Source organism: Eleginops maclovinus, chromosome 5 (assembly GCF_036324505.1).
Source record: "Eleginops maclovinus isolate JMC-PN-2008 ecotype Puerto Natales chromosome 5, JC_Emac_rtc_rv5, whole genome shotgun sequence".
Lineage (NCBI taxonomy): Eukaryota > Metazoa > Chordata > Actinopteri > Perciformes > Eleginopidae > Eleginops > Eleginops maclovinus.
This window is the reverse complement of record NC_086353.1, coordinates 26,384,695-26,456,783: the sequence shown is the minus strand read 5'-3', so window position 1 is coordinate 26,456,783 and position 72,089 is coordinate 26,384,695. Positions and strand designations below refer to the sequence as shown.

The following is a 72,089-nucleotide window of genomic DNA, read 5'->3' as shown; positions in this document are numbered from 1 at the left end:
GGTATCTGGGGTGTAATATTAAGCTGTCTTTGGCTCTTTTAGCTGTAACAAATGAAAATGTCCCCTCTGCGGGACGAATAAAGGTATTCTGATTCTGATTCTGAAGTCCTCCGACTTTCAATCCTGACAGACGGCAAAAAGGCCAGCATTATTCAATTAAACAAATAAATAAAAACAAGGATAATTGTGTCATATTGTTGAGTAAATAACAGTGTGTGGTTTAGAAAAGAATAACATTTAGAAAGAAAAAACGATGAAACAATACAGATTTCAGTATTCTGAGCCCCCGCTCTCTTCCTTACTGACGGCAAAAAATTCTGAAAAAAAAAACAAAGTAAAAACAATAGCTGTGGGTTGATATTGAGTAACACAAAAGTTGACACACAGCTTCCGGTCTCCCAAGACCCCGAGTCCTGCCCTGAAAAAAAGACGTGGTGCAGGCACGAAACATACTACCAAGAGAAATACATTGTTTTAAAATCGTTCTGTTTGACATGAAAAAGAATGGAAATTTGTGTCGTGAACACGAATCAATAGATTACCTTTCGTGACTATAACGCGAAATGCCGTGAAACGGGGTTGGGAAGTCAGACTGCCTTAGTCCCTTAGGGTGAAGTAAGACAGTCAGAGGCAGAGGGGGAAGGGCCCAGACTTCCCTGTTATACTACATCATATTGATATGTTGGTGGTAAAAACTGAGGCTTATATGTAGCACTTTCAGGTAGGCGTGCTGATTTACCTGCAAACAAACACTGCTCCTCCGATCCCTTCACTGGCTGCCAGTGAATCTGCTTCAAGACACTGGTACTGACCCGACATGCTCTGAATGGATCAGACACCTCTGTCTGTTGGTTATTTTGAATCTTCCGTATGAAACTGAAAACACACCTGTTCATTGGCCAATAAATAAACAAACCTCCCACTCCTGTATGCTATTGCTATTTATTTTCTATTTGTGTGTTTGTGGTTCATTGCAGTATTTGTGCAATTTAGTGCATGCGTTTGATTTGATGAGTGGTTATGTAGTTTTGAATCCACAGTGCTTCATTCTGAAAGATATATGAGTTCTTTTGCACTTTAGCGGTGTGGTTTTGTGAATTGTGTTATTTGGAGGAAATGTTATTTTGAAAAACGGGTTTTAGCATTTGAAAGAACAAAAAGTGCTTGGTATCATAAATGTGTGTTTGCCACAGATCCTATTTCCTGCAAAATACAGAAATCCAAGTGCTTTTTGTGGAGGGAGGGTCTTTTTTACCCAATGGTGAATATCCGGAGCTTCTCAGCGGTTGCCAACAAGTGACTCAAATTTCTGGGTTGGTTCGCAAAAATACGTCATCACTGCTCCACTTTATTGAATAATCTGAGAATTATGTAATGTTAGCAAGATCTAAAATCAAGCATTACTACCATTACACCCATGGGTACCACTTTACAATAAGATTACCCTTATAAAGGATTCATAAAGGGTTTATAATTAGGTTATTTATTAGGTTGTAAACACTTTATTACTCATTAAGAACCATTTATGAACCGGTTCTAACATAGTTTTCATACATCAACACAGGCTCACTATTTGGCAAGATGACTAAGCCGTATAATGGCTACCTAGCTCACTCCGTCTTCTTCATCAGCCAGCATCCTTGTTATCTGTTGTTCACTGAGTTGATTCTCCCCCCATCCATTTTGATGTTTCTTGGCATCTCTTAAGCTCAGTAGCCAATAGAAGGCTTAGCAGTACAGATAAATGCGGGCTCACTATTTGGCAAGCAACCGGTCTCAGTTGCCCTGTTTATCTCTTGTCTTATAAAAGCTTATTAATCATTTGTGTTCACAGTGTTCCCATCCTAATTAATTACAAACTATTCATAAATCCTTTATAAGGGTAGTGTTATTGTAAAGTGGTACCCATCCACCTGCTCATTGTAACCCTTTAATAAGCCATCATTATAAGCTACAATTATACAGATCAGTTGGAAACCAGGTCATTGCACAGAAGTGACTAACTACAGTCCAATGTTTACAATTAATTATTAAGTTCTCACTTCTCGTATGGTATTGCTATTTACTTGCTATTTGGAGTTAGTGTGTTCGTGGTTTGTTGAACTTATTGTAAGTCGCTTTGGAAAAAAGACGTCCACTAATGAAATGTAATGTTTTGTAATATGCATCACGTGACTCCAAATGAAATATTGCTCAGTATCTGCTTTAAGTACACTGCTATCTTCTTCACTTTAACTTCATAAACTGATTTATTGCTAATGTTGTGTTTATAGCTTCACTTCCTGAGTCTCTGCATGTCCTCTTCTGATGATGTACAGCTTCATGGCTGTTCTTCTTCACCCCACATGTTCTGTTGGTGCTTCACAACTTGTTGTTTTTCAAGTCCAAGTGACACAGAACATTTTGAAATGTTATCAAAGCTGACAGTAACAACAGATAAATCTGCACAGATGTTCTTTGGTGTGTGAGTTAAAAGCTTGTGAGGTCAATGTCTGCGGCTTCGCTCTGCTAAGCAAACCACTGGCCTGGTGGTCTCCGCGAGAGTCAGTGGTTTGTGTTTTCTTTCCCTTTCTGTGTGTGTTTGAGTTAAAAAATCATCATGGCTGTGTGTTTGTTTAACAAACAAGTATTTGATCGTGTGTGTACCCTAACACACAGACAAACACACACAAACAGTTTACACCGGCACAGTAAATGTGTAACCACTGAAAGCTATCCCCAACAACAAGCTCTGATTTCATTCTCTGCTGCATATAATGTTTACAACGTGGAACAGATTCAGACTTTAAATGTCCTACAACAGTAAACAGTGAGTGGCTCTCATGGACAGCAGCCATCCGTCTGAAGAGATCAGTGAGCCTCATCTCTCACACATGAGCTAGCGGCTCAGTTTAGAGGAAGTGTGAGTGGTTATGTTACCAGTTTTTGGTGATCATTAACATATCCTTACTCTAGCACTACGATCAGGCCAAATCATCAGCACAAACATCAGAACCCAATGGATAGTTGTTTTGATCCCTTGCACCTGCGCTCTACATTTCAAAGTGTTCTTGGGCAACACGTTTAACCACCAAACTGCTCCAGGTGGTAGTTTGTTCCGTACTGCAATTGTTCATGAAAGTAGCTGTGTCTCCATAGGAGCATGACGTCCCTATTCTTATTTCTGCCTGCCAATCTCTAACTAAACTCTCTCTAACCAGGAAAACAGAGCTGACAAAACTGCATGGTGATTCAGTGATCAGAACCAGGCATTGGATTATTTGAGTTATTATTGAGTACTATAACTAATAATTTTCTGATGAACGTTCATGTTTTCATTTGTTTGCGTAAAACTGCAATAGGAGCTCAATTTCACTTATCTGCAAAATACAGTCTAAAAAGATGGAAGCCTCCAGAGTAACTCACTGCCCTGATATCTTGCTTTAAAATGCATCTCATGTCAGGTTTGTATCTATGATTTAACCTGATTAAATCTACAACTTGTATAAATCTGTGTTTCCACTGTCCACACTGAGATCCCATTGATCTGTCTGAAAGGAATGAGCAGATGCCTTTGGAGGCTGCATTACGCCGTCTGACACTGATGGAGAGCTGGTGCCTGCTGTGGAGGCATCAGGCTACAAACAACAAAGTGTATGTGGATGGAGGCCTCAAAAGTGAGTTGAGGTCGGGCTGCTGGATAGCTCAGTGGTTAAACCTGGCGGCCCATTGCAGGTTCCGCTGCCTAGTAAGCCGCTTCGACACCCTAACTGGCCGAACATTTCTGTCAATGTTATCCCCCCCTTTCAACTTTGCATCTCAAACAAAGGCCCTCTCTGGCAAGCCCCCAGGAAGTGCTCCGGAAAAATATGTTTTCAGAGTGGCCAAGCGGCAGTACTACAACTTCTGTATCAGTAAATCAGCGGATATTTTTTAAAAACTAAATAAACTACCCAGTATGAACCTTTTATATCCCTTGTTTAAATCATTAGGTCCTTTAAGTTCTAAAATGTACTAAAAAGTAAATCAAGATTTATTTTCTCTCTCCATTCGTTCTACTGAGCCAAGAGCGGGAGATCGTGGACGGGGCTTAAGGGGAAACTCAACTGCGCATGCTCTATGGGTCCACATACGGGCTCTGACAGCCAGGCATGATGGGTAATTTGTGACGTTTTTCTCGCGAGAATCTCAAGCCATTTTACTCTTCATGCGCCAATGAGCAGCTCTCATAGGAAACGCCTGTATCAAGTTCATATTATACACCCATGGTCTCTGGCCCCCCCAAAAAATAAAAGTGAGTTTGGGTGCAGTTACACTAAAACATGAGTAGAAAAGACCCAAAGTACAGCCAGTGCGCAAACAGAGCCAGACAGAAACCAAAACAGAGTGCAGTGTACAGATCAAGATTAAAAGCACCTCTGATGCTGGCTCCTGCGTTTCCTTCAAGTGTTGTGGAGCACCGTACGACTTTCCTTTCAGAGGAAAAATATTATTTGCAGTACACAAATGGGGCAGTAAACACAGGTTGTTCTATGTGCTCAAGTCCACTGCTGTATACGCGGCTATTGTTCAGATCTATGGCTCAGTACTGAAATGCATTAACGGCTGGAGGGCTCCCCTCAAATATCACCGCCGCTGGAATACATTGCAATTAGTTTAAAACCCCTTTAACTGAATATCATGCTTTTTCGATTTAATAAAATGTTGATTGACTGTAGTAAAATAACCTTCACACCCACAACTGCAAGTGTGTGCATGAGTGCTTCATAGGTCTGCTCCGGCACTTAAAGAGTTAGCAGTGCCCGTAGTGCCCGGGTTTACGTGACACAATGCAATTCAAATGGCGGTCTTTGTGGATTGTAGGAATTGAAAACCGGGGAAAAGCTAAATGACGGAAATGACGTTTGTCGCTTTAGCGGACCAATCACAGCCCTTACAGCTGCGTCGCCTCGACTCAAGGTTACTATTTTTGGGAGGTGCAAGCAACGACGCAAGAAGGGCCCACAACGACGCAACGGGTCAGTAAGGTACCTTGCGTTGCGTCGACGTTGAACCATATATCGGCCTTTACAGGTGTTCACGTTAAGAGGGATGGTTTTACACTAGATACCCACATCACACACACACATAACGCTCATTTGTGAAATACTAAGCAGTTGAAAGTAGGCCTGGATGATTAAGCGATAGGGATAGCTGTCGGGTAATCCTCAGACTGAATTAAAGCTAACTGCTCTGTCAGGCGTAGCTGTGGGAACGCCCCACAGGTGCAAGTTTTTGTCACTTACGCCATTTTTAAACGTATGTCCACTGCAGTTGTCTCAGGACAGAAGGTGTCGTATTATGTACTGTCAGTGAAGCTTGCTGCAAATGTCTATTTTGAGATATAGGGCTGTATAAAGGTCAATATCAGTAACATTATCAACAGGAATTAATTAGTAAACTTGTGTGAATGTTTTATATTTGAATTCTGTCCTCACACACTGAAACTTTTTGAGAAAATAAATCACCTTTTATCTTTTAGAAATATACATTTATAAGCTCAAATAGAAATTATTATTGACAATAGCTGAAATGAAACATTATAGTAAGTCAAAGTGTCTGCTCCACGCAGCAGCAGCACGAGTCAGGTTTCACTTTTAAGTTACAACAGCCGACAACACAATGGTGGAGGATTTAGCATCAGCTAAATGCTAAAGTGCATATTTGGCGACATTTCAGAAAAAAAGGCATAGCATTTCTCCATGTGGCTACCATGTTGAAGAGAACCCTGCTGTCAGATGCTACACACTAAGGACAGCATGTGTTACTGTGGAGGCAGTGATGGTTGGCGTGCCTACATGTTCCATTAACGGCCAAGACATAAATTAAACATTGATATTACCATCTATGCTTCTATTAAGAGTTTATTTTCTCTGAAAGTATGGTTTGGAACTCCGATCCATGTCTCCTATTGGGGCGGGATTACTCAGCGTTCCCTGGTCAGAACCAAACACGCAGAAGCAGCTTCCAGCTATGATGCGCCACAGATCCGGAACAAACTTCCAGAACATCTGAGGTGCCTCAATCCCATATTCTTAAACCTTAAAAACCTTTCTATTAACCAATAGCTCAAACCAATAAGCTCTTCGTCACTCGCGGCGTCTACTGCATTTAAAACAACCATTTAAAACTACGTTCACTGTCTTTCATGAATTGCTTTGTTTTCATTTGTTTTAGTTATTTTTTATTTTTTTGTGAGTGCTTATGTAAAGCACTTTGAATTGCCATTGTGTATGGAATGTGCTTTATAAATGAACTACCTTCACTTTAGAATGCATGTGTCATGTGGTGATCATGACAGGAGCAGATTCCTGGCCTATGCATCACTTTTAAACGTTGTTGCTATCGGTGAAAGAGTGTAAATACTTAAAATATATAACTTCCTGTGCAATGTTTTCAGCAGAACAAATTGCTAACCTGCATGTTTTTCAGTACGGCTGCCTCTTGGCCTCTTTTCTCAAACAGCCTCACTTCATTATGCATTCTATCCTCGTTGACCCCTTTCACCTTCAATTCACTCCCATTCACACTCCCATTCAGCCCCCTGCCATTCAGAGCACACAGCCTCAAACACAGTGTGTCAAGTGGTGAGGTCTGCAGGTCAGTCTTTGGAGGGCCCTCCACCAACAGGTTACCTCCAGATGTCAAAACACTCTGAATGAGCCCTCTCATACCGAGAGCATCAAGAGTCAAAAAGCTTGGCATTAAATCTGGTTGCACACAATGAGTCTGATCTATGAGACTAAATCCCACTGAAGGTATTAGAAAATGATTTAAGAAAAACCTTTGCATGAATGTAAAAAGGAATATATGGTGCAACACCCACTCCTGCTTTTTATAGAATAGGTCCAGAGAGTTTGAGTATAAATGAAACACATTGATTTATTTATTTTTATTCCAATATATCTATTAGAGGATAGATGGAGTGAGGTCAGGCAGGGGGATGGATTCAGATGGACATGGGAAAGCGAGGGGAGGGATGGAGAAAAAGGGTTTCATGAAATTAGATTAGTTTGATTAGTGTTTTAACCCTGACAGAGGTCAATATAACAAATATGAGTTACTCTCTCCAGACTAAGATAAATCAACCCTGTGACAATGATGTACAAAGATACTTTAAATAGGCCTTATTATGCTTTGGGGGTTTCCATTTCCTGCAGTGTGTTCTATAGGTTTTTGTGCATATAAATGGTCTAAAATCCCTGTGTTTCCCACAGAGGGAGTTTCTCTCCCACACACTCCCCCCCCTGCCTAAAATGACTCCATTGGACCCCTTTGTGTACTTTTGGAACATAGTGACATCACTATGTAACACTCACGCTTCAGAATACAATAATACATTGTACGTGATAGGCTAAGAGGCGGGACAAGCAATCAACCACAACAAAGTTGGCCAGCTAACCAATCAGAGCAGACTGGGCTCTGGTTTCAGACAGAGGGTGAAAAGAGGTGCTGCAGCACAGGCAGTATGAGAAAAATGAAGAGCTTTTTGAACATAAAAGCATGGAGACATGTCCCAGTAGAGACAAAATACTAATATAAGCCTGAAATTTGCATAATTTGTCCTCTTTAATCCATTGGACGGCTTCATTGTGTTTATTGGCTCAGCTGATTAATTTATTTCATCCTCTTATTAGAATCGGGATGAATGAACACACTTCTGATGAACAATGTTACAGTGCTCCAGTTGGTTTCTAAGTGGAAAACATTTTGGGTAATACAGTCTACAATTTAGTTTACATTTAATCCATCATGGTGGGTGTATCCGAGTTCCCCCCCTGAGGTCGGAATTCTTACTTGGAAACCCGGAAATACCTCACCATATTCAAGGTATTTCTCAGTCTCTGATATGAACATTACGAGAAAACTTTCAACATATAACATCTTCAGCTTTGGGTATTATTTGTGACCAGTGTTGGTGTAACGCATTACAAAAGTAACGGCGTTACAGTAATGTATTACTTTTTACTGTAACGCAGTAACTTCTGAAATTTGGGTAATATGATACCTGTTACAATTCTCAGTAACACAGTTACAACACATTTTAACCTGAAATGATGTGGTGTTTGTTTTTAAGAATTCACAAACATTGCGAAACATTCTGACACCAGAGAAATAATTGAGCAGGTAGAATAGTAACTCAGTAAGTGTCATGATCCTTGTTTCGTATCTGTCATGTCCTTGTGTTGTGTGTTTTATTTTGAAATGTTTTCCCCTCTTGTGTCACTCGTTAAGCTTCACTTCCTGTCTGCGTTTCCCTCCTGTGCCTGATTGTGTCCTTGTGTTCACCTGTTGCCCCTGTGTTTCTCCTCCCCCTTCCAGCTGTCTCTCCTCTTGTGATTACCCATGTGTATTTAGTCCCTGTTTCCCTTTTGTCTGTTGTTCGGTCGTCGTTATTTCTTCCCTGATCTTGTCCATGATACCTGCCTGTTCCTGTCGCCCTTCATGTCTGAAGCTAAGTGTTTTTCAAGTCCTGTGTTCCCCTTGATTCATGATTTCATCAACAGCTTTTGAATAAAGCTCGCTTTTTGTTTTTGACCCTTACCTGCTTCCCCCTGATTTACTGCACTTGGGTGCAGTTTCCCCAACCCTGACAGAACGAGCGAACCTAATATGGATCCAGCAGTACATTTTGAGGATTCTATTGTGGAGTATTCGTACCACATTTTATGTATTTATGGAGAGTGGAGGAGAGCAGAGTCTAAAGAGGCTCAGGATGCAGCTCTTCTTCGTGCACGCCGGGAATTGGCAGATAAGCCCTGGTTAGAGAGCTCACTACCGGACTATTTAAGGACATTTGTCAATTCCCCAGAAAGCCTGCACCCTTTCTTTAAACCTCGTGTCACAGCAGCCACCAATCCCTTCTTGGGATCCCACCTGGCCTTTGGAGGTCCGGCTACCAGCCCGTGCTCCTGCTTCCGAGCCTCCTGCTGCCAAGGTCAGGGTCCTGCTGCCAAGCCTCCTACAGCCAAGCATCCTGCAGCTAAGCCTTCTGCAGCCACGCTCCAGGCTCAAGTTTTGGCCCTAGCAGCCGCCTACCCGGCTGCAGTTCCGGCCCTAGCAGCCATGTTTCCAGGCCAGGCCCTGGCTGCCATGCTCCCAGCTGCAGTCCGGCCGACTCCAGCTACTCCTGTTCTGTCGGCGGCCCGGCCGACTCCAGCCCCGCCTGCTGTCCTGTCGGCGGCCCGGCCGGCTCCAGCACCGCCTGCTGTCCTGTCGGCGGCCCGGCCGACTCCAGCCTCCCCTGTCCTCTCGACTCCGGCCTGGCCTATCCTGTCGACCCGGCTTCCCCTGTCCTGGCGACTCCAGCCTGGTCTGTCCTTGCGACTCCGGCCTGGCCTGTCCTGTCGACTCCGGCCTGGCCTGTCCAGTCAACTCCGGCCTGTCCTGTCGACTCCAGCCTCTCTGGCCCTGTCGACTCCAGCCTCGCCTGCCCTGTCGGCGGCCCTGTCGACTCTGGCCTCGCCTCCGGTCTCGCCTGTCCAGTCGCCTCCAGTCTCGCCTGTTCCTACTCCGTTGGGGGTCCCGCCGTCACCTGTTCCGATGGGGGTCCCGTCAACACCTGCTATTGTTCCGTTGGGGGTCCTGCCATCACCTGCTCCGTTTGGGGTCCCTCCAACACCTGCTCCGTTTGGGGTCCCGCCCTCAGCTGTTCCGATGGGGGTCCCGCCAACTCCTCACCCCATCAAGTCGGTGGTCCCTCCGACACCTGTTCCGTTGGTGGTCCCACCAATCCATGTCCCTGTCCAGTCCAGTCCGGGCCGCCTGCCAGAATCCCGCCTCCGGACCCCCTCCACCCACGCTTTTGGCCTTGGTCATGCGTCCCTCCTCCAGACCCCCTCCACCCACCCTGTTCGATTTTTTTTGGATTTGTTGGGACATCTGGAATCCGCCCTTTGAGAGGGGGGTGCTGTCATGATCCGTGTTTCGTATCAGTCATGTCTTTGTGTTGTGTGTTTTATTTTGAAATGTTTTCCCCTCTTGTGTCACTTGTTAAGATTCACTTCCTGTCTGCATTTCCCTCCTGTGCCTGATTGTGTCATTGTGTTCACCTGTTGCCCCTGTGTTTCTCCTCCCCCTTCCAGCTGTCTCTCGTCTTGTGATTACCCATGTGTATTTAGACCCTGTTTCCCTTTTTTCTGTTGTTCGGTCGTCGTCATTTCTTCCCTGATCCCTTCCATGTTACCTGCCTGTTCCTGTCGCCCTTCATGTCTGAAGCTAAGTTGTTCATGTCCTGTGTTCCCCTTGCTTCGTGTTTTCATCAACAGCTTTTGAATAAAGCTCGCTTTTTGTTTTTAACCTGCTTCCCCTTGATTTACTGCACTTGGGTCCAGTTTCCCCAACCCTGACAGTAAGCCTGTTTACTATTGGTTAAGAGGGCTGCAGAAACAGATTCAAGATGGAGAGCTGCAGGCTCATAATGGAGAGCTGCAGGTTCACAATGCAGAGCTGCAGGCTCGGAGAAAAGAAAAAGACAGGAGTGCGCGCAGGCCAAAGCAACAGAAGGTAACTTTCTCTGGGTCTGCTGCTTGAACCCCGAGAAGTTCAGTGACTCGTCGCAGAGTGTTGAAGATATGCATCCTCTGTCCTCTGTGGAATCGCAGACTTTCAGAAAGCTTGTCAGCCAAATCCCTGTTAACACACCAATGAGAAGGTGAGCTAACGCTACCATAGAGACTCGTTGATATACAGCAGGTCACAGGGCCGTGCAGAGGCTCCACTAACATGTTATTAATAACACACAGACGCCATGTTACCGGTATCACATATTATTCAGCCCACTTATTTACTATTAACTATTTTCCTAATCTTCAGCATGGACTGCCAGATAGATAGATAGCTTTAATTATTGAGTACTGTATTACATTTTGGAAGTAACTTGCCCATCACTGTTTGTCACATTAAATCAACAGTACATCGTTACTGCTCATCTTCTATCTGTGGATATGTTGCTATGATGCTCGTAGTCACAAAATAGAAAATAAAGCGTAGTTATCTCGGGTGTGACATCACTCCCAGTTCCGACTTCCAATGTCAATGGAACTCAGCAACACGCTGGTTGGTTGAAGGAAAGGTTGGTAAGTTCTTTAACTGGATACCAAACATCATCCTTTTCTTTTCATTGGGACCATATTCTCCACTACTTTGTGTTCAACATGCTTTTTATTTTTCTTATACTATTACTCATGAGAAATGCTCAAACCCTTACCATAGCCTTTACATGTATCATTCCGTGTCCATCTTCACAGGCTGTAAATACCTACATGATATTTTAAATATATTATTTTGAACCTGTAATTGTAAGGAAGACCAGCAGACGCTCAATATCCACACACCATGTCTACACCTCTTTGAATCTGAAGGAACATCGTACAGTGTGATATTTTTAGTCTCATAACTCAATGCAACTCAACACTCAGGAGGAGCGGAGCGACTGAGCTGGACGGTCCAAAGAGAAATCACAAAAAAATCCTTGGAAATAATTGCTAATTACACACCACATTCTTCTGCAGACTCCAGGGGGTTGTGTAATATGGGTGAGAGATACTGTAAAGACAGGCAAGAAGGGAAAGAGAGAGCGAGGGATGGGGGGGAAGCAGTACAAATAGAAACTGAGATGAGAAATGATGTGGTGACTGGGTCAGGATGAAGGCTACAGAAAGTGAAAAAGCATTGATATTGCTTTATTCCTCATCTTTATCATTATGAAGTAAGAGGTATGGAGCAACAGAAACCCACAGAGTATGAGAGAGACATGCTGGAATTGTGACGGGGGTTTCACCACATCCATCCGTCTGCAAAGTCAGGGGTCATTTGCAGATTACATGAGGGTTGTAACTTTTTGGCAAGCTGCATTAACCATTATCACTTTAAATCATTGAATTTCAGAGCAAACAGTCATATTGGACTTTTTCATTCCAGCTTGTACACTACAAAGTAATACTGGAGGGAAGAAATCAAATGTACATTTTCCTCCTTGAAAACAAACACAATGTTTCTGTGGACGTTTTTCTAAAGAGTTCTGTTTCTGAGCAGTAGTTGTAGTTTGGCCCGGTCACATGGAAGGCTTCAACCTCTGTTTGGCAATTTTAGAAATCCACTCATTAGTCATTAGTCAAGGAAAAAGTGATAGAAAGAACTGCATATGCAAAAAGACCTTTAAAGTCACATGTTTTGACCTATTTACTGAAAAGCATGTGCAAACCATGCTACTGTGTTTAACATTAACAAATGAGTTTTTCTACCTTCCTGGCGACCATTGGTTTTCCATTATATACCTGCCTTACAAATATCATTAATCAGACTATTCTCTATGCACACTGAAGGAAGTGGAAACCAATGGCATTATATACCTGCCTTACAAATATCATTAATCAGACTATTCTCTATGCACACTGAAGGAAGTGGAAACCAATGGCTGCGTAGTTAAAGACGGATATCATGTAAGAAACTGATGTAGTGTGGAAGAAAAATCAAGTAAAAGTAATAAGTAGTAGTTACAATGATCAATATAGGTAATGTTGAAATGGTAGCTTGTATCAACTATCGAAAAATAAGCTCCTCTCTGTTATATTGTGCATTTTAGCATCTCTGAGCTCCTTGTTTGGTTTTAAAACCTGCAACTACAGTATTTTGTTAGTCAACTGTTTCAACAAAGCTTTCATAGCTGACCGTAAGTTCTCTCTCTGTCCTGCACAGAAGAGCACACAAAGCAAATAACTGATTTACTCCAAACTGGGGGACATAGCAGAGCATTTAGCAACTCATATACGATATTACCCCGGGTAAAAGAGGTGGTGGAGACCAAAACATCGTTAAAATAGAGCAAATATTGGAATAACACTTATTAGGTGGGTAGAAACAAAACTTTAAATAAATACAGATGTGGTCCATGTCTGCTGGATATGTACAGAGGGCTGCTGTTTGCTAGCATGTTTTGTTTGGTGATAATATGACAATGGTATGTTTGCAGCTTGTCAGCTGCCCACAACTGGCCCAAAGATCAATCAGGTTAAAACGCCCAAAAATAATAAAACCTGTCTCCTACAATTTAAGTCTTGATATGACTAACAGGCAACATCTGATTGAAAAGTGAACTTTCACTACCGGAGCAATACAATGCACAGAGGAGGTTAGGGTGAATGTTAAAGTGTACAAAACACATGAGTTTGCCACAAAAGGTCATGGTTTGTGTTAGTGACTCTGAATCAAGTCGCCATTGATTTGTCAATTTTATGCTGAACACAATCTGTCCCTGTGATTTGACTTGCTTGAAAATAACCATGAACTTTGAGATTCCTCTATTTACCCATCAATGGACAATGAAAACAAATAAAAAACTCCTGCAGTGAAGAGTTTTTCAGATGCCCTACTACCGAGCCAGTACTCTTGTCTGGACTTTCAAGCAGAAGGTTCCCTAAAGTCAAGTTATTACCAACTCACACTCACTATTTTGTGCAAGATTGGTAGGTTGATATAGCCTGGCCTTGGTAAACCCATAAGCAATGAAGCGAAAACTGTCCTGGAGCAGATTCCACAGGTCAAAAAGAAAAATGAGACATGGGAAGCCAATGAAAACATGGAGGGAAAGTAGAAGACAAGTTGGAAGACAAATAGTACTGAACAAGGTTCATCGGAGAGGTTCACTGTGGACTTTTCTTTCATAACACGCCAGAGGTAGGAAGTTAAACGATTCAAGGAGGAACGAGGCTGAAACATGGACTGATTTTTTTGTTGATTCAGTGTTCAGGTTGATGTGTTACATACTGTACTTCCAGCAGTTATCAGAACCCCCAAATCAGTTCTTCAAGGCCGAAACTCCTACTGATATTTTTTGGAATCAAGCTAACATGATTTATCCAGGTAATGGACTGCACATAGACCCCCAGCAAAGCACATTTTGAAATAAAAATACATTTGTCAAAACTCTTTAAATCCCCATTAACACTGCCAAGATGATGTAACAGTATTTATATTCACAATACAAAGCTCTAAGAAGGCTTTCTGATGCAAAACTGTCATTTGTACTTGAAGGTAGAGGTTGGCGGTCATCCACAAGGTGGTCAACACTAATTCAATGTTAGAAATCACTCTCTAGAAACCATGAATATCCATATCAATTTCATGGGCTTCTGGTAGGATTTATTTTACTCTGATGGACTGACCATGAGGAACAGATGCTGGCTGGGTATTATAAGGCAATATATCCATCATGTCATGTGGATACCCTGAGCACGCCGGTCACCAGTCTATTACAGGACTGACTTATCTCCCTGATGGACGGCCAGTCCTATAGTCAATTTAGATACACCAATAAACCTATCCAAAGTGTCTACACTAGGAACAGAAACAGAAGCATCCAGAACAGTCACTGTAAAAGCTTTTTATTTCACCATTGTGGCAAAAACATATAAAGTAATTGCAGCTGTATATTAAACTTAGTGAAGGCTGGAAGTTACAGCCAGTCTCAAAAGAGTACTCCACCACGGTATTGTAGCCCTACAGAATGGTCGGACAAAACAATGAACAGTTTTACTTGATGCCTTGATTACCCAAAATGCAGCTCAACTCATTTTCCTGCAACATAGATGAGTAGCTGGCTGCGGAGAGCAGGTGGCTCTCTCCACATTCTCCGCTTTTAAACCAAGGCAGTTCATCAGATCCATGTTCCCTCTGGAGCCCAAAAGGCTCCAATTAAAGCAGTCAAACTCCCCTTAAACTCTGTCTGCTTCACACTAAGGATAAAAGCTGTCCACAACCCGTTACATCCTAACCTATTCAAAGCCAATAATGGAACAGTGACATCAAGCTATGTAAGGCATAATGTGCATTGAGCCGGTCATTAAAGATAAGAAGAACAGCGACAGGCTAAGCAGGATCCGGATGAGAAGCAGTTTACGCTTTATTACTGTCCAAGACTGTACACATTTTATTTTCTCCATTAACCAGTCCATACTGTGTTCCTTTAGGTGCTTCATTTCTATCTGTCTCCTCCAGTTTAGCCATCCTGAACCCAATGGATCATTATCCCCACAAATATGAAAAACAAATATTAAAAAAGTATTCCATTCCATTTTGTCCAACACTGATGTTAAATTGACCAGACTTCTTTCTGCATCCTTTCCAGCAACGTTATGCTATCCTTAGCAACGGTCTACTAGCAGAGAAGAGCAGAATGTTTGAAATGGAGCAATCAGCATCAAGTATTCAACTAAGCCTCGTAATAAAGATCTTTGACCTTAAACAGGTGGTGAAGATATTAAGTCAGCAGTTAAAATGTCATTTCAAACATCAGTTTCCGTCATACTGCAAAATCATAAAAATCAAGTCTAAACAAAACCAAAAGGTCGGAAATGGCTTAAAGCTGAAGAAAAGAGGCATTTCAAGCATGAAAAAAGTACTTCAAGTGTGGTAAGCGGATTAATCGGTTGTTTGGAAGCCTCATTCCTACTACCATATTATCTCCACAGTAGATATCAGTTGTTACTTAAATTCCTGGCTGTAAAGGATTTAGAGGAGGGGGACAGGAGCCCAGAGGATACTCATCATCCCAATTAAGAGTCTGCTGTGATCAAATACCTGCATGTTACTGCTTAGCACTTATCCCCCTTCTACACACACACACACACACACACACTTGACCCATGTGACACCTGCCTTCATTGGCTCTTTTCTGTGGCTAATTTGAAAACTCTCCTTCCTAATCCCCCCCCCCCCCCCCGGAAAATGTTAGCTGCTCTCTCTATAGCAATTCAGCTCAAGTCAAATCTGCGGCGCTGGCAGAGCATTAAAGAAAATATATTTCAATAGTGTATCACTCAAGCTCTTTTTAAAAGACTTTGATGGGTGCAAACCCTTTGGTAAAAGCCAGTAAATACCAGTTTTGCTTTGTGTGTGAAACAATAAAGAGTAGTTAATTACTGTATATGAAATCTGTGTTTTTGTTTCTCTGTCCTTGACCTCTCAGATCCCGAGGCTAAGCAGAAAAAAAAACTGGTTAAACCAGAACTGATGATTACTATCCGCCAGGAAACACACTCAGACAGATCTGGCTTTGGTGCTTGGTCCTGAGTCCATCACTAATGCGCCTTTTGTTTTCACTCATCCAAAACCACACACACACACCAGGGGGAGAAAAAGTGTGAAAGTGAACTGAGATAAAACCTTGTGATCATTTTTAAGGCAGTTTAAGGCGATTTGGTTACTTTAAATAACCTTTTAATGTATGTATGTATGTATGTATGTATGGGTTCATATCTGCATTGTCTGGGTATTATCACACAGTTTGTATGCTATACATGGGTTTGTGAAGTACAATTATTAGTCTTTTTGGTCATATTGGTTTATTATACCAGATAATATTACTTCACAAAGTTGTATGGACACATAACCAGAGGGAAAAGGGTTCAATTTTAAACAAAATAACTTTAAAATATACAAAACAAGGCACAGTGATGATGCAATCTCATGTATGGAACATACTGAGGATGCAAGATTATTTACAGTTAACACACTGAAGGGGTACAGTGACTTAGTATTGCGCTTTTATAAAGACAGACCCACATGTCTTCTTAATGCCCACTGATCTCACTTCACAACCCCTGTTTGTGAAGCACCCTTTGTGTTAATAATGTACCATCTTGGCATTACTAGTGAACTGAACCTGGAAATTAAATAGACTTGAACATTTTAGAATTGAATGCAGTTGAGTGGAGTTTAAGTGGAGTGTGTTATGCTGACTTTATTTTACTCGTAAAGTACATTATGAAAAATAAGAATTAATTCCACCCCACCAGGAGGTCCCCTGGGTGCTTTTATCTTCTAGAAACATGTGTTGATTCAGATCCTCCTCCCTGTGTTTGTTTGTAGCTACTGCTGGATTTTAAATCAAATAATCCCCAAAACAAAAATAAGGCTTTGTTTCTGTAACGGGACAGAATGATTCCCGGTCCCTCCTTCGCCAACACCTTGACTTTTCACTTTAATTTGCTGTGATCCACAGAGTGGTGTGAAGTTAAAACACATTATTATAATGAAAACATAAAATAAACATTATTCTGGAATGGATCAATCTGCATAATGATGACTTTTACTCTTGGTGTATATTCTGATGGCAATACTTTTCCACTTTTACTTGAGGAACATTTGGAATGCAGGACTTTTCCTGTAACAGAGTATTCCTACACTCTGGCACTTCTATTTTTACTCACAATCTGAGTACTTGTCCCACCTCTGTCTAAAACACCTCCATGTGCTTGTTTTTAATTATTGCTGGATTGTATGCCAATATTCCCCCCCAAGAAAGTTGAAATAAGGCTCCGTTTCTGGGGACAGAATTAGCCCCAGGCTGTCCTTCACCCACACCTTGACTTTCACTTTAACTTACTGCGATGGACACCAGCCTAATAAACCAAGTTAGTTCCTCCCTTCCCATATTAGTAAAATAGCAGACTATAGTTCATATTGGCTTCAGATGCAGAATCAGGTGAAACCCCAGGGCAACATGCAGCGGGACTCACCGGCTGCTCCATCTGCTCAGGCTGCTCCGGGTCTTCATAGTAGTCGCTGTGGCTGGAGTCGCTGGCGAGGTTGGAGTACAGAAGGTAAGCCAGTAACAGAGATATTCCCAGTAGGTGCATGTTTATAAAGTCCTCAAGTGTTTATGATCCGAGAACCATAAAAATGGAAATTTAAAAAACCCTCCCCTGCGTCTGCGTTCCCCTCTCACACTGCCGCGGATACCTCTCTCCCTCCCTCTCCCTCTCTCCCCCTCTCTCTCTCTCTGTCTCTCTCTCTCTCTCTCTCTCTCTCTCTCTCTCTCTCTCTCTCTCTCCTTCTCTTTGTCTCTCTGTCAGGGTCCAGTCTGCACAGAGCGGGTCATATGGAAGCAAATCATTCAGCCGGGTCAGGGGAGCCTGGCGCGTCAGGGACCGTTAAAGCGCAAAATGACAGGAAAACGGAAAATCCTCCTTCAAAATAAAAGCCTCCCACTGGCCGCTGTTTGAGAGTGATCGATGACAGGGAGGATGCCCCTTCACCTTTCTCCCCTCCTAGTCACATGTGCATTACACACAGCTGAAAGGCCTTCGGAACATTGGTGGAAGAAGAACTATTTTTGTGAGAGGTAGATTACATAAGTACATCTTTGAGGGACTTGCACTTTACTTGAGTTTACATTTTAGGCTACGTTGTACTTTTACTCCTCTACATTTATTTAATAGTTACTTTGCAGATTTGGATTAATGATGGTAAATATAATCTCCCTTATATCAGACTTTAGTTCACCTGGAGTAAATCCAGCAGCTACCCAGCAGTGGCTCAGTCAGTAGGGGCTTGGACTGGGAATCGTAGGGTCGCCGGTTCAAGTCCCCGAACAGACTTGAAAATATGGAAGGTGGACTGCTACTTGGAGAGTTCACCTCCTAGGCCCTGCTGTGGTGCCCTTGAGCAAGGCACCGGACACCTCCAGTCCCCCCTCCCCATTGCTCCCCGGGCGCTGCACGATAGCTGCCCACTGCTCCTAGTACTAGGATGGGTTAAATGCAGTGGACCAATTTCACTGTGTGTGCTCTGCTGTGTGCATGTATGTGACAAATAAAGAGGGTTTCATCCTCCGATTCTATCTTCTAGCTATTCTATCTACCCTGCAGTATACAGAGCCATTCAAACTAGCTGCACCTTTACCAGCTTTGAGAATGATCAATAATTAGGCCACCAGCACCCTAACCCAATTACCCAATTGGTAACAATCTAGTGTTGCCAATAGTGGGAAAGTCTGTTCATTTTGTTGCATCTTTGGTTGAAAGCAAATATTATTCAGGCAGAGGGACAAATTGAAGACATAGGAAAAAATTATATCTCAATGAAACGGAGAGACAAGTGTGTGTGTGTGTGTGTGTGTGTGTGTGTGTGTGTGTGTGTGTGTGTGTGTGTGTGTGTGTGTGTGTGTGTGTGTGTGTGTGTGTGTGTGTGTGTGTGTGTGTGTGTGTGTGTGTGTGTGTGTGTGTGTGTGTGTGAGGCATATCTTTAGATATTTAGTGGATATGAAATCCTTCAGGGTGGCCAGCATTCCAAAGTATTACACATCATACAAACACACACACACACACACAAACACACACACACACACACACACACACACACACACACACACACACACACACACACACACACACACAGATTAAGAACAACAGCCTGAATGGTTCTTTTCCTGGGGGGAAATTCGGTTTGGATTAAACTGAGGGAGTTAGTTCTGCCGTTCCCATTATATCACCTATGGCTTCTAAGCAACTAGGGTGCCTAGGTGCATGCGAGTGTGTGTGTGTGTGTGTGTGTGTGTGTGTGTGTGTGTGTGTGTGTGTGTGTGTGTGTGTGTGTGTGTGTGTGTGTGTGTGTGTGTGTGTGTGTGTGTGTGTGTGTGTGTGTGTGTGTGTGTGTGTGTGTGTAAGAGAAAGAGTTAAATATCATTACTTTCCTCTACAAACAAATGTTGGAATCGCAAATTGGGATTTTTGAGGAATTATTCTATATATTTTTTTCTCTTTTTATAGACTTGAAATGGCTCCCCTTAGGCATATATACTGTAAGGGGAATAATCTGCATGGCTTTACATTTCATATCCATTGTGCAGAGGTTGCGGTCATGCATGTAGTCTTATTATGTGGTGAAAAACAACCAAAGTATTTTCCACAAGTTATTTTTATTTGGAGACATTTTTTAGCAGAATATATGCCTAGGGGTGACAAATGGGTGTGTCCTGAATTAAAGTGATTGCTGTAAACAAATAATAAACAAAGAAGCAAAAAGCTACAGTTGGAGCTTCAGACAAGATATATCTTTATCCGCACTGAGTAGAAATGAAGATGTTTCAGGATGTGTCCTTGTTGACTTAAAAGTTGAGGTTGGAAGTTCATTTTTGACCTTGGAAAGACAAAGACTCAATTAAATTCTCTACATTCTGTCCCTCCCGCTTCCTCTTTATTTATTTATGAGACTAATAGAACACTATGTTTAAGTTAAGGCACATATGACACTTCCTGTTCCTGTAAGAGAAAGGGAAATTGTCAGACTCAGACTCGACTCAAATATTGATTAATTGCCCAAACCAACTAAATTTAAACAAATATATCCACTCAGATAATACATGATGACTCAGACTTGTGACTCAACTCGGACTCGACTAAGACTCTTCTTGGATGACTCGGACTTGGACTTGGACTCAAGCACAGATAATGATGACTCAGACTTGGACTCAACTCGGGATTACTCTTGGATGATTCTGACTTAGACCAAGCTTGCTTTAGAGCTGCTGTTGGCTGAAGCTGGACGCAAACGTGGAAATTAGCTGGAGAATTTCACGGAGAGCAGACAGAACATGGCTGTTACTATGATACTGCTGACTAGTGGTTGTTGTCAGGGCGATACAGTTGATACACTGTTGGCCTGAGCTTGTCCTGCAATTCTTGGATTGACCCTTGACCTTTGAGTCACAAGCCAATCAAAACAATGCAAAGCTAAATAATAATCCCTGTTTGGTCTAATGGGCAGCACGACACACACACACACACACACACACACACACACACACACACACACACACACACAGTGTCTGGAGGAAAAGCATGTGAGTGGAGAGATAAGCCTCCTTTGTTAGCTGGCTGACACTTGGAGACAATTAATTAGACTGGGCTCAGGGAAATTAGACCTAACTAATAGCTGTGTGTTTGTGTGTGTGTGTGTGTGTGTGTGTGTGTGTGTGTGTGTGTGTGTGTGTGTGTGTGTGTGTGTGTGTGTGTGTGTGTGTGTGTGTGTGTGTGTGTGTGTGTGTGTGTGTTTGTGTGTGCATGCGTGTGTGTGTGTGTGTGTGTGTGTGAGACAATAGAAGAAAACACCTGCTGCCTTTATCACCAACAACAAAATCAGGATTGTAGTTTAGATGAAATGACTGACAGTCGTTTATATCTCACATTGCAGCAGTAAAGTCTCTTGATCACTGCCCCTTTTGGGTAGCCCTAACAGCCACAATACTTCGCCAATCCATGAAATCTACTGCATTCTGAACTCACCCTCATTACAACACCTTGCTGAGGAACATTCTGGTACAACACAACTGGTTAACACTGCTGTCTACTCAATACTGAAAAAATCTAGGCTTGACCCTGACATACTGAGAACCTCAAACCTGTAAGCCACTACAACCTCACCGCCTGTCTTACTGGTGTTAAATCACAGATTTAAACAGGCTTCCTTCAATTTAAAACTTTCCTGGCCAGTCTTCAGAGTTTTCCATCAGTTTTGAAAAACCAATATCTCCTGACGTTTGAGTTCTGCCCTCATCCTGTTCATCGCTGTGTGTTTATCACTCTAGTGTTAGTTTCTAGTTTTTGGGACTTTCTCTTTTGTATTCAGATGTACAAATGTATAGTTGAATGTTATGAGAATGGGTTTTTTTGTGTCCTTGAATGGCAAAGGAAAATCCCTTATCACTTGAAGTAAGTCCTGCTGAATTTGCTGTGTTTGATGTCTATGTGTTCTGTTTCAGTGCATTGTGGGAATTGTAGGCACCAGTGTTTTTAGAGATAGGGGCGATCTCTAAAAGTCTGGATATCTTAAACTCTACTTCAGCCATTCCTTTTATAGAAATACATCTCTTGTGAGTCTATGGAAGTGTACTTTCATTTACCAATAGCATGATATTTTAATCTTTTGGGATTATGTCTACATGTTTTTAAAATGTGTCACCACTGAGAATTCTGATGGACTAGTAAATATTTCTTTCTCTGTCTTGAAGTAAAGATTTTACGAACTCTATTGCATTAGATGAAGCTGTAGAGAGTGTTTCTATAGGGAGTTCAGCCTGTGGTGTTCTCTCCCTGCGACTCTCCAGCTCTCAGTTACATAAACAACAAATCCTTGGCTCAACAATGACCTCTTGGTTAGGCAATTAATTGTGCACACATGCACACATACACACAGTCCATCCAAAGACTAATAGCCCAGACCCCCCACAAACAGCAGGTCAAGGTTGTAGGCACTGAGAACCAATCTCTCTCTCCATGTGTGTGTGTGAGTGTTCATTCCTGTGCGTCAGTGTTAGTGTGTGTCCCCTAATTAGAATGCTATGCTTTGGTAACAGACGTCTGTGGAATTTGAGCTGATATGAAAATAATTGCTTCACTTTGGCTTGGTTGTAACCAGCGGTGTGTTTGCACGGTCAGAAATTAAACAAAATATGCTCCAAAGTTTATGCTCAAGCTTTCTGTAACCTGTCTGCAGCCTGTCTCAGTGGCTATCTTACGCTGATGGAAATGTAAAGGGATAACACTTTAGAACTCAAATGATCGAGTATGTTTAGTTCATCAGTTTAATGCCAGACAGAAACCAGACTAAGGTAATGCTAGTTCCAGTTGAGGCTAACTAGCCTCACATCAGAGGGTGAAGTGAATCGTCTATTTACCAACTTTTACAATAGGAATGACTGTTTTTGAAGTACCCTAAAATGAATAATGACAGACATTTATTTATATGTATAAACGTATGTACTGTATATAAAAACACAAACCTTTAGGAACTGAAATATCATATTCTGTTTCTGCATAGAATTCATGCTTGATTAAGTGTATGCATTTCATAAGGCATTGAAATATATAGTTCTATTAGCTGATGGATAACTCATCACATGGATAACACACACAAAGTTCAAGTTCTACAAAAAATATATAATACGATTGGACAGCTTAGGCTACATCCCTTTTTTTATTTCTCTGAAACTCTCAATTAAAATAATTATATACAATATTACCCATAGTGCTTGGTCCAACTTTGATTTGTATGCAGGGTAACTGTCAACAAGTACCAATGTGAGGAAAGTTTTGAACTGATTTGGAATCCTATAAGATACAAATCTCAACTCTTAAATGACTCCATTTTCCCCTCGTCCATTTGTCTGTGAAGACAGGGAACAAGTCTACAGTCTTAGTTGTAGCAAATAAATATTTAGCTGTTTAAACACTAAATCCTCAGAGAGCCAGAAGGTGACAAAATGAAAAGGATAGTGTCTGAAATGGTTAAATTGAAGTGACTCTGCTTTTATGGACTCTGAGAGTAAAGTGTTGTTCCTATCAACAGCTGCAGTGTGTCATCCCGGGAGGAAACATGGAAGTGACACACAAACAGCAGGAATAAGAATCTAGGAATTTGAGGAATTTTCTCTTACAAAGGGAGACGTCACAGTGGAGATGCAGTAAATGTATTCTGTTTGTGTGTTTGTACGTAAGGAATGTGGCTGACAGTGTTTGGTCAGTTGTGACACAATGAGTGACATTGGGACCATAAAGAAGAATAGTTACTGACAAATAGCACTTGCCGTGTGTGTGTGTGTGTGTGTGTGTGTGTGTGTGTGTGTGTGTGTGTGTGTGTGTGTGTGTGTGTGTGTGTGTGTGTGTGTGTGTGTGTGTGTGTGTGTGTGTGTGTGTGTGTGTGTGTGTGTGTGTGTGTGTGTGTGTGTGTGTGTGTGACAATAGAAGAAAACACCTGCTGCCTTTATCACCAGCTAACACATTCTGTGGCCCCTCAGAGACAAAACTACAATATCCCTTCACACTGTAAAAACACAAACAACACATTTTTAGATGTGAGGAAGATTTCCTCAGGACGTCAGCTGTGCAATGTCATTCTAGTACGCTCGCGGAAGTTATGGATCATCTGCGTGCGTCTGCCAAGGTAAAACAACAATTTTCCTTGGATGGAAAACTACAAACGCAATTAGATACTGGTTAAAGCCGGGGGCTCTTATCATGTTGCTTCATGCGGGAGTTTATGAACATTGACAACAGAGAAATATATAAATACATATAATCTTCATTTACAACATTTGAATTAAAATTGTAATAATTCTTATCATGGCTGGCCCTTCAATACTATACTTTCCATGTCATTTCAATGAGCTAGGAACCTTCCTCAACAAAAAAGGACTGGTTGACCATGACTGAGGTGTGGTGGCTATATTCCCATTGAATTAGGCCCCTCAGAGGCTGAACTTCGCTCATCGCTGCAACGCTTATAAATAATAAAAATCTGTAATAAAGTTATAAGGATTTTTAACAAGGCATATATACACACAATAAGCAATAAGAACCCCACGGTCGACAAAAGTTTATTTCTGAGTTTAACTTCTTATTTTCTCGTCCCTGTTGTGTGACTGTTTCCCTTTTTGTTCCCCCCACATCCCCCCCTCCTATGTAAAGCCTCCTTAGGTTTAATGAAAGGCCCTATATCAATCTAAGTTATTATGATCATTATTATTATAACTATTAAAGGATGTCAGAGCTAAGCTCACCCCCATTGTCATAACTCTAACTCTCTCCAAATGTTACTCAAATCTTTATCTCTACATTTATTGCAACCATTCCAGTGTCTGATGAATTCCATCACAGAGATATTTTGTCAGTAGTTTGTAGAATACAACAAGAAAATTATCATTTAACTCAAAGACATACCTATAAATAGCAAAACTAGAGAAACTGATAACGTTGCATTGGAATCTTAATTTTTTCCAGAGCTGTAGGAGGAGAATAATAAAACAATAAACACAGGCTCATCTGGCATTTTGGCTCCTACATGAGGTGTAAATTCCCCTCGATGAAATGTGGTGAAGGTGAATCAGCAGCTGCGATTCGGTGGAAAGCAAGAACGACAACAACAAATGCAGCACTGCTCTATAAAAGAAAGATTTTGTGGTTTTTTATGTAGTGTTCATCAAGTCCACGTAACTGACTCCTGTTAAGGTGAAGGAGCAGCAGTTTCAAATCCTTGTTTGCATCCCACATTCTGTGTCAGTACTCAAAGATCATGACAACATACAATTTTTCCTTGGTAAACACAACAGTCTGATATATCAGCAACCTCACACCACCAAGCCAACTTTTAACAATTCAGATGCTGATGGAAGGAATGCCTTAATATACCATGCCCAGCCAAAAAAAAGGTCACACGCCTGTGGGGGCAGTGCTATGATCTGGGGTTGCTGCAGTTGGTCTGGTCTAGGTTCAGCAACGTGCCCAAAGAATGAGGTCAGCTGACTACCTGAATATACTGAAGGACCAGGTTATTCCATCAATGGAGTTTTTCTTCCCTGATGGTACGGGCATGTTCCAAGATGACAATGCCAGCATCCATCGGGCTCAAATTGTGAAAGAGTGGTTCAGGGAGCATGAGACATCATTTTCACACATGGATTGGCAACCACAGAGTCCAGACCTGAACCTGATTGAGAATCTTTGGGATGTGCTGGAGAACACTTTGCGCAGTGGTCCGAATCTCCCGTCGTCAACACAAGATCTTGGTGAAAAATGAATGCAAGACAGAAATAAATGTTGTGACTTTGCAGAAGCTCGTGGAAACGATGCCACAGCGAATGCGTGCCATAATCAAAGCTAAAGGCGGTCCAACAAGATATCACAGTGTGACCTTTTTTTTTGGCCAGGCAGTGTATAGGATTCATTTAAACACACTCATAGCTATTAGGGATTCAGTATCTTGCTAAAGGACACTTCAACGTGCGGAGGGTAGGAGCCACCAACATTCCCAGCTCGCTGTAACTCCTGAGCCTCAGCTACCACATGAATACTCTGATTACTACAACCCTTACTTTTTTAAGCCTAAAGCAATGCTATCAACTCTGTGAGGCTGACCTCAAGCTGTCAAGTATTTTAGGTCGGAGGAATGTCTCACACAATTTAAGATACAAAAATATACCGACAATATAACATTTTCATCAATGGCTAACAATGGCTCAATACATGTATCCATCCTTCAGTTGGTATTCATATTTTATCACGTTAAATTCTTAAATGAGCAACAAGTACCTACTCCTTCAAAGTATTAATAGGCCATACCCAAGTGATGATGTTTGGCAAGTTCTTAATGTGTAAATACATTCTTCCATTAAAACAAGCCAAAAATATTACAAGTATTATTAAATGTCTGTTATTGTTTAGTCAGACCGGCTTTTATGGTTAGGCCAACATCATACATGTAAAACCAGAGGAACTTTACATGATATCCTTTATTTACAGCGCTATGCTGCCTAACATTGTCAATTCAAAATGAAAGAATTTACATTTATGGGAGATGTGCATCAGGGGACGTTACTGGTGTGACAGTCTAACGTTGGAGTATCCCTTCTAAGTGGCTTCAACCTCTATGATACGACGATACTATTAGCCATTTCATGACAATCCATCTAATAGTTGTTGAGACATTCCATTGTTTTCTAAACTTAAATGAAACACCTGCATATCATATTAGTGCTACACTGTGTCAAATAGTTGGAAAAAGTTCCAATCAGACTTGAAACCTGTGGGGATTATGTGATGAAAAGACGTAAACCCTGTTTTCATGTCCACTTGGGAGTCAAGCTTTTTTCAGGGTTGAAAATTGGCAATCAAACCGCTGGGATTAATGAAACCCTTTTCATACAGTAGTCCATCAGGGACATCACAGAAAAACATTAGTTTAAAATATCTCTTATCCTGTTAAGTCACCAGGATAAATGGGTTGAATTGTTTTCTCTGTGGCTAAACAAAGGTTCCAAGGTTTTATTTGAATGTGCGCATTAGGGATTTCTCAGCTACGTCTCTTTTCTAGTTTGTCCTCTTGAACAATGGGATCAGTTTTAGAAGCTTTACTCATACAATGTTATCTTAGGAAGAATCACAGAAAACTGAGCATTCTGTGGAGGTGAGTCACACACACAGCACCAACAACAGCATATTTCTCTATTTATTCTACTGGAGTGATTTATTTTCACTGCTGATGAACTGCGATTGGAGAAATTGATTTGATTTGTGATTTGTTGCAATATTTATTTGACCATGTAAAGATTCAGTTTGCTACGGATGTTTTGATTATTGGCACTTGGATGGAAAATGGATTCGCGGGTTGATATTTAAGCGGTTGAGAAAGAGAAATGCAGGTTTTCAGAGATTTACAACCTACATTCATCCAAGGAAAAGTCATTACAAGGACGTTCAGAAAACCGAGACATTTTAGCAGTCAAATTCCATTTGACTATTTGAACAGAAAAAACAATTAAAAAAGAAACATTTTGACATTTCTTGGATCATGAAATTTGCTCAATAACACAAACATGCACATGAACATTTCACATGCTCAAATCATTTTGGAAAAGTATAAATAAACGAATCATGTCAATCATTTCAGCACAAGACTATTTTTCACACTGACCCAGAATCCTTTGGACGACAGGATAATGCTTCCACCTATTGGGCATATTTGATATATTTAAACTCTGCCTGCATCGTTTACATCCTATTTGAAAGAGCAGAATATATCCACTTAATTCTCATTTTGATCAGACAGACAGTTTTATGAACATGGTCTCCAGGATACTTTGTGACTTTTTACAGATGGAGGGTAGATTTTATTTTATTGTTTGTATATTCTTAGGGATGGAGCGTTACTATTACTAAACTATAAAATACTATATTCCGTTACAAATACTACATGTTAAATATATATACTGTATATATATGGAAGTAATGTAACCTGATTACATTCCGTTACTTTTGAATAACCTAACATTAAATGCAAAGCAAACAAAGAAAAGGGAAATTAAATATAAACTACATATGTTTTACTTAAGTGCATGATGTAAGACAACACAACGTGACCCTAGAAAAGAAGAATCCAAGATATTTGCTAACAACAATGTGTCCTCTTATATTATAGGCTAGGCTTACAGAATAGAATAATTAACAAATGCTGTTTTAGTGGGCATACATTGTTTATAGATATGATTGTATTTATTGCAAACAATCTTTGAATTTAAATTCATTTTCAATTTGTGTGTTTTATTTACAAACACTTCTGCCAGATTCTTTCGCTCTGCATAACAGCCGTGCGCACACCCGGAAAAACACAACCCCACGTGTTGTGGATGGAGACGGTTCAGCTGTGGCAAGCTCACAGAGAGCAACATCTAGCACCGGAACCCAAGAGTGTTGCCTTCAGAATAAAAAGTAGGAACAACACTTTTCGTGATTTACAATCATAAGAAGGTAAATATCAGAATGGTTTCAACAGATAATGATTTAAATTAAAACCTAGTTATGAGTTTGCAGTTATGTGATTCATGCATTTTAATAACATGACAAACTAGTGGTGTTATTGTCAGGACTTTAACGCAATCTTGTATTGTACTAATATTTTGAAGGTTTGAGCGGAAGTAGTTTTGTTCGTGTTAGAGGACTTTACACTGGTAGGAGTCACATGAGGTACTTCGTAGTTCACGACCAGGAGCAACAGCAACATACAGGTATTACTTTTTACAAACTCTTTGTTACTCTGCTCATTGTCGCTGAAAAGGAGTCTGTTTGGCATAATACCTTCTTGCCGCTTTGGGGGTCCAGCACACTTCGTCACCTAAATTCAACGCATTTAGCCACTGTTAGCTCGTTAGCGAACGTTACTTGGCTAACTGACTCGAGCGTGGAGCTAAATTAGCTAAACATTAATGATAGTGTGTCCATACTATCATTTCACTCTTTGACTACTTTTTCTAGGTTCGTATTTGAAGTAATTGTTAAGCTGACATGCGTTAGTTTTTAATAAAAGGACAACACTGGTCATGTTTACCTGTTAACACGTGTGCTATGGGATGGTAAGGGATCCCTCTAATCACATTATTTCACAGTGTATATTGTCAGGCTTGGACAGTGTAGGTGAACGTCACTAATGTGTCACCCTTTTAATCAGTCACTTGCTTCATGTTTAAACGTTAATGTGCGATTAAAAAGTGTTGGAGAAGTACTCATATCCTTTACTTAAGTAAAAGTACAAATAATATCTTCTTTAAGTACTCCTTAAAAAAAAGTACTCATTCTGTACTATGCCCCATTTCAGAATAATACAAAGTGCAGAAGTATAATCAGCTAAATGTGCTTCAAGTATTAAAAGTCAAAGTAGTCATTATGTAGGATGGGTCTTTTTCACAGCAATATATTATTATGGCTATTTCTATTATCCTGTTTTTACATGTAAGAGCCTTTTAGTAGTGTAGTTGGTCAATGTGAAGCAATTTAGGCAGTTAAGTACTGTTTAGGTCAGTAGTACAGGACTGCATGTATGTGTTTTATTATTTACAAAGTAGCTAGTGACTGTTATGATAAATATAATGGAGTAAAAAGTACGATATTTGCCTTTGAAATGTAGCAGATTAGAAGTTTAAAGTAGCATTCAGTGGAAATACTCACATTACTCAAAATAGTAGTTAAGTACAATACTTGAGTAAATATCCTTAGTTACTTTCCAACACTGATGATAAATTTGTTTCGGATGAAGATATGTTAATTTACCAAATGATTAACTGTCTTAGAGATTCTTTTATACCAACTGCCTTCATCGATTCCTAACATTTCTGTTTTTCAGATGGAGGAAAAAATACCAGAGGAGAATGGAGGGACGCTGCCAGCACATGTGGAGAAGGAAGAGGAGATGGAGGTTACCGTGACACCGCAACTAGAAGATCCCATCGTAACCCCCGGCAACTCAGACATATCAAACACAGAGGTACAGATGGAGGAAACGACAGCAACACTTTCCTTACGGAGTGTGTTCAAGACCGAGGAGTCAGGCGATTCAGACAGGTAAACACACACACACACACACACACAGGTATGGGTGGTTTACAAGGACATTTGACCCATACCAGCCCAGCAGTGGTTTATTTTTATTTTTTTAATTCCTGTCTACTTAGAATTCAAATATTGTCAAAGAATCCAAAGAAAAGAAAATCTAACATTTGACTGGATTATGAGGACGGGGTGGGAGGAGGCGTTTCCTAGCACAATGGTGACTTATGAGGACCTCCCTTGTTTATTGGGACGTAACCCATACACACACATAATCAGGAAAAACCCTTGTTTGTGAGGACCACGCTGGCTTAACTGGACATTGGCAGATATTATATTAATATTCCTGATGGCTGATCAACTTGGGCACAAGGAGAGTGAAGCAAGCTGGACCGGGTACCTCAGTCATAGTGATGCACCGATGTGAAGATTGTGTCCGATACCGATAACCAATATTAATATTGCTGTTGTGGCCGATACCGATATTTACCAATGTCGATATCTCTGTATAGAAAACACTTTTTTGGATAATCAAATAAAGAGCTATTTTCCAAAACACTTTTTTTTTTGCTTTTGTAATTTATTTTCAGAAATGACTGATATTTTGAAACAATTTAAGACCAAAACATGTTAATTAAAAATATTTGTTTATATAAAAATACATTTTTACAAAGGACACAAGTGTGTCCTAAACTGACACTATAAATAAGCCAACCCTGAGTATTCTCAATAAACATCTAACTCACTTGAGACCAGGTCACTGTATTCTGTGAACATTGTACAACAGTTCAAAACTTTAACGTACAGTAGTAGGCCTTAAATGGCCAAAGCCAAAAGTATTGATATATATATATATAAGCATTGATAAGGTAAAATGTGAAAATGGAGCCAGAATAAACTGGACTGAACAGACACTGGCTTTTACAGTCTTCTACAGTAACTGCCCAGTACTTTAGCGTTAGGGTTAGGCCTAACCCTTGGCCTTCCCAGGCTTTGGCAGCAGATGAATGTTGTACCTAGCAAACAGGAGCATTTCTGCTCTCTCTGTACCGATCCTATTTCTCTTTTCGCTGACAACATTTGAAGCGGCAGATAATAGACGTTCACTATCCACGCTAGTGCAAGGAGTGGACAGGTACTTGCGTGCTACTGGGGTGAGGGCAGGGAAGCGGGTCATGTTTCTTTGCCAGTACTGCAGCGGGCTCACGTTTCTGGGGATGGTGGGCTCACTCAGGTAACCATGCACCTAAAAGAAATATAGACCAGTCAAGTGTATACATATACATCTCTGGCAAATCATCAGGAAATTATTATTCAACATTTGCATTCATGACACCAAATGAAATAAAATAACTGTTCATTCAATTATCATTTTTTCTTGTGAGGCCAAAACTCTGAATTCAGAAAACTGTACAGGTCCCAGTATATGTAGGCCTAGTCATTTCAATGTAGTAGCCAATTGATAAGATTGTTTCACCATCTATCCACTGGAGAGAGCACCTACCCCATCATTGGTCTGCCCAGTAGACCCTTTACAGGCCTATCACTGAATTTTAGAAAAGACAGACTATTGAGATGCACCCATTACACTATCTCATAACGGAGAAAAGACAGACTATTGAGATGCACCCATGTTAGCCGTGGTGTGCACCAGCAATCCTACAAGTTCAATAATAACTATGGACCGCAGTTTTTCATGAGATTTGACTGTCAATAAATGATCTGATCACACAAAGAAATGTGAAATACCTAATTTGAATACAAGACTATTAAAAGATTATCTGATTCAAATAGTATATTAACCTAGTAGCCTACCTGCACACTCGTTAGACCTGTTCATCCTGCTCCTTTTCCTCCAGAATTTCATCGAACATGTCCAGGAACGAATGCCCTTCACTTGGCGTACACATTCTCTTTTCTTCTGGCTCAGCGTCTTCTGCGTCTGGTGTAGGCTCATCTGTGGCACTGGCGCTGGTCGTCGCTGACGCTGTCATGTTGTTCACTTCTTTCTCTAGCTTGTTTTTTGCCACTTGCTTGAAGTCTGCGTCAAAGTAGCGATGTTTGTATCTGGGATTGTTGCCAAGTAGTAGAGTTGCTCGGAGAAAGTGGTTTCGAATCTTGTGCTCAGCGACCTCAATCACCTCGCTGAATCCTTCGTCTTCCACTGCTGAAAACGGTTGGTCATCAACAGCGATCATCTTTGTTGTTGCCATGCTCAATGCCTTTTGCTTCAGGTGCTTCTTGTGGAAATTCTTGGTCTTTTCCAGTGCTTGTTCTATGGGGTTACCGACTGGTGTAGCTGCCGTAGCTTTCTTCCGCTGCTTGTTAGCATTGGCTAGTTTCTCATATTCTTTGTAGGCTTCAGGATGCTTGTTTTTTAAGTGGGTCATCAAATTGGTCGTATTGAACAATTTGACACGCACTGCCCCTCGCATCACCCGGCCCTCACAATCATTGCATACAGCATAGTGAGGATCCTCTTCATACATTTTGGAGAACGACCAAACAGACGACATCGCTGCTCCCTCACCAAAGGCAAAGTCAAACTGACTTTTTTTGTTGCCTCCAGCACATACTTCGACACATCATGTGACGTGTAAATGTATGCGCTCGTGCAAAAACAAACATCCCCGCCCCGCACTCACATCAAAGCCTACACACACTTCAAATACACAGGAATAGTTATCGGCCTGTTCACATCGGCCCTATTTTGACACCGGAACGATACCGATGTGTAAAAAAATTATATTATATTATATATGATATATCGGCGGTCGATATATCGTGCACCACTATGATAAACCCATTGAAAACGTATACTATAATACTACAATATGGATCCGTATTAAAGGTAGAGGCAAATTTATCTAAAAACATTGAACATATACTGAGTAAAGTCCCTTTCACTGGCAGCGCTATATCTGCTTCCTCCCCAAGTGGAACACATGCAGCACAGTAGTATTGCCTGTGATATAGCAGACTTTCCCTGCAATTCTCAAAGAGTTCCTTTCTCCATTGCAAGAAGAAGCTTTGAGATTTCTGCAACTTCTATAGTTGACTCCGGCAGACAATACAATTCTCTGTGGACCCGTATATCGTGGCCCAAAAAGTTGGCAAGTTGGTCCAGCTCATTATTCTTGAGGTTGAGGATTTGGGACAATGTTGCAATGTGCTTGCGAAGATGTGTAGACCTCAGATTTTCAGGATTTTTTGCACCACACATACGTGCAAATAGTCTCATGCAGTCCTGTCCTCTGTAGTAGCTCGTGTAGGGGCACTGTGGCCGTCCAAATAGGAAGGGATTATCCTTGTGCACATTACATGTGTCCCTCTTCTCTGCAAGGACCGTTACTGCACTAACAACTTCAGGGTTTAATAAAACAGCAACTTTCCTCCCTCTTTTGCCCATGATTTCCACCCTGCTGAAGTGTCTGGCTAGCTTTTGTTCAAACGGTGACAGGCTAGCAGCTAGGTCACCATGAAGCTCAGTTTGGTCTCTTTTCTTGAAGGACTGAAGTGTCATTTTTGAGACTTTTCCTGCACAGCGTTTATTAAAGAGGATTGTTTGAGCAAGTGTCACCCTAGCAAGTTCTGCGTACGCATGAGGAGACTGATGCTCTTTCAGGTTTTCAAAGGCGCCAGCCAATTTCTCCTACAGGTACTTGTGCAAAAGTTGAACATCCTCTGTGAATGGTATGGTGGATGGTTTATTGAACTTTGACTTGCTCAAAGTAGCCAGTGCAGTGTGTGAGACTTGTCCTGCCCATTCTTTTGTGCAGAGTTTTGTGAATCGTTCCACTGCTTTAATCAAAAAAGAAAGCTTTATATTAAACCAAAAGAATCTATTACTGTATGTCACAATGCAGCACAAACATTTCAAAGTCAGTTAAAATGGTATAAAAGACAATGAACATACCAGTGATGAATTCATCTTGAGAAAGCAGGATTTGTGCCATGATCTTGAACACAGTAAAAGCACATTGAAATGAAAAGTTAGCAAGTTGTGCTGGTGCTTTTGTTTTAGTTTAACATAAATAACTACACTAAACATTGACAACAAAAACTGCATTTGAGTGACATAAATACCAACATTTGCATGTGTAACCAAGCCATCTGAAAGGGGTGAAAGATCCACTGCAATCCACACAGTTGTCCAAATCATTGAGCTGCACAAGCAAGTATATGGTGGCACTGAAAAACCAATAATAAATGACTGTTAAAAAAAGAAATCATACACATTTTAAACAAAATTGGAAATGTGGAATAAATAGATTTAACCATAGACTACACTAGAATATATGGATTAAGCACATGTCCATAATGTTAAACTAACATTAAATCTTAAAAAATATCAAAATTGAAAAACAAATATATCTTGAATAAATAGAATATAATATTCACTTCAAAGGTGATGGATAACTGTAACAACATAGAGCCAAAAAATGACTGACTGATGTGACTTTTAGAGAAGATTTCATTAAATTCATGACTTTCAAGGGGTAGAAAAGTATTTGATATTCCATGAGTTTTGCAGAACCTCTATGATCATGGAAACCTTTAATATAATCTCTAATATAATACATAACCAACTTGTGCATCCCAATATGTGAAGGAATGTATAAGGGGCTTTGTCAGAAAAGGTGTCCTCATAATTCAGGTGTGTCAGGTGAACATCTGACACACAGCCCAGTTTGCTGCCTGATCAACATGTAGGTGGGGGAGGGGACTGGTGAGAAAAGGTTTCCTCATAATTCAGGTGTGTCAGGTGAACATCTAACACACACAAATGTTGTTCTGGTCCTCGCAGGACACTGTGTCCTCACAGTCCTGTGCTGTGTCAGGTACTTAACAACATTCAACAGTGTCCTGGATTCCTGAGCACTGTCATTTCCTCAAACACAACAGAATTATGATTGGATGTTAAAGCATGACATCACAAGAATATAGTCAACTTACAGAGTCATCCTTTGATATTTCAGGACTGGAACTGACCCCTGTCATTTGGTCATCATTTCCACCCGTGGCTTCCTGTGTATGAGTCAATGACAGGAACAAATATGAGATTACTTTGAGCAGAAACAATTCTCTTTCATTCCACAAACCGTGGGTTTTGACACTGGCTATGTTTATTGCAGAAATGTCAGTCAATAGTCAGCAGAGTAGAAGGAAGACCGGAATAATGAGCCTATAATAAAGACTTAAGGATGAAAAGCATTTCTAATATATTGAAGCAAGTAACTGTGATGGCACAAAGCGCGACTTGCCTTTTCTGGTGCTGGTTCACTTTCATTGACCTTCAGGTCACATAGTGCTTCACAGGGTGCCTGCATTGGAGGAAATGTAGTGTTGTCTCATCATGCTATCACTTAGTGGTCATTAAAAAGAAGACAGGAAAAATTAGTCATGTGCACGTTCCTACAATGACCCAGCTGACCATCTACTCCACCTAATGCTGTGAACCTGTTCAATATTCATTAATTAAATATCAATCTCAAGGTAATACTGTTGTACTGCACATCAGTATGGTTGTGCTTCAGTTGTAGGCATGCCAAAAGTGAAAAAGTTAAGAGAAAATGAGAACCTAAACTCACCATTGAGTGCCACTGCCAAGAGGAATCAGCCTTATTTAAATGTTATCTCCTCTCCTGGAAAAATTTCCCTGACAGCAAATAGGCACAAATGTGGCCTCCCGTTGACCATTATTCTTTTGACTTTGCAGTTATGATGTACATGATCACCATTCACTAGTCATCCCAGTGTTCCGTTTTGTTTTGAAGCATTTATGCTGTGAGATAAATAGACCACAAAAAAACTTGGCTTGGGGTTACATACTTAAAAGTGATACTGCAGTCACACGACTGCTGCTGAAAGTTGCTAGTAGTTAAGTAGCTATTGAGTAGAGAGCTTGGTCTTGATTGGGAGATTAGTTGCTACTTGTCAAGAGAGAGGTCAGAGTTGGCAACCACAGAGAGCCGGATGGCATGCTTCTGCTAGAGATGCAAGTCGGTGGAAATTATTGGCTAATTCTTATCACATGACATGTGGTGCGCCTGCTCCATTCGAAAAAGTTGAGATTTTTTCACTCTGTGCGGCACGAACAGGCGCGTCGCACCGCCTGTACCCCGCCTCGGAGTCGGCTTTCACAAATGCAAATATGTAACCACATGCCAACCCATAAATAAAAAAACTGACAACTTCTCTCCAGACAAGTAATACTCTTTTTTGGTCATTTTGGTAAATAACCAAGCAGGATACTTACCAATACTTCTTCCCATTCCACATGAAATCAAATGCATATTTGTTGTTTTTGTCATCCGCCCCTTCACTCCGAGAGAAAACTCCACGGTACTCCACCACAAAACTTTTTGGTTCATGGTACTCTCTTGTAAACACACCTCTCCCTGAAGAAAAGAAAAGAAACATCAACATGAGCTCGAGTAACCACTCTCATGTGTGGCTCTATTTTCAAAGAGATATTAAATAAATAGTTTAAATGAAAGTTTAATCATTATCTACTCACCCTCATGTGGAGGTGTTGTGTGTGAATGTGGGGTAGGGGAGTGGCTAAGGTCACATCCCTGGGACAGTGTGTATTGAGGATGAGGGTGGATGAGCTTCGATAAACTATTCATCTTCTTTAATTTAAATCAATTACTCTCAGTATTAATAGCCTTTCTGATTTTTTTAACTAACTATTAGGAATTAACTTATATTAATTCCTCACTTTTACACCGGGCTAAAATTTTAAGGTGACTACACTAGGAGAAACAAACAATATGCTGGATCGAAAAACTTGCCTAATAAGCTTTCCCTCTAGGAAGGCTTTATCCTGTCCTTGAACAATATGTTCCAGCGCATCTTGGTCAGGAGTCTTTCTCCTCCTCCTCCTCTCAGTCGTGTTTGCTGTAATAATGTCCAGATAATAACATAACATTTCAAACAAGCTTTAGTAAATGCCGTGTCACATTTGGCATTCCTTTTAACACTGAAACTGTTGAGTGAGCTATATGTCATGGCCAAGTCAATTCAGACATTCTCTCTCAACATTAAACATGTTTCTCTAGGTACTTGAATCAGGTCAACTGGACTTCGCTTTTGATGAAGCATTTAACCTGGACAAATGAGTCCTTTGCCGGTCAGAGCCGTCAATCTACTCAAGGGATTACAGTAACCAAGATGGCTCCGACCGGCAAAGGACTCTGTGTGGTTGAGTTGTATCATCTGTATAAACAGTCATTTTTAATAAACCATCTGTACACTTATGAATTGGGCAATGCCTCGTTTTGTATGTTAAGACCCTCATTATACTACGGGGAAAGTTTCATGTTGTGTCGAGCCTTCTGAGTCTTTTAAAAGTAGCGATTTTGACGCGACAGTTGAAAGTGCCCCTAGCTTCCCATTCAAAAGGCAATTGGACCCGAAAACGTATACGCTCAATCTCAAAAATGGCGTTCCCAGCGTAATTATGCTTTTAATGGAATGTTTGACTCCGGTACATTCACAAAAAGACCCTAGGTCCATTCTGGCGCTTGTTTTCCTTTACCACAATGTCTACTTCCACATCAGTCATTCGCTGAATGTTTGATAATCAGAAAATAACATGTCATTTCTTCATTTACCTCCACGTCGCTCACTGTCCCCCCTCCTCGCTGCAGCTTGATCCGACGTGAACTTCAGCTGAACCGATGTTACTTTAAAGACGTTTCTCACCACGACGCTTCACCTCACAAACAACATACGTTCGAAAAGCTTAATTTATCTACACATGTCTGGGATGTACAGTTAATCAATTACTCGACGGGGACGCGCTGGTGGTTCAGATATTTTGTTTGGGTGAGCGAGGTACAGAGTGAATGGAGAGAGAGACTTTGAAAATCATTAAAGAGAGCGAGCGCCGATCAGATGAACAAAACAAGTGAATTAGAGAAATGGACCGGGCCAGAGGCGCTGAGTCTGGGCTACATTACCCGTGGTTCGGCCGGCTTGGTTTTGAATTTTAAGGCCCGTTGAGCAAACCCGACGCGATTTCAAAGCTTTTCCCATTCGGAAAATATCTTAACTTGTATGCTTTTATTCAGTCTTTAGCTGAGGTGGCAGTTTGTAGTTAGCCTATTTCACCAAAAAGATGGCAGTTACTGTTGATATTTATGTTTGTCAGCTTGGTAGAAGAGAATGAAATGCAGCAAATTTACAATAAACAAACTAAAACTAGTAATCAAACAATTGTTCCTTACCTCTTTTTCTTCTTTCTCATTAAATCCCCGTAATGATCGAGTAGATCACTGAGTAGAACGTCACTGAAGCGCTCAGCTGATTAATTGTGCTCATTTTGTGTGTGGGGTGGCGGGAAATTGTGTATGAACCCAAGTGGGGCGAAGAAAAGTCTGTGTGACTTTGTGTGTGAAACACAAAAATGTCATGTCTCCGTACTTAGGGGAGAAAAAGTGCGGGAAGCTTAATGGCGGCCTCCTGAATGCTTCTACACTCTTTGAATTATGGGATTCATAATCCCCTGGTATCCCGCCAATGTGAGAACGTAGTCTGATAAAATGTCCCCATAAGCCGGAATACCAACGCACACACACACACACACACACATCAGTTGGAGAAAATGCTGGTTATTAGTGTATTTGAGCTGCTTGTAAGGGAATGGAAATGATGAACTCCCTCTGATGCTCTTCCTTTCCCCTCCCCAGTGACAGCTCTTCATCCTCCTCCTCTTCTTCCTCCTCCTCCTCCTCGTCATCCTCTTCTCCATCTGCACCTGTTTTGGCGGATGAAGACGATGACGAGGGTTTCAGCCAACCAGCGCCCATCAGAACCAGAGATGAAGTCCTGCTGGAGGTCAGTCTGTGGTTGTGTGTTTATAGTTTTAGACTTCCCGTTCCTCGTTTTCAGTTGGTTGTGTTTACAGTGAATCGTAGTGGAACAGCTTGGCCTGCATAAAGTATTAAAGGAATGAGTCCTCAAAACCCAGAAATTAGTAAGCATTTTACCACTTCTGGTTTCCTCGTTCCAAAGTCAACATTTGTGATTTTGGTTAGAGGCCTGAAATAGTGTCTGTGGTTGATACAAACAAAATATTTTTCCACATCTCACATGCGGTTTCAACGTGTCAACTTGTAATTCAATTTTCAATTTTACAGTTTTATATTATCTTTAATATGAAACTCAACGTACCAGGACGATCCTAATAATGATCTTTCTCAGCCCTGGAACCGTAACAGTTTTGTGAGGAAAAATGAATAATATTAATAATCATTATATATCTTAAAGGTGAGACAATAAGTCGACTAAGGGCCTGCAGTGACGATTGGTACGCTAGAAAAATCTTGATGGACGGCAGCCCGAGTAAATACCCCCCTGGTAGATGTCTGAAGCTTCAATGTGTCAGAACCAGGCGTTGTTTATACGTTTCTTAATGAGACTAGAACGCGTCATTAGGCGGTGGTTATCCGAAGCCAGGGGATATTTTCCATTTGTAGCCTAATGTGAGTTATTAACTTCTGGCTTGTGCATTCATGTTGAAAACCGAAAAGTCTACTTGCCAGCACGGTGAACCCGGAAAAATAGAGTAAACCAAGGTTTGATGTTAGAAATGTATAGTACGGGTCCCTGGCACATAGAAACAGCCTGGTGCATCAGTTTGCACATACTACTTTAAAGCACGTGTGTCTCTGTAGTTGGCATAAAAAGGTGGAATTGTTTGACGAGCGATTTAAAGGCTGATGTGAACATTTTTAAGTTTAAGAAAATGTATAAAGAAAAAGTAATCAGAAAAGAAATAAAGTAGACTTTTGATTGTGATGTGGTTTTGTGTTTCTGTAGGTATTTGTAAGCAACTGTGACTGACAGAATATTTGCTTTGTTTTATGGTTATTTGATTTTTTATGATTTGATTTTTATAAGGGGCAGGTTAAATAAGATTTTCTCCTCCCTGCTCCTTTCCACCATGTGTTATAAAATGTGTGTTAAGTGTACATGTTTTGTTTTAAAATAACTGCCATGTGTGGAATAAACAAATAAATAATGTTGAGCAATTTGCAAAATGAGTATAAGTTGTATTAATTAGCATTAGTTGGCATTATAGCCAATATGTGGACAATAGTTTAAAATGGCTTGGCCTATTTTGGAATAATTTGGAGTGGTTTCGGGTTTTTTTGAGGATGCTGGATCCATTTCTGACACTAATTCTTGATGAAAATGATAACCTCTACTGTGGACAATGTTATTTTCAAATAAATAAGCAATCAGTCCAATTCAAATGAGTCCACTAAAACTACAAAAAGGATCAAATTCATCAAAATCAGCCCACCGAGAATACACTAATGGCAACTTTCTGCAATTTAGGATCCTGATAATGAAATGTCAGAAATGGATTCAGCACTCTCAATAACTCCAAAATTGTCCAAATCTGCCAAGCCATTCAGCCATCTAATGCTAATTGATTCTTACTAACGAAAGTTATGGTAATTGAGCAAATTGCCCTACGTGTGCAAGTCAGCATCTGGCAGTTTCTATGTGCTGGGGACCTGAACTATACATTTCTATCCTAAAACTTTGGTGAACTCAACATTTCCAGGTTATTGGGGATATTGTGTCAACAAACGTACCTTCCTACCAGAGCAAAAGCTGACATTGTGTCTGTGTGCAGGAGCTGCCAGCAGTGGAGGAGGTGTTGGTGTCCTTACCGGAAGATGCCGAGCTGCAGCCTGTAGGCACAGTTTCCAGTATTCTGCAGCAACTTGGTAAGTATGGACACACGCTGAGGTCACACTGCAACACAAACTGTGTGATTTCTAAAGAGGTGGGAAAACTCAGCTCTTCTGATGAAGATAATACTGGGGTTGTGGTCAAATCTTTTTATTCTGCTTAGGAAGGTTCCTACGGGTTTGAAGTACCAAAGTGGCAGCCATGATGAGGTCTGTTTGGATTCTGTAGGATGGGAAAGGAGCTTAAATGCTTCCTTAAATATCTCCTTTTACATAATATACACTTACATCCTTTAAAAAAGAAAGGGAGATACTCCTTTCCCACAATGGAGCAATGTTTGGTCATTAAGTTGTAGTTCATCCCCACTCGTGTTTTCGAAACAAATTAACAAACAAACAAGGACAACACCTCCCCCATGCCTCCCTTCCCAAAATCACACACACATTATTTTTTTATCTATCATGTTTGAATTTTTGATATGCACAATAGTTTGTGTGGAGATGTAACAAACTATCATACTCAAATAGTTTGATTCTATCATACTTCAGGATTCATGTTGATTAATACGAGTTAACACGCTTTTTTTCACTCTCCTTTCTTGATTTGAATGGATGTCTTTAAAAATACTTTTCACTGTTGTCCATGTTTATAAAAGGATAATAACGCACGGGGTGAAATAGCTAGAAGTTCCATGTACAGTAAAATGTGGTTTCCCCGCGAAAGACAATCATCAAATACATGCTTCGTTGGATCGTAATTACGTTGCCTAGTGTACGTGCAGTTGAATTCTCCATGCACCTCAGGGGTCTTTTCCTAAGTCCTGATGACTCATCTTTTCCTAAAACCCATGTCATTTTCACTGAGGTTGGGGAAAAGCAGTTATAAAAGGACATAAGACCGTTTTTTGTTTTTTTTTATGAAACCTTGAAGTGGAGTTTTGTGATGTTCATCTCTGCCCTGTCTCTGCAGTGATAATCCAGTCTCTGAAGGACACACCCCCTCTGACTGACGACAGTGTCATCTTCACTTCTGATAGGCTGGCTGTTGGCAAGGTGTGTGTCTGTGTGTGTGTGTCTCTCTTTACCTCTGACCAGGGGTGTGTGATGTCATCAGTGTGTTTCTGCATGCTCATGTTCTGTTCCTGTGTTTAGGTGTTCGAGGTGTTTGGCCCTGTCTCCAGCCCGCTGTACATCCTGCGTTTCAGCTCTGAGGAGCAGATAAAAAGCAAGGGCCTGACCCAGGGACTGACTCTGTATTACACACCTTCCATCAAAGAATACGCAAAGTACATCCTCACTCAACAGCTCCAAGTGTAAGTTGCTCTTTAAAGTCCAGACTTTCAGAAGGCTGAGGTGATGTTAGGGAAAGGCCTGAAATCTAATTACCATCGTATCATCCTTGTTTTTTTTTTAAGAAGCCATCACTTTTGATACGTTGAAGTGAAGTTTGCTCCTCACCAAACCTAACTTGCATTAAATGTTTTTGCTTAAGCTTTAAGGGATCTGATGCATCATGGAAGAACGACCAGGAACCACCAGCAGAGGTAAGCACACACACTGTTTAAACATCAGTGTGTGATCAACTCAAGCTACAGTTAGCCTCTACTGTACTCGGAAACAGGTGCAGAAACTACACTGGCTTCAAATATTAACAATTAGCATTGGCTACATACTGGACAATACAAATATTTGTTTGTTCATTTAGCACGTCACTAGGATCATTTCCTTTGTTATATTTGCACAAATCAGACTACATATAAATGCTGAAACATGTTTATCAGCTAATAACATTCCCTCATATCGTGTGGGGACTGTCCTGCGTTTCAGAAGTCATAAAACAGGTCAAATCAGTTGAAACGGTTAAACTCCTGTTAACAAGTGAAGTTAATCCGTAGTTTCCACTCTGCTCTCCTCGGTTCTCTTCTCAGGCTTTAGATTACAGTGATGACGAGAAGGAACAAGAAGCGAAGAGGAAAGGGAAGAACGCCCGGAAGAAGAGGCCCAATAACCAACCAGGTAGCTGCACACAGTCACTGATGTTGGGATGCTTTTGGTGCTGATTTAAAGGAAAGGTTGAAAGGATCATTTATAGCAAACAGCCTTTATTGCTTAGACCATTATGCTCCTGGTAGAATATCAAATAGAATATAAAAGGTGTTAGCTTGGTTAGCCTAGCTCACTCCTGGTCCAGCTGGTAGACGCCATGGACGACAGCTGCTGTACTGAACAATATCCCCACACTTGCCTCTCTTTCTCTGGGTCTATCTCTCTCTTAGGCCATAAAGCTCCAGTTATAAAGACGAAAAGAATGACAGTTGTGCACTAAAATGACGCGTACCTCATGGGAGCTGGGGAAATGTTAATCCCTCACGTAGAATTTGATTGACATCCATCTATCACAACTCTTTTTACAACTTCTTCTTTCCTCTCCAGATAATCCTGCCCATGTTGCCCAGAACCCCTTGCAGCAGCATCAGCCGCAGCATCAGCAGCCACAGAACGTCAGGGGTTTCCCACCAAGACATGCAGGGGCTCCCCTCAGGCATCACAACCCGAGGAATAAACAGCCAGCGTTCAGCCACACAGCCCCTCCACACACACCCAGACACACACACTTGCCCCCCATGTACCTCCCCCCTCCCTGTCCTTACCCTCCTCATCCACTTCCTCATCCTCACTTCTTTCCCCCACCCAACTTCCCCATGTACCCTCCTCCTCCCCCACCTCACTCTTTCTTCAATCCGTCTTTCTCCTCTCCTCGCTGGCCTCCACATTTCTCTGACCTCCCTCCTCCCCCGCCGCCTCCTCCTCCTCCTCAGTGATGCCTACCTCACCCTCTGTACATGTAGACTGTAGACCCCCGTTCATTCAGCTGTGCAATCAGTGATATTAAACCTACAGATGCTCGGCAATATACTGTTATAGATATATAGGTCCTAATCGAAATCGTATTTTTGTTTATCTTTAAGTGACTTTCTCTCTTTGTCAAATCCCCCCCCCCCCCTCATTCACACATGCTTACTGAAACCTACTCACCTTAAACACCAGACACTGAAGAGGCTGAAGCTTTGTGCAAGTGTCATGACGGCAGCACGCTTGATTCCATTTCCCCACACACACAGATGTTTTCTATTCTAACCAAACGGGAAGCTGGGAGTCATGGTCAGGGGTTTCCTGGTTCTATATGATTTATATTTTTAATTATCCAGCAGGAAAAGATGTGTGAAAATAACCTCTCCATCTTACACCTGTATCGTTACATCATGAGAAATGAACTGGCCAAAGTTTGTAACTGATGTGCCCAGCATGGCTCCGGCATTAGAGAACATTCCTCCTGGGCTGCATTCCAAATCTCATACTGCCTCTGTGTGCTCAGGTGTCCGTACAGAGTGTGTACGCAGGAAGCAGACACACTGCAAACTCACCACATGCTTCACATCAACCTTTCCTTTTTGGCATTCTGAGTTTCAAATTTTTTGGTGGTATGGGTATTTGAAGGCACCCCTGATCTCACACTGACAGATGTGTAGCGGCCTCTCATGAAACATGTGTAAGGCTCATTCAGGGGTCAGCTACTTTGCACCGGCATATTTAAAGAAAACTTATTTCCCATTCGTGTTTTTTGTCAAATTTCACTTCGGCAGAATTACGTGCACTCTAAGCAGATTGTGAAAGCCTGACTGTGTGTGAGGCTCATATACACACTGTACACTCTGTGCTACGTTAATTCATTTGTTTTTAGTTCATTTGTAAAAAAGAAATTAAGGAGCACCTCGATAATGGCTGAAATAACACACAGCTAGATTGAAGTTGAGTTTAAGACGTACATGAAATGTCTAAAGATGATTTATGATATACTGTATATAACAGTTATAGACTGGAAGAAGGATGAAGGTTTTAAGATGATTTGTTTAAATAATCAACTCATTTGTTCTGTTAGGATGTCACATGTCATATTTTATATGTACTATATTTTTTTGCAGCCGAATGCTCTGTCAGTGTTGACACTTTTCCACTTTTCACGAGCTGCGTCAATGGAAATAAATGTCTGAGAGCATCCTGTGTGTAAGCCTGTTGTGTAACGCTGCTGTTCCCCAACAGGATGTTTCTACACAGTAACACTGGAACATGTCACTGATAATTATATATTACATCAGTTCCATTTAAATGCTGAGGCATGAAGCAAGGACTGTAGACAGACACCACCATCAGATTAAATTAGAATGAAATCATTGATCTGGACAAACACTGAGTTTGAAGTCTTTTCAGGGTGATCCTTAGAATTACATGAAATTATATCATATCACATCATATATGTATTTTATTTTGAAAGGGGAACTTGATTTTCTTATGATGAACACTTCTCATTGTGACATTTGTATGAACAATATGAGCAATCAAATCAAACACTTATACAGCATATCACCAAATGTTAAGTTAAAAAGAAAAATTATCTCAACAATATATTCTCAATTTGTTTTATTTTCACATATTACATAAAGGTACTTTAAACAAGAAAACACACTTGCTAAAAATGAACAAGTCCTACCTCTCCTTATGCAGCCCTGTGTAGCAGAGTGGGACAGAAGGTCATTGAGACTCAGATGTAATGTGAGGAAACCTCTGCTTGGACAATGCTTCCTCTCCACAGCGCAGGAAAAGATGTAAGCCTTGCATAAACATCACCCATAAGAACACTTCTGTGTTCTTATGGGTGATGTGAGAACCCCGCAGCTGCCTGAAAATAGAGCGTCACATCAGCATGGAGGTCAGCGAGTATCAGCAGTTCCCCGAATCTCAACCCGAGCATGCTGCTGTAGAGAAGACCCCAAAGACTGGTGAGTGATGAGAGGGTCTGACAGTGGAAGGGGTTTATCTGTACAGTATACAAATATAACAAAAGAGATTAGAGGATCCATTACTTCCACATCTGCCGTGTTTCCTGAGGCTGAATGCAGTGAAGTACATTTACTGTACTTAATTGCAATTTTGAGGTACTTGTACATTAACTAAGTATTTTCATTTTATACTTCTATTCCACTTCATTTCAGATAGATAGATACTTTATTGATCCCAATTTGGGAAATGTTTTCATTACAGAAGCAGCAGTGTGTTCAGACATTAAAAAACAAATGTTTAATATATGGGATAGAGAATTAACAATTAAAAACAAAAGGAAATTGAAAAATCAAATATAAACAACATAAAATATTTTAGATAATTCAAAAGCAAACTGCGGAATATAGGCTTATAGGAGCATAGACATGCTGTATATACGTATATAGGATAGTATATAATAAAGAAGCCTGCATTTATACAGTGATGTAAAGTAACTGAGTACATGTACTACTCATTTTGAGACTTGCACTTTACTTGAGTATTTCACTTTTTGCCACTTTGTACTTCTACTACAGTTCAGAGGTAAATGTTGTACTTTAACTCCACTGCATTTATTTAATCCCTTTAGTTACAGATTTGGATGAATGATGTGAAATACATTTATCCTAACAGCCACTAGCTGCTTTGTGTGTGTTGCAGAGCGCCTCCTCCTCCCTGTGCTCCTCACTGTGGCTCTGCTGATTGTCCTGCAGGCCGCTCTCAACCTCTCTCTGAGACTGTCTCTCAGTCAGCCCGCTGCTGGAGGTAAGCTGCAGCTCTCAGATCAGTGTTCCTCTTCTGTACTCTGGCACGTTTATTATTCATACAGCACCTTTCAACATTAGGAGCATTAAGCGGTGGAATCATGTTACAAAATGGCACTGAAAACCTTTTAAAACAGCATTAAGAAGAGAAGAGAATAAAATAAACATAAAACAAGTTCATGTTACATAGAATAATACAGGAACATAAGATAACATAGGAGGTACTTTATTGATCCCAAACGGGGATTTTTTTACATTGCAGCAGCATAAAACAAAACAAGGAATTGCAGAGAATTAAAAATCAAAAAGTAGAAATAAACAATTCTAAAAATAGAAACATCTCAAAATAGAAATAAATCAGCAATTGAGAGTAAAAATAAATATATACAGTTTAGTGCAAGGAGCGGAATATTAAATGAAATGTAAATGTAAAAATCGTAACAGATATTTAAATAATAAAGTAATGACTGGAAACACACCTGAATGCAGAGACTTGTTGACTAAGTATGTAGGTGGGAAGCAGCTATGTACATTTGCTCAAGTACTTGTACCTTACTTAAGTATTTTCAGTTTGTGATATTTTATATTTCTCCGGTACATTTAAAAGGGAAATAATATAACTTTTACTACACTACCTTTATATTTCATCTTTAGCTATCAAAATGCAGCTCTAAATATTAAACCAGTGGACTAACTCTTTAAGTCACACACATTTTTAATATTTTAGGAAAAGTCAATCAGAACTTTGTCTACAATAGTAAAATGCTGTTTGATGCGACAATACTATCTAGAAATCTCACGGATATAAATATGCTTATTATTATTATTATTTCTGCACGATGATCACTTTTACTGATAATGCTTTTGTACTTTAACTTAAGTCAGATTTCAATGCAGGACATATACTTGTACTGAATTATTTTGACAAAAATGTATCCGTACTTTGAATCAAGAAACAGAATCAGAAATTGAATCAGAATACTTCTTCCACCGCTGAGCTGAGGCCATGCAATGAGAACCGTTTTTGAAAAATCCTGTTGGTTTAATATGGTGTGTGTGTGTGTGTGTGTGTGTGTGTGTGTGTGTGTGTGTGTGTGTGTGTGTGTGTGTGTGTGTGTGTGTGTGTGTGTGTGTGTGTGTGTGTGTGTGTGTGTGTGTGTGTGTGTGTGTGTGTGTGTGTGTGTGTGTGTGTGGGTGGAGGGGAGCGTGGAGGGGAGCGTGGTGGGGAGCGTGGAGGGGAGCCGGAGCAGAATAGCTGTCCAGAAGGCTGGCTGATGTTCGGCTCCAGTTGTTACTTCTTCTCCAACGACAAGAGGAGCTGGGATGGCGGGCAGAGGGACTGTGAGCAGAGAGGAGCTCACCTGGTCATCATCGACAGCCGGCAGGAACAGGTGCGCCATACCATACAGCACTGCATGTGCACAGCTGCAGGAGTAGCCTCTGTTTCTTTTCTTCTGCGGAACCATCTTAACCCCCCTGCTGTGTTCACTTCTTCTCTCTTACTCTGGTGTTTCCGGTCAAATGGGACCGATCTGTTTGAACTGCTCTTACATTAACATAAAAAAAACATGGATCTTCACCACATTTTACTTAACAACTTCATAAGCTGTAAACACTGTCTCAGCATACATGAATAACTGCATTATTTATAATTGTGTACACATTATCAGTGTGTACACAAAGAATACACACTGATAATGTATTCCAAATCAACATGGTGATCAGCTATTTTATATGTTCAGATGCCTACTGTGGAGGATATCATTAAGGCCTTGAAACAATCAAATGTAAAACCAAATATTTATGATTGATGAAAGTAGTAAACCACTCAGATTTGACCTGAACATGACAGGAGGGTACAACAAGACAAAAAAGAAGATATAATAAATAAACTACCAAAATCATTCTGAAGAAAGATCAGTATCTTTGAAGGACTTGCCTGAGAATGTAAGCCTTTACTGGAATGCTCTGTGAGCCACTTAAGAGTACAGGGTGTGAGACTGTAGCTCCATGCTGACCTGCTGTTGGTTCTGGCAGAACTTCCTCACTGGGTTCAGGGCAGCAGCGTGGGTCGGGATGACGGACAGAGAGACGGAGGGAACCTGGGTCTGGGTGGACGGAACCCCGGTGAACAGACAGAGGTGAGAGACGCTGTCTGTAATGCAAAAATGAAGGGTGACACCACTCAGTCCTCCAGTTCCCATGTCCAGCAGCTGTTCTAGACGGGGGCCAACAGGGGCCATGCCGCCCCTTCAAAATAAAAATTCATTATAATGGAATTTGTGCTGCAAAGACTGTGCTGTAACCTGGGAGAAGGTTTTTGTTTTTTTTGTAATAATGTAAACTAGGAAAATTGTTACTAAGTGATTGAAACAAACACATTTTGTTTGTGTGGCCGCTTAGATAACTTATATTTTATTACCCCTAACTGCATTTGATTTCATAAGCGTTGCAGTGGTAATAGGATTAGAAAAGCACCAAATAATAATACATCCATTACCATTAACCAGCAATAATTATATTAATATACATTAATCTGTTTTGAATTAGATTATTTATTTATTTTTATTTTATAATCATGACCTGTTGATATACTATCCAAGTTTAATCTCATAGTCATAACAAAGTTCCAGACTGTAAGTGTAATGTTTACTCTAGAAAAACAGGATCATTTTATGGGTAAAAATCTTATCCATAGTCATTTAAATGACTTGCAATGATAGCAGTTAACACTTCCTTTTTATTACATTTCCTATTTTAATCATTTTTAAGTATTACAGGTCATTACACTTTATTACATTTGCATTTACCTTTGAATGTAGACAACTACAAAACGTGGGCAAGGCCAACTTTATAATGTAGCTGAAAGTGAATTAAAGTGTGTGTGTGTGTGTGTGTGTGTGTGTGTGTGTGTGTGTGTGTGTGTGTGTGTGTGTGTGTGTGTGTGTGTGTGTGTGTGTGTGTGTGTGTGTGTGTGTGTGTGTGTGTGTGTGTGTGTGTGTGTGTGTGTGTGTGTGTGTGTAGGCTGCTCTGGGCCCCTGGACAGCCTGATAACTCGCTTGGAGGAGAGGACTGCGGGGACCTGCGCACCATGAGTCAGTTCCTCGGCCTGAACGACTCTATCTGCAGCGCCAGAGAGCAGTGGATCTGTGAGAAGAGCCTCTGATGAGGGATGAATGAATGTGTGTGTTCTGCTGCATCTCCTCCCTCAGAGATACTCGTCCTGTTGCTGTTTGTTCCTGATGTCACAATGAAACCCAATGACAGAATAACTGTTGAATCAGAGAGAACAGGTACCACTAGGGTGCATATCACCCGTCTTTGTTAACCCGGGCTTTCTTCTTCTGTGGTTGTCATCTGTCTTTGGAGGGTCTTTTGTACAAAACGGATCGATAGTTGCCTCTTTTGCATTAAAAAGTGTCTAAAAAATGACTCCAGCATAGCACATCCTGTTACTGATCTTGTAAATTCACAAATAATGTACTTTTTTTTACGACAGGATGCACCCTGAGTACCTCACTTTTATTTCTCCATCATTATTCATTCCTGATTCTTAATTGATAGAGTGAAATAAACAACTGTCAATATTTCTTGCCTTTGATTATTACACATTGATGATATATTTAGTATGATCATCATCAGCATACTCATCTCATTTATTCACAACTTTAAATAAAAATACAGGTACATTCATAAGAAGTAATAGAGACATGTGCAATGGGACACCCCAATAAGTAATAGGAAGCTAGGCAATATGGGTCCAGACAATAATCATAAAGTATTTACGTGATGTATCATTAATATGAGATTGAGAGAGTTCATGTATTATACAGAAACATTACATACACTAGCCAAAACTCCTAAAAAATACTCCAACTCTAACTATTTAATGGTATTAAATATTTATTTCACCAGTCTAAAGTTTTGTTTAAAAAGTTCACGTAAGATAATAAACACCCACATTATATAGGAAAATGATGGTACTTAAATAAATAAAAGCATTTCAGAGGAAAGAACATTAAGTCCACGTCAGTTCATTTGTTTCTTTTTTCCAGAGTTTGTATTTGCCAGGTAGAATTTAGATTCAACATACTTTATTGTACATTAAATTAACATATAATGGAAATTTGTATTTGGCACTAGCAAAAAAAGATTAAAAAAAGACACACCATACTGTACATCTTGGAACTCATATGCAAAAAGAGCAAGACTGCATCATAAAGTGCAGTCTTATTCTTCCACTGACTTGGATCCAATAAAATATCAGTTACAAATATCATTTATAATAATTTAGAATATAATAATGTCCTAAGAAGGATGTGTGTGTGTGTGTGTGTGTGTGTGTGTGTGTGTGTGTGTGTGTGTGTGTGTGTGTGTGTGTGTGTGTGTGTGTGTGTGTGTGTGTGTGTGTGTGTGTGTGTGTGTGTGTGTGTGTGTGTGTGTGTGTGTGTGTGTGTGTGTGTGTGTTGGAGGGAAGACTGATTTAAACGTTGTTGAGGATGGTCACAGCTGATGGAATAGAGGATTTCTTATAGACATTTTTCCTGGCCAGAATAATGATCCACGTCAGTTTGAGGGCCATCCTCTTGGAAAATATACATCTCTGACTTTCTGCCTGGCCTCCTCCTGTATGAGGTCAACTATCCAGAGTCCAGACTCAACATGGAACAATGAAAGAAACGTTTATACAGTGTGTGGTGGAAAGAGGAAGAGCTGGTTCGCAATCGGGCACTAGCCAAAGGGGTGTCTGTATCCTAGTTTCTGCTTCTGTGTCGGATATGTATGGGTTCCTTATTTAGTGTAAACATGGGGTATGGTAGGTGGATATCAGGGCACAGGAATACAGTTAAGGTTGAGTAATTCATTTGCTTTCCTGTGAGATGGTGTTTATGGTATTTAGTTCTATCCGCGAAAGTTTCTCGTGCTCATGGGAAAGTTTCTCGTGCTCATGGGAAAGTTTCTCATACTGATAAATCCAGAAAATGATCAATGCATAAACCCATATGGATTTTGTGTAACTCAGGAAGACCAGGGCTACACAAACATAAACAGTCCTCTCTGAACAGTATAACTGTATAGTGTAAGCTTGTGTTTCGTAACTTGCTTTGCGTGATCACGAGAAAGTATTTTCTCAGGGTGTTGCAACAAAATATTGCATGAGATAGGACCTGCATTTCGGATGCTGTTTCTTTAGGTATGACAGTTCAAGAATTAGTTAAGCTGTATTTTGACCTGGGACTTCATTATAAAGACAGAGTTACTTTACTTGCAAGTCGTCACCGTTATGTTGTGTCTCAGAGACATTTAAAACCAATTCTGAAGTCGTGTGGTCTTTCTGGGCGCAAGAACTACTCCACTTTGGATCGCGTAGTTGAGTTCATTGATGATGAGAAACTTTCGCTTGAATTTCCCCACGGGGATAAATAAAGGTACATCTTATCTTATCTTAGTTGTTTGGTCAGAAGTTCAGAACAGTACATAAACCTCTAGCCTTAAGCCAAATGATGAAGTGCTACAAACAGAAATGAGAGCTGTTTTATTATCCATTTTATTTTTAATTGCAAAGTGCATAAACAATGGTCTTAAGTAATTAAGAACATTTACGGTTCTGAAGTACAACTTTGAGGTACTTGTACTTTACCTGAGTAGTTTCATGTTTTGCTACTGTGTACTGCTACTCCACTACAATTCAGAGGTAAATGGTATACTTTTACTCCACTGCATGTATTTTTTTTTAATAACTTACATTTTTATTAAGTTTTCACACACATAAGCAATACAGCAAACAAGGTACAAGTGAAGTAACAATAATAATAACACTAACACACTGTCTGGTTCTACTATTCAGTCCACTGTTCCATTTAACATTAACAGTTGGTGTCATGTCTCATATAAATGTTCCATGTTTCCCAGTTCTTTTCAAATACGTTCTCTTTGAGTCTCAACAGGTATGTCAATTTTTCCATAACAAGGATTTCCTGGACAATTTCCAACCACTGTTCCTGTTTTGGAGTATTTACATTGAGCCAGTTTCTTGTGACCGCTTTCTTACTTGCTGCGAGTAATACTTTAGTCAAGTACAGGTCTTCTTTCATTACAACCTCCTCAATATTCCCAAGATACATCACTGGACAAGTATTTGGGATTTCATATCCCAAGACATTTTTTACAACTGAGTTAACATTTTGCCAGTATATCCTCATTTGTATACAGTTCCAGAAGATGTGTGCATGGTCTGCCCCCTTGCTCCCACATAGTCTCCAGCAGTCTTGTTGTATAGCGATTTGCCTAGATTTGATCTTTGGTGTTCTAAAATAACGAGTTAGATTTTTCCAGCAGAACTCCCTCCATATTACTGAGTTTGTTGATGTACATTGTGTCTCACACATGTGGTACCACTCCTCCTCTTGTATTTGGATTTTTAGTTCTGCTTCCCATTTTGCTTTTATATAAAGTGTTGATTCCCCCCTGCTCTCACCCATAGCTCGATAGAAAGCAGAAATGGGCCGAGACCCCTTCTGTCTGTATGAATCCATAATAATTCCAATCACCTTATTTATAGTTTCATTTGACCTTATCTCTTTTGTGAAATAATCTCTCAACTGCATGCATCTATAGAAGTCTTTGTTTTCGAGGCCGTATTTTGTCTTTAGTTCTTGGAAACGTAGAAATTCTCCACCCTCTGAAACTGTACATATTGCTGTCATACCTTTTTGTGCCCTTTCTTTGAATGCTGGATCATATGTCCCTGGCTTAAAGTTTGAATCATACGCGAACCACCTCAGAGTGCGTACATCCCTCTTAAGTTTGTATTTTCTTACTACAGCGCTCCATATTCCTAGTGTAAATGCTACTATTGAGTTCATAGCATGTTTCAAAGCACCTATCAAATGTTCATCCCCCACCAAATATCAACCAATATAATAGCCCTGTACTTCCCTTTCCATTTCTTTCCACTTAGATTCATAGTCGGGTCTACACCAACAAACCAGATGTCTAAGTTGGGCTGCATAAAAATATTCTGTGAGGTTAGGCAAAGCCATCCCACCCTTGCTTTTAGGTAGTTGAAGTGTTGTAAATGTTATTCTTGGTTTTTTACTATTCCAAATGAATCTAGAAATCATCTTGTTCCAGGTTATACATTTGTTTTTGGGGATATTAATTGGAATAGCTTGAAATAAATATAACAATTTAGGTAGAATATTCATTTTGACTATCTGTATTCTAGCACTGAAGTCTAACGGAAGGGTAGAGCACCTTTCAATATCTTTTTGAATGCTTTTTTCAATTTCGCTATAATTGTTTTCAAACAAGTCAGGAAGTGTTTTACTCAGAGTTACACCAAGATACTTCATTGATTTAGAATTCCATTTCAAATTATATGTATCTCTTATTTGTCGGGATGGAGAATAATTTAAGGTGAGAATTTGTGTTTTTGATATATTCAGTTTATACCCTGAATAGTTTTCATACGTTTCCATTAGAGACATTAGGTGTGGGAAACATATATCTGGTTGTTCAAGAAAAACAATGACATCATCCGCGAATAGGCCAATGATATGTTCTGTCCCCCCTACATTGACACCCTGTAGTTCCTCACTCTGCCTTATTGCCTGTCCTAAAGGCTCGACATATAAAGCAAAAACTGAATTGTATTGGACAGGCTTCCGTTTACTCTGATCTTAGCTGTGGGATCTTGATAAATAGTTTTAATACATTGGATTACCTTTTCATTGAAGCCATATCTCTTTAGTACCTCATACAAGAATAACCAACTAACACTATCGAATGCCTTTTCGGCATCCAAACTAACCAGAATTGTACTTGTGCCACTTTTTTGAGCGTTGTCCAGAATATGGAGAGTTCTTCTAATATTATCCTGTGTTTGGCGTCCTTTAATAAAACCGGTTTGATCTTCATCAATCAAATCTGGTATGAGGGCCTCGAGTCTTTTTTGCAAATAATTGATGTATATAGTTTGTAGTCTACGTTTAACAGTGAAATTGGCCTCTAGTTTTTGCAGTCTTCTTTATCTTTGCCTTCTTTGGGTAGAACGGTAATAATTGCTTCCTTCCACGATGGAGGGGCCCCACCCTCGTTATGGGTCCAGTTAAAACAAGACAGAAGCAAAGGTGTTAGCTCCTTCTGAAAGGCCTTATACCATTCCGAAGGATACCCATCACTACCTGGTGATTTACTAGCCTTTAACCTACTAATTGCAGCTTCTAGCTCCTTAACTGTAAATTGTGACGTCATTGTGTCATTCTGTGTCTCACCAATAGTTGGCAGGTCAAGTGTGTCAAGAGACACTTCTTCTTGTCTTTTCATCAGCTGATAATGGTTTAGAGTAGAGTTTCTTGTAGTATTCTTCAAATATTCTTTCTATTTCATCTGGTTCGTGTGATAATTGGTTGGTTTGAGGGTTCTTTACTTTATGAATTGTGTTAATGGCCTGTTGTTTCCGCAGGCGTCTAGCTAAGAGTCTTGTTGCTTTTGGGCCTGATTCATAGTAGGTCTGCTTTACAAATCTTGCCCTCTTTTCTATATCTGTCCTGAGTATCTCATTTATCTCTTCCCTTATCTTCTGTATTTGTTGTACTACAGACGGATTTTCTGTATTTTTATGTTTCTTCTCCAGTTCTTGCAGTTTTTCTACTTTGTGTTTATATATAGCTAGCTGAGCCTTTTTTGTGATGTTGTCAAAGCGATTAGTTTCCCCCAAATAACTGCCTTCATACCGTCCCACAGTATTGCAGGGTTTACTTCCCCATTATCGTTCTCTTCTATATACCTTTTTATTTCTTCTCTTATCTGTTCCACATTTGCCTTATTGTTCAAGATGCCCAGATTTAGCCTCCATACAGTATTTATTTTCCTATTATTCAAGTGTATTGTCAAGCTAATCCCACTATGATCTGATATATCTGCCGCCCCGATTTTACACTCTGTGACCCTGTGAATTTCACTTGTATTAATTAAAAAGTAATCAATTCTGGAGTAAACAGAATGAGGTACTGAATAGTGTGTATAGTCCCTTTCTAGTGGGTGAAGTTCTCTCCACACATCGATTAGTCCCATTTCCCGGACTGATGCATCAATAAACTTGGTTAGATGCTTCTTGCTTCTTTTTAGGCTTGTTGTGTCCAGGTTATGGTTCATGACCACATTATAGTCCCCTCCACATATCAAAATACCTTCAGTTTCTATAGCAATAATGTCAAACAGAGTTTTGAAAAAGCATTTAGTACTCTCTGGGGGGGCGTATACATTGATCATTGTCGCCATTCTGTTTTCTAGCTTTCCTTTAATTAATACAAATCTCCCTTCATTGTCCCTAACTTCTTTAAGGCATTCAAATTGAACTGCATTCGCAATAAGGATAGCCACTCCTCTCTTCTGGCTAGGTTTTGTAAAATGTATTCCTAAAACCAAAGCGTTTTAGCTTTTCATGTTCTTGTTGAGGCAGGTGAGTTTCTTGTAAAAATAGTACTTGAGCCTTTTCTTTTTTCAATTTAGCCAGGACCTTGCTCCTCTTAACTGGGTTATTCATCCCATTTACATTAAGTGACACCAGTTTTATATTATTATATGGCATTTAAATGCTCCAATCCCGTGTTACATTCTTTAACCTCCAGACAACTTAAAACTGCACAGACCTGAACATCTGGACAACATGTGCAAACTGAAAGAAACAAAGAAAAAACAGTTAACTCCCAAGGTAGGGTGATTCTTCGCCACCCTGAGTCCCCATTGGTAGGCAGAGGGGAGATCCTCCTCCAGGAGGGCCCCTCACTAGAGGTGAAACACGCCATTTCACACATCGTAGTAGTCCAACATCGTCCGATAGCATGTATTTTGTATTCCAAATGAAGTCTTTAACATTGGTCTTACTTATTTTGGCCCCTTATACCAGCGTAAAAATAAATAAATAAAAATTAAAGTAGCTGCCCTGCCAAACCATCCTATTTGAATTGAAGAGGGGAAAGAAAAAAGGAAGATATCCTTCAAAGTGACTTGCAGATATGTTTGCCATGTATAACGGTTTAAGACTCACATCACGGGCAGAAGTGGTATATTAGTTATTTAAATCATTTAAACATTAACTTCTCACAGCTGTTTTCATTAAGGGGCCAAGAAAGTTTCACATACCGTCACAAAGTAAAGAATAAAGATTAGTTGGGGGGAATCCGCTGAAACTCCTGTAATCTTTCCTTCGTGCGGCGCGCAGTGACTTGTGTGCTCGTCTCTCCGGCTCGCTGCCATGTCGTAGCCCGGAGAAGCTGCTCCATCTCCCGGTTCGGATCCGCGGCGCTGCTGCCTGGTATCTCCACGGAGTAACCTCTCTTCCCCAGCTTCTGCGCTGCGTCTCGTGCGCTCTCGTAAGTACGTGTTCCCGAGTCCCAATGAATGCGCATCTTGTCCAGCGTAGTCTGGAAACGAATTCCTTTTTCTTTCAGAAGCCTCTTTACCCCCTTGTATTTCTTGCGCTTCTGGATAACCTCTGTGGCATAATCATGGTCGAACGACAGGCGTCGCTCTTCAATCATTATTTTCTTTCCCCAGGCTTTTTTCAGTACTGCTTCTTTGGTATTAAACTCCAGGAAATTTACCACTATAGATAGGGGGGGGGATAAATGGCCTAAAAATAAAAAAATTGGAAAATGATTACACCCACTTCAGTGATGGTGCATTGGGTCATTTGGGAGATATTTTGTATTGGAAGTTGGTACCTATCATGAAATAAACCCCCCACCCCACCCAAAAAACTAAATCTGACATGTTTTTTGCCCCCTTTTCCCCCCTTTTATCATTAAAAATAAAATAAAATCTTAAGAGAACACTTTGGTTCACCTGTCAGATGTTGCAATGTTCTAATGTGATAAAGTACATTTACATAATACATTGTGGCTGCTGTTTGACTGCAAGCAAACCGTTGAAATCCCCAAGCAGACAGTCATATTCAACACACCATCAGACAAGCAGTTAAACAAAGTTGTCCCAGGTATGTTTTTTCCTTTTAAACAAAATTATTATATTCTAATTGTATTATTATATGATTTATTGTACTATAATTTAGCTTGGTTTGTGTCAGGTTCCAATATTAGTCATACTTTTAGCTTTCTATCTGTTAAGAACATAGCTCAAACTAGCTAACTAGCTAGCTTAGTGCAACAGTTGATTTGACATGTTTTTTGCTCAAATTAGCCAGCTAACTTTATTACAGTAATCACTTAGTTAACTGTTACATTAAGCTAAATTAGTAGGCAGCACCGAAGTTAATTAACACTCTCCTAGACCTAGTGCTTGTAACTTAATCTAAATCTAATTTAGAATATTTATCTATTTCAGAGAAGTCACACCAGTCTGATGACATACATCAATGCAAGTGGATATGGGGTTTGAAATACTGACGTCGGTCAGAGGAGTCAGTGTGGAGGATGTTTATAAACTTGTAGATGCACATATGACTGACAGCACAGAGCACAACAAAGGGTTTTCAAAGCTGTTGGCAGAGATGTACAACTTGGAAACACCAGCAGGTCAGATCTTTTGTGGCACCCACACTACACTGGGCTTCAGCAGTGCCATGAATAAAGTGATGCGGTTGGTGGAGGCCGATATGAAGATGGAGCAAGTGCTACAGAGTTTCATGGTGGATCTGGATGTAGACAGCAAGAATGCCAGTGTGGCTGGACAGGCACTGGACATGTGCCTCAAGTTGGTGGCTCCTGAGTATTCCCACAAACCCTGGAACCGCTACAGGGAATTCCTCCTCTTCCTTGAGCAAAGGCAGGTATCCAGTGTGCTGTTTTCCTACAAAGACAGCAGGTTTGGATGTCTCTCCAGGGCAGCAGCAGTCCTAATATACCACTTTGGCCATCTGACAGAGTTGCTGACCCAGAACCCTCACATAAACAACCGCCTGGCCTGCCTCGTCAGAGAAGTGATGGAGCTTCCCTACCTCAAAGTGGCCGTTTTGGTGTTTGCCTGCCTGGGTGTGCACTTGGTGGAGCCCTTCTATGCCAGAACCATAGAGAAAGATGCTACCCATACTCAGCTCAGGGAGTTCTACAAGGGACTGCATACAGGCTTGGGCCAGCCAATCAGCGACAACTACACTACGTTCACAACACCTGAGTATCCTGTAGTGTCTGACAAGCTTTTCAGTAGCGTAAAGAAGACCTACACGGAAGAGGTCCTGAACTCAGTGTCAGACGTGGCTGCCGAACACTTGGATGAAGTGAAGAAGCTGACAGATCTCATGTAGCCCCATCTGAAGACTGTCCTGGCCAGGCAGAGGAGGGACTATGGGATTGATGAGGAGACCTTCCCAATGGACTACCCTGTCAGTGAACAGGCTAGTAACATTGATGGCACCCCTGTGCACAAGATTGGGATGGAGAGACAATGTGGCAAGGTGGACTACAGACTGAAGAAGCTAGGCACACTGAACGCAGTCAGTAGGTCAATAATTTTACAGAAGAGCCAGGAGCTTAGGGATGGGCAGATTCCGTCCTTCAGAGGTTTCAAGGCAGCAGCCCAAGCAAAAAGAGAGGTTGAACTCAACTGGAGTAAACTCATAAAGGCGAAATTCGAGAGTGGGGCAGACGAGAAACAGGAGATAGCTCAAAGAAAGGAGAGGAAGAGACTAGACATGCTGGACACACTGAAATCTAGAGGTGGCCCCTTTACTGACAGTGGGGAAGTTGAAAAGTTCCTTGTGGATGAAAGTCTGAACAACAACGCAAAGCTGCAGAGGATGAAGCTTGAGGTTCAGTTTGCCAGAGAAAGCACCACGCTTCTGCCTAAAGTCGATCCTATCTTCAGAATCCAGGTGACACTGCCCAGTGGGAAGAGGAGGATGAAAACAGCACAGGAGTTTGGAGATGCTCTCATGGCGTACCTAGGCAAGAGGAGTGACCGAACCACACTGGAATATGCAAAATTCCAAGAAAGTCTTGAAAGGCTAAGAAAAATGTGAGGTGCTACTTAAGACTGACAAGTTCTTTCCATGTCAATGTGACTGAATAAAAATGAATTAACTGTTTTGTATTTGAAATAAAAAATGTCCAAATGAGTTTAGTCTTTTAGTGTCCTGGCATTGGAATATTTTGGGGTTTTAGCGCCACCTAGTGTCTTTCTAGTGAGGAAACACTCATTATTAATCCTGCCTTTTATTTTGAAACTTACCTTCAGCTGATGTAACTTCCTGTGATGTCAAATCTAGCTAGAGTAGGAAGTTCATTACTTCAGTTGAGTCAGAACATGCCAAGGTGAAGAGATGCTCATCCTTGAAGGACGTTCTTGCCCTTGTTAAGGCTTTGCTTCTGTCTGTCTAGTCAAGTGAATGGGCACCTGGTGAGGACAGAACAGTAAAAAGCATCCAGCACAGCGGGCAGAACTACTCAAGGAGAGTCATCTTCAATTGTGTCCTACTTCTCATCATCTTCAACACTGCTCACACCCGGCTCACAGCAAATCTGAATGATGGATGGGAAAACGACAGTTGAAGAGTCATCTCAACACCCCGCAGTAGAACCCAAAACGGCACCTAAATCTACTATGGAAACCAGGTCAGTCGCTCGTACGTCTCCCGGTAAATTTGCATCAATCAGATCATCATCTAGCAGAGCCAAAGCTGCAGCTCATGCTAAATTGGAAGCAACCCGCACACGAGCTGAATTTGCCAAGAAGGAGTCAGATATTCTGATTGAGAAAGCACAAATTGAAGTTAGATTAAACAATCTCAGACATGAAAAGGAGGTGATGGCTGCTTTAGAAGAAGCTAACGCACTTGAAGCAGAAGATGAGCCTGAAGAGGTTGACGATAAATCACTCTGCCGAGAAGTGGAAGAGAGAACGCGTGAATATGTTCAGCTACAGTTAACAGAAAATGTTAAGCCACCTGTACGACCTACAGTGGGGCAAAAAAGTATTTAGTCAGCCACCAATTGTGCAAGTTCTCCCATTTAAAAAGATGAGAGAGGCCTGTAATTTTTATCATAGGTATACCTCAACTATGAGAGACAAAATGAGAAAAAAAAATCCAGGAAATCACATTGTAGGATTTTTAATGAATTAATTGGTAAATTCCTCTGTAAAATAAGTATTTGGTCACCTACAAACAAGCAAGATTTCTGGCTCTCACAGACCTGTAACTTCTTCTTTAAGAGGCTCCTCTGTCCTCCACTCGTTACCTGTATTAATGGCACCTTTTTGAACTCGTTATCAGTATAAAAGACACCTGTCCACAACCTCAAACAGTCATACTCCAAACTCCACTATGGCCAAGACCAAAGAGCTGTCAAAGGAGACCAGAGACACAATTGTAGACCTGCACCAGGCTGGGAAAACTGAATCTGCAATAGGTAAGCAGCTTGGTGTGAAGAAATCAACTGTGGGAGCAATTATTAGAAAATGGAAGACATACAAGACCACTGCTAATCTCCCTCCATCTGGGGCTCCACGCAAGATCTCACCCCGTGGGGTCAAAATGATCACAAGAACGGTGAGCAAAAATCCCAGAACCACACGGGGGGACCTAGTGAATGACCTGCAGAGAGCTGGGACCAAAGTAACAGAGGCTACCATCAGTAACACACTACGCCGCCAGGGACTTAAATCCTGCAGTTCCAGCCGTGTCCCCCTGCTTAAGCCAGTACATGTCCAGGCCCGTCTGAAGTTTGCTAGAGGGCATTTGGATGATCCAGAAGAGGATTGGGAGAATGTCATATGGTCAGATGAAACCAAAATAGAACTTTTTGGTAAAAACTCAACTCGTCGTGTTTGGAGGAGAAAGAATGCAGAGTTGCTTCCAAAGAACACCATACCTACTGTGAAGCATGGGGGTGGAAACATCATGCTTTGGGGCTGTTTTTCTGCAAAGGGACCAGGACGACTGATCCGTGTAATGGAAAGAATGAATGGGGCCATGTATCGTGAGATTTTGAGTGAAAACCTCCTTCCATCAGCAAGGGCACTGAAGATGAAGCGTGGCTGGGTCTTACAGCATGACAATGATCCCAAACACATCGCCAGGGCAACGAAGGAGTGGCTTCGTAAGAAGCATTTCAAGGTCCTGGAGTGGCCTAGCCAGTCTCCAGGTCTCAACCCCATAGAAAATCTTTGGAGGGAGTTGAAAGTCCGTGTTGCCCAGCGACAGCCCTAAAACATCACTGCTTTAGAGGAGATCTGCATGGAGGAATGGGCCAAAATACAAGCAACAGTGTGTGAAAACCTTGTGAAGACTTACAGAAAACGTTTGACCTCTGTCATTGCCAACAAAGGGTATATAACAAAGTATTGAGATGAACTTTTGTTATTGACCAAATACTTATTTTCCACAATAATTTGAAAATAAATTCATTAAAAATCCTACAATGTGATTTTCTGGATTTTTTTTCTCATTCTGTCTCTCATAGTTGAGGTATACCTATGATACAAATTACAGGCCTCTCTCATCTTTTTAAATGGGAGAACTTGCACAATTGGTGGCTGACTAAATACTTTTTTGCCCCACTGTATATCACCAATAATTCATGTGCTGAAACCTGAGTCTCCCCCGAGACAGCGCCTTACTGAGTTCACACTTGAAGCTCATTCTTCTAAAATGCCCAACCCTACCAGACCAGCACCGCAACCCACCAAGTCTATACCTCATCACACATCTCCATGGCAACCTACAGCTGGTGCAGGACAGTTCTCACCTCACAAAAGTGTTTCACAACGGCCAGTAGATGGCAGTCCAGACATTAGCGATGTAGCTAGATACTTGGCACGCAGAGATCTGATAACCTCCGGCCTCTCACAGTTCGATGATTCTCCTGAGAACTATTGGGCGTGGAAATCATCGTTCTTCAACGCCATTATTGGATTACACCTCAGCGCCAGTGAAGAGCTGGACCTCCTAACTAAGTGGTTAGGGCGAGAATCTGCACAGCACATCAGGAGAATAAGGGCTGTGCATGTAAGTAACCCCTCTACCGGACTGACCAAGGCTTGGGAACGCTTAGAAGAATGCTTCGGTTCCCCAGAGATCATAGAGAAGTCACTCTTCGACAGGCTCACAAACTTCCCAAAGGTCACCAACAAGGATCCCGTGAAGCTGAGAGAACTCAGCGACCTCCTTCACGAATTAGAAGCTGCTAAGCTAGAAGGCTATCTCCCTGGCCTTAGCTACTTGGACACTGCACGTGGCGTCTCTCCTATCGTGGAGAAATTACCATACAACCTCCAAGAGCGGTGGCTTAAGCAGGGCTACAAGTACAAGGCCACTCATGGTGTAACCTTCCCTCCATTCTCCTTCTTTTGTGAGTTCGTCAGCGATGAGGCACGAGCACGCAACGATCCAGGTTTCAGGCTGCAAACTGGTAACACGGAGTACCTAAAGCAATGCGCCCCTGGTAAGAAGCCACAGAGGAGTCTAGTGTCTGCCCACAAAACAGACGTATCACAAGAGAAAGACAAGAGGGAGGTTTCAGGCCACAAAGCTGGTGATGTTGAGAAGCAATGTCCCCTTCATAAGAAGCCGCATCCTCTCAAGCGCTGCAGAGGGTTCCGCAGCAAACCCTTAGAGGAACGTAAAGCCCTTTTGAAGGACATCGGTGTCTGTTTTAGATGCTGCTCATCAACAAGTCACATGGCCAAAGAGTGCACTGCAGTCATTAAGTGTAAAGAATGTGATAGTGAGAGGCACGTCACAGCTCTCCATCCTGGACCGCCACCGGCACTACCTGTGCATGGCGGGGAGAGCGCAGAAGAAACACCGCCACCAACTGTCGACTCAAGCTGTACTGAGGTGTGTGGAGAGGGTCAAAGTGCACGGTCCTGCTCCAAGATCTGCTTAGTTAAGGTCTTTCCTGAAGCACACCCAGAGAGAGTGACAAGAGCTTATGCGGTTCTAGACGACCAAAGTAACCGGTCTCTTGCAAGACCCGACTTCTTTGACATGTACAACATCAAGGGATCAGACTCGCCCTTCACACTGCGTACATGCGCTGGGACAGCAGAGATGACGGGTAGAAGAGCCACAGGATTCATTTTGCAGTCACTAGATGGAACTACAACGCTCACCTTGCCCAAGCTAATAGAATGCAACAACATTCCAAGCGACCGTGCAGAGATCCCAACTCCTGAAGCGGCTTTATACCACCCTCACCTCAAGCCCATAGCTCACTCCATCCCACCACTGGATCCTGAAGCCAAGATCCTCCTGTTGCTGGGTCGCGACATACTCAGAGTCCACAAAGTGAGAGAGCAGCGGAATGGTCCACATGATGCTCCATATGCGCAGAGAGTGGACCTGGGATGGGTCATCGTAGGTGACGTCTGCTTAGGGAGCACTCATAGGCCTGCAGCTATTCAAACTTACCGCACCAACATCCTAGAGAACAAACGCCCTTCCTTCTTCAGCCCCTGTCCTAACAGGCTTCATGTCAAGGAGAAGTTTGGGTCTCTGTCTGAACAGACAGCCGTTCCAGACATTCACAGATCGTTTGAATGCACACTAGGAAGCACAATCTTTGAGACAACCAAAGATGACAACAAGATAGGACTTTCTGTGGAAGACAGACTGTTCCTAGAGCTCATAGATAAAGAGATGTTCATGGACAATGCGAACAGCTGGGTTGCCCCACTGCCATTCATAACACCTCGCGAACGCCTACCTCAGAGTCGTGACCAGGCACTCACGCGGCTGACTTCTGTCCAACGCACTCTGGAGAAAAGACCTGAAATGAAGAAGCACTTCGTCACCTTCATGCAGAACATTTTTGATCGTGACCACGCTGAGCAGGTTCCTCCTCTCCCAGCTGGGAAAGAGTGCTGGTATTTACCCATCTTCGGGGTTTACCACCCGCAGAAACCTGGCCAAATCAGGGTGGTCTTTGACTCAAGTGCGAAGAGCCATGGCGTATCACTCAATGATGTCCTGCTGTCTGGACCCAACCTGAACAACAGCTTGGTCGGCGTTTTGTTGCGGTTCAGACGTGAAGCCATTGCAGTGACTGTGGATATAGAACAAATGTTTCACAGCTTCGTTGTCAGGGAAGACCATCGAGATTTCCTGCGGTTCTTCTGGCACGAACAAAATGATCCCGCCAAAGACCTCTGTGAGTATCGCATGAGGGTTCATGTATTCGGCAACAGGCCTTCTCCTTCAGTTGCCATATATGGACTTCGGCGCGCTGCAGCTCACGGCGAGGAGGAATTTGGCTCAGATGCACGCAGCTTCATTGAGAGGGAGTTCTATGTGGATGATGGACTTCTGTCACGACCCACAGCCAGCGAAGCCATTGATCTACTGAAAAGGACACAGAAGATGCTTGCCATATCCAACATCCGTCTCCACAAAGTGGCATCCAACAGCAAGGAAGTCATGGAAGCATTTCCTGGATACATTAGTAACCAGACCAGGAGGTTCTACGTATATGTTGGCAACAGGGTGCAACGTATCAGAAGATCGTCAGAACCTATGCAATGGCACTATGTCTCCACAACCTGTAACCCAGCCGACATGGGCACTCGGTCTGTGTCTGCAGCCATGTATATATATCATGTGTGACAGCGCCTGGCTCAAGGGGCCTGCATTCTTGTCACATGCCAGCAAAGACCCAGACTCACCTTTCCTACTCACGCCAGCGATGCTTCTCACCCAAAAGGTCTGCACTCCTCTTCCTCCCCCAGGAGGTTTTGACGCAAAAGATCTGCACAGGCAGCAATGGAGGCAGGTGCAGCACCTCGCAGAGGTGTTTTGGAACAGATGGAGAAGGGAGTATCTTGGGACACTTCAGAGCAGAGGAAAGTGGCAGGCCAACCGTCCAAACCTCCAAGTTGGAGATTTGGTGCTGCTGAAAGACCAGCAGGTGAGTCGCAACGACTGGCCAATGGGGCTCATCAACAACACCTTCCCAGACAAAGATGGTAAGGTCAGAAAGGTCGAGGTCAAGATCTTCAAGAACGGAGCAGCCAAGACCTACCAGAGGCCTATATCTGAAACAGTGCTGAGAGTTACAGGACTGTGCTTAGAGACTGTAATTGGTGTGTTTATATAGTTCAAAATTATAGTGGTATCTCGCAATACCAGGCGAGGAGTGTCATGGCATTGGAATATTTTGGGGTTTTAGCGCCACCTAGTGTCTTTCTAGTGAGGAAACACTCATTATTAATCCTGCCTTTTATTTTGAAACTCACCTTCAGCTGATGTAACTTCCTGTGATGTCAAATCTAGCTAGAGTAGGAAGTTCATTACTTCAGTTGAGTCAGAACATGCCAAGGTGAAGAGATGCTCATCCTTGAAGGACGTTCTTGCCCTTGTTAAGGCTTTGCTTGTAAGTCAATGTTTATGATTTTGTGTATGAAGGACCAATTTATGCTTTTATGCATCTTAAGTTAATTTGTAGTCAAATTAATGGCAATAAATCGTTTTTGTGTAGATAGAATGTCTGAAGAACTTCTGCAAGTCATGTAGAGCGAGCAAGCTAACTAGCATGTTATCTTCCTCACGTGATTTCTATGCTACACTGTGTATGTATGTAGAAGGATGAAGCAAACACACTTTTATGTACATTTCTGTTTGTTTATTTAGTTTACGAAGGAAAAAGGAAGAATTCTGTAAACCTGAAGGATGGAGTAAATGTTCAAAATCCACTTCTGCCTCAGAAAGTCATTCCGTCGTTCTATGGTTAGCTGTCTGTCTAGTCAAGTGAATTCGCCTTATTCACCTGGCGGCCATTTTGAAACTCGAACGAGGCTGAGGGGTACACAAACCCGGAAGTTTGACTCCGACGCATACGATCTATGGAAGATTCAGCAGCACCAGCAATGGAAACTCCAGTGTGGACCACCAACCTTTCTTGTTTGCCAGAATTAACAATTCAAAATGTGGAGCAGTGGGCCAGTACCGACTGCAACATCCCCCGGGCGGTGTTAATTAAAGGATACAGTAACTGGATCGAAGGTTTTATCCACGACATTGAAGGTAAGAATGGACGCTAATTTACCTCATTTTCTGCTAGCGTGTAGCAGCTAGGGGTAGTAAGCTTAGCTGTGATATGGAGTTGTTGACTGTACTATGTTTGATTTTATTTAAAACTTAACATGTATTTAATCGACAGTTAATAGGAGCCCAACACACATATTTGTGAGGGCTAGGTCTTTTCCCTCGGTGCGGAAAAATGAGTCACCGTACAACATACAGGTATCATAGTGCTAAGTGGGCAAACTGCTCAGTTCGCAGAGCAGTGCCACAGTTTAAACCAGCTTGCTAAATGTTCATTATGAGTTTTATCAACGATGTACCTTTCCCTGTCTGACTGAAAATAACATGTTGATTTTATCTCATTAACATGTTATCTCTAGTTGATGTAATATCACATTGCCTCATTGATATCTACTCAAATACAGTATTATCTTGTTTCAAATTAGCAAAGCCAGACAGCGCTAGGTGCATGTTGCTATTGCTTGTTGACAATGATAGTATAATGACAGTATAACTATCAGGTAAGTGATAAGGTAAGCTAAGTATTAACATTCATAAGATAAGAGTTGCTCAGTTCTTGGAGCAGTGTATCCAGGGTTGAGGAAGGTTCACTGCACACTCAGTGTATGTGTGTGTGTGTGTGTGGAGCAGTCGGTACTGGCCCACTGCTCCACATTTTGAATTGTTAATTCTGGCAAACAAGAAAGGTTGGTGGTCCACACTGGAGTTTCCATTGCTGGTGCTGCTGAATCTTCCATAGATCGTATGCGTCGGAGTCAAACTTCCGGGTTTGTGTACCCCTCAGCCTCGTTCGAGTTTCAAAATGGCCGCCAGGTGAATAAGGCGAATGGGCGCCTGGTGAGGACAGAACATTTAGTATTGGCAGACTGTAAGAATAGTGAATGCATACAAAGGGCAGAACAGCTAAAAAACGCTTTTTGTGTTCTTTTTTTAATTTTAAAGAGGGTCACTTTGAGGTGTAACAGTTCTTCTATTAATAGTGTTTATTAAATATCAAATGGGTTTGAAAGCATTTATTCAACAGTATATAGGCAAACAGTAAGAACAGCTTATGCATACCAGGCGGAATGTGCAGAAAATGCCACTTTTGGGGTTCTTTTTTTCATTTTCAAGGGGTGGGGGTTATTTTCAAGATACAGAGTTACTTTTGGTGTCAAAGTTCTTGTATTGATAGTGTTAATCAAGTCCCAAATGGGTGTGTTGAAATTTTGAACTTGATGATTATCCCCCCCCCCCTACTATAGACCTGGGTGGCTCATTCCGCTCTGGTTTGCGAGCTAAAGCACTGTGGGCGCGCTGAATCCGCAAGCTAGTGTCCGCTGTCAGTGCAAGTTCACTTCTCAGAAGTTGCTCCACAAAGTCAGGCACGGAGTTGCCTTCTTTCCCTTCGGGTACGCCATAAATGCAAATTGTATTCCGCCTAGACCGTCCCTCCAGATCTGTCAACTTTTCCTGCATAGTTTTCTGTCTTTCCATGGATTTAATGAGCGCCTCCTTCATAGCCATGTTAACCGACTCGGTCTCGTTGATCCGTGCTTCTGCTTCATCCAGCCTAGTTTCATGAGCCTGGATCCGAGCGGATTTAGCAGAAAGTTGTTGGTAAATTTTCTGCTTGAGATCTTTGAGTTCATTTTTCATGTCTTGTTTGAGAGTGTGCAGGTCCGCTTTATGCTCAGTCCTGAAGTCGCGTATTTCCTTACTGATACTTTGAAGCACCGAGCACATGTTTTCTGCAGAGTTGTCGTTAGCGCGCTGAGCGTCGTCCATTTCTGGTGTATTCTCCCTTTCTTGTGTGTCACGTTTTGTTTGACTTCTAGTCATTACTCCCCTATTCATTCCAGAGTGAAATTACTATGAATTGTTCAACAAATAGTGAATTTACGGGGGTGGATTCTAACTTGCTATCGGGAGCTCAAGCTCAAGCAGCCATCTTGTCGTCTTGCTCCACCGGAAGTCCCACTGCATGTATTTAATCCCTTTAGTTACTTTACAGATCTGGATTACAGTTTTTTACAGTTGCTAACACACTAAAATGACATGCATAGCACAATTATTTAAACTGACACACAGAGAGCAAAACCTCTTCTCAAGTCTCCAAAACTCTAAACACATTTTCTGCTTTACACACATTTTGCAATTCAAAATGGCACTTTTTAAATGCACTGAACACGGTTCTCTGCATAAGACACAACAATCTGACATAAAGTCACATATCAAAACACTGCCATTCAAAATAACACTTCGTGAGCTAATTGGCCAAAATATGTGCCACCTGGTCAAACACCTCAATGCTTAATTGTTAGCACTTCAATCAGGAAGTAAGCACTATAAAAGCACCACAGGTGAGCATCTCTTTTTTACAACAATGGAAAACGTTGCAGAGAGAGGAAGAGGAAGGGTGAGAATGAGAGGAGGAGGAAGAGGGAGAGGTAGGGGTAGAGCTGGTAGAGGAGTTCATGGCCAAAGACAACAACTTTCAAATGAAATCAGAGCAACCTGAGTTGATCATGTCATCAACCATGGGCTGACAATGCGAGAGGCTGGACAGAGTGCAGCCCAACTTGAGCCGTTTTACTGTCGCCTCTGTCATCCGGACATTTAGACTGGAGCACAGGTATGCAACCAAAATTTCTTTCACACTTTGTAATACACGCCATTTCATAGTGTATCAGTTGGGTGACACCTGTTTACTTCATGAATGGCTGATGTCATACACTTACTGTACACGTTTCCTATATCATTTACTCTACTGTGGGGGAAATATCTTTAGGCTGCAGTGCCCTGTGTTTTTGTTCGTTTGTTTTTCTAAAGGACTGAGAGACGCAACCATGGTGGAGGAAGGGGCCTAATGTTCACCGGGGTACAGGAACAACCCCTGTACAACTCAACATACATGGTGCAAATAAGATAATAAAATAGTGCAAAAAGAGAGAAGAATATTTACAATAACAACAATAAAGATTTAAGGATGTGAAATATATACATATGTGGAATACATTGAGAGTATTTAAATACTTTACACTGTTGAATGAGGAGGTATGGACAGATGCATATATTATGTATAACAGATGTATATGTCAGATATGTACAATATATAGATATGTGTACTATAAACAGATGTGTATGGCAGATGTGTATAATATATATGTATGTGTGTACTATAAACAGATGTGAGTACACATTCACAGAGCTCAGGAGCAATCTTATAGCCTGTGGTATAAAACTGTCTCTGAGTCTGGTGGTCTTGGTCCGGATGCTGCGGTACCATCTGCCAGACGGCAGCAGACAGAACAGATTGTTGCTGGGGTGATGGGGGTCCTTTAATATCCTACCGGCCTTCTTCCTACACCGCTGGGTGTAGAGGTCCTCCATGGATGGCAGCTCCGTCCTGGTGATGTGCTGAGCAGTTTTCACCACCCTCAGTAGAGTCTTACGGTTGAGGGCGGTGCAACTGCCATACCAGGCGGTGATGCAGCCAGTCAGGATACTCTGTACTCTATACAGGTGTGTAGAAGTTGCAGAGTATCCTGGAGTCCATGTTGAACTTCCACAGCCTGCGGAGGAAGAAGAGCCGCTGTCGAGCAGTCTTGGATAAGACCCTGGTGTGATGTGTCCATGTCAGGTCCTCACTGATGTTTACCCCGAGGAACCTGAAGCTGCTGACTCTCTCCACAGGAGTCCCGTCGATATGATGGGTGTGTGTGACTCTCTCTGCCTCTTCCTGTAGTCCACAATCAGTTCCTTTGTTTTGCTGACATTGAGATGGAGGTTGTTGTCCTGGCACCAAGATGTCAGGGATCTGACCTCCTCTCTGTACGCCGTCTCGTCGCCAGGCCGATGACGGTCGTGTCGTCAGCAAACTTGATGATGGTGTTGGAGCTGTGTGTGGCCACGCAGTCGTGCGTGAACAGGGAGTAGAGGAGAGGGCTGAGCACACAACCCTGAGGGGCTCCGGTGTTGAGGGTCAAGGTGGAGGATGTGATGTTCCCCATCCGCACTGCCTGGGATCTGCCCATCAGGAAGTTTAGGATCCAGTCACAGATGGCGCTGTTGAGCCCAAGGTCCCTGAGCTTAATGATGAGCTTGGAGGGCACAATGGTGTGGAATGCTGAACTGTAGTCAATGAACAGCATTTTCACATAAGTCTTCCTCTGGTCCAGGTGGGAAAGGGCAGTGTGGAGGGTGAGGGAGATGGCATCATCCGTGGACCTGTTTGCCCTGTAGGCAAACTGCAGGGGGTCCAGTGAGTCAGGGAGGGGGGAGGTGATGAAAGGTTTGACTAACCGCTCAAAGCACTTGGCGGTAGTCATTGAGGCAGATGGGTTTTGTCTTTTTGGGGACAGGGAGAATGATGGACTCTTTAAAACATGTGGGGACTACAGACTGGAGCAGTGACCTATTGAAAATGTCTGTGAACACATCTGCCAGCTGAACTGCACACACCTTGAGAGCATGGCTATATGTATGCTGGAAAGGAGTGTAAACATGGTCCAGTGTATTTCCACCGCGCGTGGGGCAACTGACGTGTTGATAGTATTTCGGCAGGACTTTCTTCATGTTGGCTCTGTTAAAATCCCCGGTCACAATAAATGCGGCCTCTGGCCGTGAAGTCTCTGTCCTGTCGATAATCCCATACACCTCCAGCGCTGTGTTGTTGTCAGCGTGCGGTGGAACATACACTGCTGTTAGAACAACCGATGTGAACTCCCTCGGCAGATAAAAAGGCCGGCATCCGATCATGATGTGCTCTAGGCTGGGAGAACAGTCCGAAGAAATGATCTCCACATCGGAGCACCAGTTGTTGTTAATCATGAAGCACACACCTCCTCCCTTGCTCTTCCCTGAGTTTATTGTCCGGTCCTGGCGATGAATGGAGAATCCTTGTGGATCAATGACGGCGTCCGGTATCGTGGGGTCGAGCCAAGTCTCCGTGAAAACCAAAACATTACAGGTCTTAATGTCCCGTTGAAATGCCACCCTGCTACGGAGTTCGTCCAGCTTATTATCCAGGGATTGGACATTTGCCAGAGGTAAACTCGGTAGAGGAGGCCTGTTTTCATGTTTCCTCAGCCTGACCAGGACCCCGGCCCAGGAACCTCGTCGTCTCTTCCTCCTGCGCTCCACAGGTAGAGCTCCAGCAGGTAAACAGAGACTCTCCATTGTTTGCAGGTCGTGGTGGATTATTGTTGTCCACCAGCGACCTTATGTGTAAAAGTTGTTCTCTATCATATTGGATGATAAGGCTCACTTGGGCGGTTTGCATGTTGCAAAAAAAGTTAAAAACAAACAACAAAGTAAAACAATAAAAACACTAAGATGTGGAGTTGTTGAGGAGCTCGAGACACGGCAGCCATCCTCGGCGCCATCTTGCTCACTAGAGAGAGAAACTCTCAAAGAAACAAAGAGCTCAGAAGAGCATATTTGGATGTGAGTACAATATTGACTACAGTACACTACATGCAACATTGTTTCCCAGTGTACTGATAACACCATGTTGACTGATGTTTGTTCTTTGTTTCTGGGGAGTTCTGGAAATGGATGCTCATGCAATCCCGCATGAGTTCATCTTTGTAGATGAGGCTGGGTTCAACTTAGCAAAGACCAGAAGAAGGGGAAGAAACGTCATTGGCCACAGAGCCATTATAGATGTTCCCGGCCAACGTGGTGGGAACATCACTATGTGCACTGCCATCTCCAATACGTATGGTGTCCTCCACCGTCATGCCAACCTTGGATCATACAACACAGCCCATTGCCTCACATTTCTGGACAGACTCCACAGTATTCTCATACCACCAGAGCATATGAATGACGCAGAGCATCGAAGAAACAGGTATGTTATAGTATGGGACAACGTGAGCTTTCATCGTGCAGCCCCAGTCCAAACCTGGTTTGCTGACCACCCACCATTTGTCGTGCAATACCCCCCACCATACTCACCATTTTTGAACCCCATAGAAGAGTTCTTTTCAGCATGGTGGTGGAAGGTTTACGACCGGCAGCCCTTTGTGCGCATGCCTCTTTTGCAGGCTATGGAAGAGGCATGTGATGAAATTGATGTGGGTGC

General features: G+C 41.6%; 3 protein-coding genes across 5 annotated transcripts in view; 2 read left to right on the top strand and 1 right to left on the bottom strand.

The window, feature by feature from the left end:
* The window catches only part of vegfc (vascular endothelial growth factor c), a 50,964-nt gene extending 33,205 nt beyond the window's left edge, over nucleotides 1–17,759 (bottom strand). Inside the window, exon 1 of the mRNA XM_063884237.1 lies at nucleotides 17,538–17,759. Coding sequence (XP_063740307.1) covers nucleotides 17,538–17,657 — 120 coding nt within the window. The 5' untranslated portion in view covers nucleotides 17,658–17,759. The remainder of the gene's footprint in view (nucleotides 1–17,537) is intronic.
* A 10,261-nt stretch (nucleotides 17,760–28,020) lies between these two features.
* Nucleotides 28,021–44,586, top strand: naf1 (nuclear assembly factor 1 homolog (S. cerevisiae)). Of its 2 annotated transcripts, XM_063882743.1 has the most exons (10): nucleotides 28,021–28,097; nucleotides 28,253–28,354; nucleotides 29,467–29,684; nucleotides 38,366–38,513; nucleotides 40,324–40,417; nucleotides 41,352–41,434; nucleotides 41,534–41,694; nucleotides 41,874–41,925; nucleotides 42,310–42,397; nucleotides 42,815–44,586. In XM_063882743.1, exons 3-10 carry the CDS (start codon nucleotides 29,467–29,469, stop codon nucleotides 43,201–43,203), a joined length of 1,233 nt encoding a protein of 410 aa, XP_063738813.1. In that variant the 5' UTR covers nucleotides 28,021–28,097; nucleotides 28,253–28,354; the 3' UTR covers nucleotides 43,204–44,586. The 2 variants fall into 2 exon arrangements, with proteins under 2 accessions (XP_063738813.1, XP_063738812.1); XM_063882742.1 differs by lacking the exons at nucleotides 28,021–28,097; nucleotides 28,253–28,354 and adding an exon at nucleotides 28,434–28,699.
* Nucleotides 44,587–45,000: 414 nt separating this feature from the next.
* On the top strand, nucleotides 45,001–49,612 carry LOC134864154 (CD209 antigen-like protein E). 2 transcript variants are annotated; one of them, XM_063882943.1, is made up of 5 exons: nucleotides 45,001–45,219; nucleotides 45,920–46,024; nucleotides 47,236–47,414; nucleotides 48,061–48,164; nucleotides 49,048–49,612. In XM_063882943.1, exons 1-5 carry the CDS (start codon nucleotides 45,144–45,146, stop codon nucleotides 49,187–49,189), a joined length of 606 nt encoding a protein of 201 aa, XP_063739013.1. In that variant the 5' UTR covers nucleotides 45,001–45,143; the 3' UTR covers nucleotides 49,190–49,612. The 2 variants fall into 2 exon arrangements, with proteins under 2 accessions (XP_063739013.1, XP_063739012.1); XM_063882942.1 differs by having other exon boundaries at nucleotides 47,224–47,414.
* The last annotated feature ends 22,477 nt before the right edge of the window (nucleotides 49,613–72,089 follow it).

What these genes read in the sequence shown, in the direction of transcription:
- LOC134864154 (XM_063882942.1), top strand. Translation starts at nt 45,144, where the DNA reads ATGGAGGTCAGCGAGTATCAGCAGTTCCCCGAATCTCAACCCGAGCAT. An exon ending in AGAGAAGACCCCAAAGACTG is followed by an intron (nt 45,220 to 45,919) that starts GTGAGTGATGAG and finishes TGTGTGTTGCAG; the next exon opens with AGCGCCTCCTCCTCCCTGTG. An exon ending in CAGTCAGCCCGCTGCTGGAG is followed by an intron (nt 46,025 to 47,223) that starts GTAAGCTGCAGC and finishes GTGTGGGTGGAG; the next exon opens with GGGAGCGTGGAGGGGAGCGT.
- naf1 (XM_063882742.1), top strand. An exon ending in CTCACTCAACAGCTCCAAGT is followed by an intron (nt 41,695 to 41,873) that starts GTAAGTTGCTCT and finishes TTTTTGCTTAAG; the next exon opens with CTTTAAGGGATCTGATGCAT. An exon ending in ACCAGGAACCACCAGCAGAG is followed by an intron (nt 41,926 to 42,309) that starts GTAAGCACACAC and finishes TTCTCTTCTCAG; the next exon opens with GCTTTAGATTACAGTGATGA.